Source organism: Eleutherodactylus coqui, unplaced genomic scaffold (assembly GCF_035609145.1).
Source record: "Eleutherodactylus coqui strain aEleCoq1 unplaced genomic scaffold, aEleCoq1.hap1 HAP1_SCAFFOLD_44, whole genome shotgun sequence".
NCBI classification, from domain to species: domain Eukaryota; kingdom Metazoa; phylum Chordata; class Amphibia; order Anura; family Eleutherodactylidae; genus Eleutherodactylus; species Eleutherodactylus coqui.
The window spans coordinates 1,235,164-1,307,252 of NW_027101695.1; the positions used below are offsets into that span (position 1 = coordinate 1,235,164).

Below are 72,089 nucleotides of genomic sequence, written 5' to 3' on the forward strand. Positions count from 1 at the left end.
GGGACCATCTGGGACGCCAACTTCGACAGCCTACGAGTTTGTATGATCTAGAGCAGGGGTGTCAAACTCATTTTCACCGAGGGCCACATCGGGCTTATGGTGACCTTCAAAGGGCCGATTGTAATTGTAAGACAGTATAGTAAGGGCTCGTTCACACAAGCGTATTTGCGTACATAATATGCAGTGAATAGAAGCCATTGATTCCAATGAGTTCATTCACATGATGTAGATTTTCACACAGCATGACCTATTTTGTTACGTACTACACACCGCAGTAGGCCATTGAAGTGAATGGGCCGCGCAAATACGTGGTGAATGCGCAGGAAACCTATGTATTCACTGCATATTTGGGCACCATCTCAGTGGGCCCATCTGCGTTCTTTTTTCCGTGCCTAAATATGCAGGCATTAGCAATTTTTGATTGCGCAAATACACAGTGTATTTGTGCTACCGAAATACCCATGTGAACAAGCCCTAATAGTGACCCCTCTCAGCAGCCACCATTAACCCCCCCTCTCAGCAGCCACCATTAACCCCCCTCTCTCAGCAGCCACCATTAACCCCCCCCCTCTCAGCAGCCACCATTAACCCCCCCTCTCTCAGCAGCCACCATTAACCCCCCCTCTCTCAGCAGCCACCATTAACCCCCCCTCTCTCAGCAGCCACCATTAACCCCCCCTCTCTCAGCAGCCACCATTAACCCCCCCCCTCTCAGCAGCCACCATTAACCCCCCCCCTCTCAGCAGCCACCATTAACCCCCCCCCTCTCAGCAGCCACCATTAACCCCCCCCTCTCAGCAGCCACCATTAACCCCCCCTCTCAGCAGCCACCATTAACCCCCCCTCTCAGCAGCCACCATTAACCCCCCTCTCTCAGCAGCCACCATTAACCCCCCCTCTCTCAGCAGCCACCATTAACCCCCCCTCTCTCAGCAGCCACCATTAACCCCCCCTCTCTCAGCAGCCACCATTAACCCCCCCTCTCTCAGCAGCCACCATTAACCCCCCCTCTCTCAGCAGCCACCATTAACCCCCCCTCTCTCAGCAGCCACCATTAACCCCCCCCTCTCAGCAGCCACCATTAACCCCCCCCTCTCATCAGCCACCATTAACCCCCCCCTCTCATCAGCCACCATTAACCCCCCCCTCTCATCAGCCACCATTAACCCCCCTCTCAGCAGCCACCATATTAACTCCCCCCAGCAGCCACCATTAGCCCCCTAAACCACATACTTACCTCCTCCTTGCTGTCTGCGCTGCTTCCCCTCCGCTCACATATTAACATTTTCCACATCACTTCTGCTTATTCAGCAGTTCCAGCAGCCTGATTGGTTGTTTGGGTTGGCTGATTCACCAAGCAACCAATCAGGTTGCTGGAATTGCTGAATAGGGCAGAAGTGTTGTGAAAAATGTTAATATGCCAGCGGGGAGCTGCAGCACTCCAGCTGGTAATAGCTTAGTGGTGAGCAGCGTCGGCACGCCGCGGGCCACATGAAACGAGGCAGCGGGCCGGATTCGGCCCGCGGGCCTTGTGTTTGACACATGTGATCTAGAGGCTCAGTTACAGCAAATCTGGACCGATATGCTGCCATACAGAACCCGTATGCTTCCATGCCCGTCCGTATTCTTGTATCCAAGCTAGAGACGGTACCACGGGGTACTAGAGCCTCCATGCCCGCCTATATCACATCTTACATCCAAGCTAGAGGCGGTACAATAGGGTACTAGAGCCTCCATGCCCGCCTGTATCACATCTTACATCCAAACTAGAGGTGACCCACCAGGGTACTGGAGCCTCCATGCCTGCCCGTATCACATCTTACATCCAAGCTAGAGGTGGTAGAATAGGGTACTAGAGCCTCCATGCCCGCCTATATTACATCTTACATCCACGCTAGAGGCGGTACAGCAGGGTACTAGAGCTTCCATGCCCGCCCGTATCACATCTTACATCCAAGCTAGAAGCGGTACAGCAGGGTACTAGAGCCTCCCTTCAAGTGTTCGGTTTTCTGCAGTAAATTCTCCTTTTGGTCTGATATCGTAATCACTTCTTGATATCATCGTTGCAATCACACAGAGAAAGGTTCATTTGATTCCAAGAACATCTTCTAGGGGAGGAATTTCTTTTGATAATGAGTATATGTTTTATTTCAAATCAAAATTCGCACCAATGTTGCGGATTTTGACTCTGTTTTGGATTTGGAAATACTGCAGACATTCTGGATTCATGATAGGGCTACGTATTGCTGGTTGATCTTTGTGTAATAATGTGTCAGAAGCTCACCGGATGCCACAATCGTGGGTCAAATTTGAAGACGGTGGTCAGCAGAAGGAAATGTGCATCATCATAGTGAGACTGGAGCACTGAGACGAACAATTCACATATCCGGTGTTAGAAGTAGCTGCTCCACAATCCGCTGTTGGTGACATTATGCAGAGTATATGGACAGATTACTGCAGCATTTATCAGCATTGCCCCAACACTTCACACTGCACCCCAACATTCAGCACCCTCCTATTTATTGGACTTTTTCATCCACTTCACCGCCATCTAACATCCCACTCCAGGGATTACTGTGCATTCCTCTCAAAACCTCAATATTTATTTACTTCCAAGCCTGTATCCCAATATCAAACTATATCATCAATGGTTATTAAAGCACCATCCCACAGCGGAGATGTACCCCAATATTCAACACCCTATGGCCTTAGTCAGACGGGCGTTTTTAGCCGCGATTTGCGCATGCGCATGCGCCCGGCGATTTTATAAAACCATTGCTTTACAATGGTATCGGACACATGAGCGCTTTTTATGCGCTCGTCCGATAAATTATAGAACAAAAAAAAATTTAAAAAAAAAAAAAAAAAAAAAAAAAAAAAAATCGCAGATCGCACCTATCTGCGATTCCTGTTCTCTTCTGTATATGCGCTCAATGGGGCCGGCGGCAGCAGCGCCGACCCCATTGAGAACATATAGAAGACAAATCATTCTTCTCTGCTACAGCTGTAACAGCTGTGGCAGAGAAGAACGATGTTTGCCCATTGAATTCAATGGAGCGGCAATACAGCCGCTCCATTGAAAGCAATGGGCTGCCGGCGTGCGCGGGGTGAATTGTCGGGAAGGGGTTAAATATATAAGCCCTTCCCTGCAATTCATCCTAAAATGTGTTAAAATAAAAAAAAAAAATTGTATACTCACCTTTCCGCTGCAGCCGGAGTCCAGCCGCGGCCGCTGTCAGTTCTCCTGAACTGCTTCTCGGCACTATTCAGCCGGCGGGGCTTTAAAATCCCCGCCTGCTGAATGATCTGCCTCTGATTGGTCACAGCCCTGACCAATCAGAGGCCGGTTTCACTCACACACCCATTCATGAATGGGTGAGTGACTGCTGCCTCTCAGCGCTGAGCCAATCAGGGGCAGGTCTGACTCACATCCATTCATGAATTCATGAATGGGTGTGAGTGAGGCATGCCTCTGATTGGCTCAGCGCTGAGCCAATCAGGGGGCAGGTCTGACTCACACCCCCTTCACACCCACTGCAGGACGGCCGCACGGAGCTCCGGCTGCCGGGAGAAGGTGAGTATACAATTTTTTTTTATTTTAACACATTTTAGGATGAATTGCAGGGAAGGGCTTATATATTTAAGCCCTTACCGACAATTCATCCCGGGCTCGCCCGCAGCGCATTGCTTTAAATGGAGGCGGCTCTATTGCCGTCTCCATTGAATGCAATGCGCTGGACAGCTCCGGCCTGTTTCTCATGAAACGCGGCTAGGAGCAGATTTTCGGGCGATTTTCGGGCGACTTGCGCGCACCGGTCACGCGATTTGCGGATGCGCATCCGTCATGCGATCCGCAAATCGCGCGAAAAACCGCCCGTCTGACTAAGGCCTATAGGTGCATCTTACACTTAGGGCAGTCATCTGGTATTGCTTTATCCTCATCATCCAGCACCTGCACCCCAATATCCATGTACCATTGTGGTCTTGGTTTTGTGATCTTGATAACGGACGTTATTTTTCCCCCACATGCCCGTATTGTCATTGGCTTATCTAATGTCCATCACATCACACGTCAAAGTGTCTCCAGCGTTCGCAGTAGCCCGATAATTGTCGCCAAGTTCCATGTGATGAAAGAGGAGGGGTTCAGCTCATCATATGACACTCCCACATACAGACCTCACCTGCTCCATATATTACATGTTATTTTTATATTACTAAAATGTATTTTATCCCAGCGACTCTTAGGTTAGGACCAGTGGAGACCACAAAACTTGCTGCAGTCCTTTTGACCAGTCCCCCAATGCCCTAAGATGAAAGGCACCGGACCCAAAGATCTAGAGCTTGTGTCAAACAAAAGGCCTGCTGCCTCATTTTATGTGGCCCGCAGTTTGCCGACGGCTGCTCGCCACTGTACTGATTACCAGCTGGGGTGCCGCAGCTCCTCGCTGGTAATCACGCTGGCAGTGTTGATCCCGGCGCACACACTGACGTCAGTGTGCAGCCGGAATACTCCTCCCCTGAGTCCCCTGCTCTTCAGTTCCACAGGAGAGGACTCAGGGAGGAAGGGTTCTGGGTGCACACACTGATGTCAGTGTGCGCCCGGGCTCAGGGCGAGCAGAAAGGAAGCAGCGCTGACAGCAAGGAGGAGGCGAGTATATGGGTTAGGGGGGGAACTATTACTACTATAGGGGGGGGGGGGTTATATTACTGAGGGGGGGTTATTAATGCTGAGGGGGGTTATATTTCTGACTGGGGTTAATATTACTGAGGGGGATAATATTATTACTGAGGGGGTTTATTGTTACTGAGGGGGGTTAATAGTGCTATGGGGGTTAATATTACTGTGGAGGTTAATATTACTGACTGTGATAATATTATTACTAAGGGGGGTTAATATTACTATGGGGGGTTAAAATTATTACTTTGGGGGTTGCTATAACTAATGGGGCCACTGTGGGAGTCCCTTTTACTACTGGGGCAACTGTGGGGGGCGCTATTACTACTGAGGCCACTGTGGGGGGCGCCATTACTACTGGGGCCACTGTGGGGGTCACTATTTTTACTGGAGCCACTATGAGAGTCACTATTACTACTGCGACCACTATAGTGGTCACTATTAAGGCCCGTTCACATGGGCGTAATCATATTTCTGTCGCACAAATACGCTGTGTATTTGCGCAATCAAAAATCGCTTATGTCTGAATATTTGGTTACACAAAAAATAACGCAGATGGGCTCACTGAAAGGGTCAGCAAATATGCAGTGAATACATAGGTTTCCTGCGCATTCACCACGTATTTGCGCGGCCCATTCACTCCAATGGCCTATTGGGGTGCGTAGTACGCAACAAAATATGTCATACTGCGTGAAAATATACATCATGTGAATGAACTCATTGAAATCAATGGCTTCTATTCACTGCATATTATGTATGCAAATACACTTGTGTGAACAGGCCCTTACTATACTGTCTTCCATTCAGCCCTTTGAAGGTCACCATATGCCTGATGTGGCCCTTGGTGAAAAGGAGTTTGACACCCTTGATCTAGAGAAAGGCAATCCCTTCCAATATAATTCCTGCCAACACCAGATGTGGCAATCGGCTATCACCCTGGATCTAATCTGTCCTGCTGCATATATACATTAATTATAGATTTAGAAGAGCTAACGCTGTACAGAAATAGACATATACAACCTGTTCCTAAGAGCTTACAATCTAATGTACAATAGAAACTCTGCTGCTATGAGCTTCCAATCTAATAGAATATTAGATATACCTTAGTAGCAGCATATGCGTACCCTAAGGTAGCTGCAGGGCCGAGCACTCATTCAGCTGACAGTGATTCCTCCCAACTGCCCAAGGCCCGGGTCCTGTGAAAACAGCCTCGCATCACTTCAGGAATCCTCCGGTCTGGTTGTCACAGCCATGGCAGAGGACCGTGGAGTTCTCCTATTGCTTTTAATGAGGTGGGCATCTGCAAGTAATTAAATACCTACGGATGTCATTTTATCCTAGTGTGCGGATCGCACGAGCGGGATAAAAATCGCTGCAGACTTTATTTTCTGCAGCTTCCTGTAGGACAGCAGGAGATTTAAAGACTCTTGGACAGATCCGCCGGGCAGAAGAAAGAAGAACCGGCCATGATGAAAGAGTTGTGCCGCGTCCGGATAGGTGAGAAAATGTCATTTTTAGCCTTATGGCTGTGGGATTCTGCACTCGGATTCTATGCGTGCTCATGGACATGAGGCCTTAAACCGGCTGGCTCTGTCAGCTCACCGTCAGACATGCACAGTACAGATTGTTTGCTACATCTGCATGTATATATTTTACACACACACTATCTTATATGCACTCACATATATTATACAGGGTGTTTCACTGGAAGCGTAACCCTTATTCCAACTTATTTGTGTAGAACTGTAACCATGTTCAGGAGTCTAGAGTTTATTAATGACCCTTGCTCTGTCTCATGCCATGGGTGTATCGTTCAACTGCTGGTGTGCAGTTCACATTTCCAAGTAGGTGGGTCTCATTTATCCAAACTATCTTACAGTAAATGCCCATTTAGACACAAAGATTATTGCTCAAAAGCCATATTTTGAGTGATAACCGTTGGGTCTAAACGCGTCAACAGCTATCTACAAAAAAAACACTCCATTCCATTCGGTTCCACCTATTACTTCTCTCACACAAACACACACGTTGATCCAGAGGAAGGAAGGGGAAAAAAAAACAAACAATGAGTTAGAAGCCAATTTTCCCCATTTGGAGGAAAATATTTTCTCCCTGACTCTAATCTAGCAATTGGAATAATCCCTGGATAGACAACCCATCTGAATGGATTAATGAGAGGCAACTTGTCACATGTCCAACCACAACATGATGGAAGTTCATTCTTTCTTGGGGGACAGAATCAACTCGAAGGTGGGTTGTCCCACAGATCACTGGACCCTACCCCAGCAGACTTTTCCCTGTGGGCCACCAAAAGGGTTAACGGTTTGTCAATAAACCTCGCACTGAAGAACATTAGATATGAAATTGCCACCATTGATGTGGGCATGTTGCAGCACACTTGACTACAGAGTGCCGGGTTCAGCAGTGCTTGGAGGGTAGCGGTGGCCACTTTCAACATGCTCTGTGAGGACTGATGAGTTCACTCGTGACATTGTTTCGAACACAAATATTACAATGTTACTGGGTTGCACTTCAAGTGAAGCACCCTGTACACACAATATATAATATAGAATAAATTGGATTCTGTTGATGGTTAGAGGACCGAGTTTATGTGGAAAACTAGACTGCTTGAATTATCAAGCACTTCTTATCACAGCAGTGATTGTTTTTCCTTTTCTCTCCTTCAAGAAAGAGAAAGTTTCTTCTGAATAAGGGAAGAGGTTTCTTATTGGGCTCCATCCATCTTTGCCATTTAAGAACATTGAATTATAGATACATTTAAGAGAATTCATGGGGTAAGTTTGCAAATACTTACTTCTATCTGTCATACAACATCCATTCCCTCCATCACCTCTCCAAACACAACATGTTTCCCATCAAGCCAGTCTGTCTTGTCACATGTGATGAAGAACTGTGATCCATTTGTATTTTGACCAGAATTTGCCATAGAGAGTAACCCTGTACAAAGACAGAACCTTAGAATTGAAAAACTAAACCGCCTAAAATACTGACCTAGTATAGGGGTGTTTCAATTGCTGCAGACTGAAGGATCCGCAAGTGACCCTGAATGACATTACTAGTCAATTTTGGTAAAATTCTTCTTTATCATTGACTATATACAGTGAGACATATGTTGTACAAATTGGGACATGTCTATTAAGTTATGTATGCCAAATTTCTGCAATACAAAGGTTGCAATGTTGGTACATATAAAATTATGACTTTTCAGGGGCTTTAGGTTTGATGCACTTTTTTAGAAGTGGTTGTGGTCTAGCTTTAGGAGGCATGGCCATCCATAGCCTACCAGAGTAGCTGAAACCTACACTAGCTTGGGGGTTAGTCTGGCACATGGAGGTACTGCCAATTGCCACAAATATATTAAGAGGCACGTTCCTCTTAATACATTTATCTCATCGAGTCAGCTCATAGTTTACTTTGATCAGAGTATAAGGCAACAGTTTAAGTAACTAGGCTCCTAAGTGTTTATGGGACTTTGTGTTTAGTATTACAAATTTGTATGGTTTGTTAATAAAGGTTAAGTTTTATTAGATACTTCGTATTATAGTCTTGATAACTGCGGTATAAGTATGAAGGTCTTGAAGTGATGATTTAGGAAACACCTCTGCTAGTGAAATCTATCAAAATAAGCTTACCCACCTGCACCTGTGTATTTTAGAATGAGGTTCTCATCATCAAATTTCCGTCCATAGATGGATTTTCCGCCTGTGCCATTGTGATTGGTGAAGTCACCTCCCTGACACATGAATTGAGGGATAACTCTATGGAAGCTGCTTCCTTTGCAGCCAAAGCCCTTGTCATGTGTACAGAGGAAGCGAAAGTCTTCTGCAAATTAAAAAAACAAAAACATAAAAAACACAAATGTGGACATTCTTACGTACAAATCAATTAGCTCAATTTATTGAATGAAAGCATTGTGCCGAGATGGCATCCCCTCTTCATATTAAGGCTCATGAATGTCAAAAGACAAGGTTCACTGGCCGGAACAAACCAGTCATGTGAAAGTCCATCCTGTAATACCACATTTTCCCTGCAGTGGAAATATCTCACTAGCAGCAGCTTTCCCTCGCATTACCAGCTTTTAATGGGGGTGACAAGAGTTGAGCCTGAGGAAATCATCATTTTGAATGGGATTGTGCATGTTGGCATAACCTCTTTTAACCCCTTCTCGCCACATGACTTAAGGTTACATCTTTGCAGGCTGGTACTTAAGGCAACATGACGTAACCTTACGTCATATGGAACTCGCGGGATCTGAAGAGATCCTGCGGTATCCGGCAGCGGGCGCCAGCTATTACTGATAGTAGGGGTGCATTGGGACAGCGACCCATGCTGTTAACCCCATACACGCTGCAATCTTTGTAGATCGAGGTTTATAAAGGGTTCACAGAGGGAGCTCACTCCCTGTGATGTCATTGGATTCCCCCCCCCCCCCCCCCCGATTTAATCGAGGAGAGCCGACGAGTTGCCATGGCAACATGACGTTAGCTACAGGCGTCCTGCTTTGCCATTGCCTATGATCGCTTTAACCAGCGATAAGGCATTGCAGGACAGAAGTCCTGCAATGCCTTACCACAGCGATCATAGCTGCAATGGATCAAGTTCCTGAGGACCTAAATAGTGTAAAAAAACTAAATAAATAGTGTAAAACGAAAAACATTAAAAAATAGAAAAAAAAACCCACAACCCCCTATTTATATGAAAAAACGTAAGAAACAAAAACGCACGTGTGGTATCATTGTGTCCGTAACGATCTGTGCTATAATTTGAGCACAGTAATCCTGTGCAGCAAAAACTGTTGAAAATAAGAAAAAAAGATTAAAGGGGTTGTCCCGCGCCGAAACGGGGTTTTTTTTTTTCAACCCCCCCCCGTTTGGCGCGAGACAACCCCGATGCAGGGACTTAAAAAAACAACAGCACAGCGCTTACCTGAATCCCCGCGCTCCGGTAACTTCTATACTTACCGGTTGAAGATGGCCGCCGGGATCTTCTTCCTCCGTGGACCGCAGCTCTTCTGTGCGGTCCATTGCCGATTCCAGCCTCCTGATTGGCTGGAATCGGCACGTGACAGGGCGGAGCTACACGGAGCCCCATTGAGAAGAGAAGAAGACCCGGACTGCGCAAGCGCGTCTAATTTGGCCATTAGACGGCGAAAATTAGACGGCTCCATGGAAACGAGGACGCTAGCAACGGAGCAGGTAAGTGAAAAACTTTTTATAACTTCTGTATGGCTCATAATTAATGCACAATGTACATTACAAAGTGCATTATTATGGCCATACAGAAGTGTATAGACCCACTTGCTGCCGCGGGACAACCCCTTTAAAGGCTTATTTATTCATTTTACCTTCAAAAAGACGCAATAAAAGCGATCCAAAAAGCTATATGTACCCTAAAATGGGAAAAATAAAAGCTACAGCTCGTGACGCAAAACAACAATACCTCACATAGCTGCGACAATGGAACGATTGAAAAATAATTATAATTTCCAAAAGAAAAGAGTGTCTATTGTGCAAAAGTGGAAAAATCTAAAAAATTATGTTTTTGTTACAGTTGTAATCGTACCGACCGCTGAAAAAATGTATTGTGTCATTTATGACTTGCTCCACTCCAATCCATACTAAATGCAGCAGCTAGGCCCATTTCTCTATCCAGTCGTTACTCAGACGCCTCTGCATTATGCCAGTCGCTGCATTGGCTGCCCATCCACTGCAGAACTAAATTTAAACTCCTCTACCTCACTCACAAAGCTCTGCATGGCGCTGCACCAGCATACATCGCCTCTCTTCTGTCAGTACACCACCCAGCCTGCTCACTCCGATCGGCTAACACACTCAGACTAAACACCCCTGTAGTACGAACCTCACATGCTCGCCTACAGGACTTCACCAGAGCAGCACCCATCCTCTGGAACGCTCTACCCCAAGGTAATTAAAATGGATGTACTGCCCCGTTTCCTGTATCTTTGTCAAACAATTCCCATTGGGCTCCCAAGAACATACCTGAAAAAAATCCGATCTCTAATCTCCAACTTTGTTTGGAAAGGACGCAAACCGCGCCTGAGATACTCATTGCTAAAGAGGAGAAAAGAGAAGGGGGGCCTGGGCCTACCGGACTTCTCCCTCTACCAAAAAGCTAACATAGCAAACTGCGTACTTGACATCCTCAAAAAGCAGAAACTCAAAGCTATGGGTGGATATAGACCACACAGGCGAAACAGATGGCCTATACAGAGCTCCCTGGATTCCGCCAAAATGGATCAAGTCTATACCCAAATCTCCCCCTTCAGCCTCCAACTATTTAAGGCATGGGCGAGTTTCGCCCCTCAATATAGGCTGGTTACAGCCCCAGGCCCCCTAACTCTGCTCTTAGCAAATCCCCTCTTTGAAGCTACTACAAATCAGAAGGGCCTTCTGGCTATTCCTGCGGACCCAATCCCTAGATTGAGGGACGTAGTGACGCAAACGGGACTGAAACCCATGATGGAGATCTTAAACCAGTCTCCACCGCAGCCAGGATTCTGGTTGCAATATCTTCAGCTGAGAGGGTTTGTGAGCACGCTGATCCCGAAAGAAAATCTGACGGCACCCCTGACTGAGTATGAGCAACTCTGTTTGTCAAGTCTAAATCAGAGGCATATGATCTCCACGTTATATAAAATGTTGCTGGATCGGGAGACGGAGGATGAGACTCTGAATTATAGGGAGGCCTGGGAACGGGAGTTGGGAGAAAACATTATGGGGGAGGACTAGTGTAAAATCTGGGCACTATCCACAGCTGGCAAAATACAAGACCTCAACTATAAGATAGTCTCAAGGTGGTATAGGACCCCGGACCACCTACAGAGGATCTTTCACCAGTTCTTCCCTGCGTGCTGGAAATGCAGTGTGAGCCGAGGTACAATGACCCACATTTGGTGGGACTGCCGGCCAGTAGCGGACCTATGGGAAGGGGTGACAACTAGAGATGAGCGAGCGTACTCATCCGAGCTTGATGCTCATTCGAGTATTAGGGTACTCGAGATGCTCGTTACTCGAGACGAGGACCACACGGTGTTCGAGTCACTTCCATTTTCTTCCCAGAAAAGTTTGCGCCCTTTTCTGGCCAATAGAAACACAGGGAAGGCATTACAACTTCCTCCTGTGAAGTTCCAGCCCTATCTCACCCCCCTGCAGTGAGTGGCTGGGGAGATCAGGTGACACCCGAGTATATAAACTGGGGCCGGCCGCGGCTCGCCACAGATGCACGCTGAGAGACATTAGGGAAAGTGCCGTCCTGCTGTAGCTGCTATAGGGAGAGTGTTAGGCTGTTATCTTCGTCTTCAAAAACCCCAACGGTCCTTCTTAGGGCCACATCTGACCGTGTGCAGTACTGTTGAGGCTGCTTTTAGCAGTTTTGCACATTTTTTTTTTTTGTATATCGGGCGTGCAGACCATAGCGTCCTCAGTCTGCAGTCATTTTACTGAGTATAGGGGCAGTACTGGTGAGGCAGGGACAGTGGTACAGGGAAAGAGATATACTGGCTATATAGGCAGTGGGCTTTTTCAAAAAAATTGGAAAAAAAAAATCTTTGGGCTGCCTGTGACCGTGTTCAGTTTACTGCGTGTCTGCTGGGGGTAGTAGTCACTCACTATTACCCAGCTAGGTGTTACTGCAGCCTTGCGCATAATGTTTTCTGGCTGCACTGTGCTTTCAATAACCACAGTCATCCTCCAACAGGGAAATCCATATGCAGGCTATATAGGCAGTGGGCTTTTTCCCAAAAATTGGAAAAAAATACTATATTTGGGCTGCCTGTGACCGTCTTCAGTTTACTGCGTGTGTGCTGGGGGTAGTAGTCGCTCATTATTACCCAGCTAAGCCTGTGACCGTCTACAGTTTACTGCGTGTCTGCTGGGGGTAGTAGTCGCTCATTAATACCCAGCCTTGCGCATAATTCTTTCTGGCTGCACTGTGCTTTCAATACCCACAGTCATCCTCCAACAGGGAAATCCATATACAGGCTATATAGGCAGTGGGCTTTTTCCCAAAAATTGGAAAAAAATACTATATTTGGGCTGCCTGTGACCGTCTTCAGTTTACTGCGTGTCTGCTGGGGGTAGTAGTCGCTCATTATTACCCAGCTAAGCGTTAAAGCAGGCTTGCGCATAATTGTTTCCTGGCTCTGCTGTGTCCGTTACATGATCGCCGTCATCCAGCCAGAGGGAAAGAGTATACATATATACGCTGCATACAGTGTCTGTCTGGTTTTTCACCTCACCATTTTAAAAAATTGAAGCAAAATACTTAAGGCCTACCACTAGCCTTTTGCCACTTGACTGGTTCTGCCCTGTGAATTCCAGTAGCTCAGTCATATGCACCTAGGTCTCACTACAGGCTTGCGCATAATTGTTTCCTGGCTCTGTTGTGCGTTCCGTAAGCGAAGTCAGCCTCCAACCACAGGCCAATAAGCGGCACAATTAATTACAGCGTTCTGTTTCTGCTCTACTCGTAATACACCATGCTGAGGGGTAGGGGTAGGCCTAGAGGACGTGGACGCGCGCGAAGACGCGGAGGCCCAAGTCAGGGTGTGGGCACAGGCTGAGCTCTTGGTTCAGGCGTATCGCAGCCGACTGCTGCGGGATTAGGAGAGAGGCAAGTTTCTGGGGTCCCCAGATTCATCTCACAATTAATGGGTCCACGCGGTAGACCTTTATTAGAAACTGAGCAGCGTGAGCAGGTCCTGTCGTGGATGGCAGAAAGTGCATCCAGCAAACTATCCACCGTCACCACCCAGTCTTCTACGCCTGAATGCTCTCGCTGCTGCTCCTCCCTTCTCCCAGCCTCCTCCCTCCCAGCAAATGACACATTCAGAAGAGCAGGCAGGCTCCCAGGAACTGTTCTCGGGTCCCGGCCTTGAGTGCGAAAAAATGGATCCTCTAACACCTGAGGAGTTTCTCATGACCAATGCCCAACTTTGGAAAGTTCCCGGGGTCCGGGTGAGGAGACTGGGGACTTCCGGCAACTGTCTCAAGAGCTTTCAGTGGGTGAGGAGGACGATGATGATGAGACACAGTTGTCTATCAGTGAGGTAGTAGTAAGGGCAGTAAGTCCGAGGGAGGAGCGCACAGAGGATTCGGAGGAAGAGCAGCTGGACGATGAGGTGACTGACCCCACCTGGTTTGCTAAGCCTACTGAGGACAGGTCTTCAGAGGGGGAGGCAAGTGCAGCAGCAGGGCAGGTTGGAAGAGGCAGTGCGGTGGCCAAGGGTAGAGGCAGGGCCAGACCGAATAATCCACCAACTGTTTCAAAGGTGTGGCAGTTTTTCACTGAGAGTGCAGACGACCGACGAACTGTGGTATGCAAGGTTTGTCGCGATAAGATCAGCCGGGGAGCCACCACCACTAGCATGCGCAGGCATATGATGGCCAAGCACCCCACAAGGTGGGACGAAGGCCGCTCACCGCCTCCGGTTTGCACCACTGCCTCTCCCCCTGTGCCCCAACCTGCCACTGAGATCCAACCCCCCTCTCAGGACACAGGCACTACCGTCTCCCGGCCTGCACCCACACCCTCACCTCTGCTGTCCTCGGCCCCATCCAGCAATGTCTCTCAGCGCTCCGTCCAGCCGTCGCTAGCGCAACTGTTTGAGCGCAAGCGCAAGTACGCCGCCACGCACCCGCACGCTCCAGCGTTAAACGTGCACATAGTCAAATTGATCAGCCTGGAGATGCTGCTGTATAGGCTTGTGGAAACGGAGGCTTTCAAAAACATGATGGCGGCGGCGGCCCTGCGCTACTCGGTTCCCAGTCGCCACTACTTTTCCTGATGTGCCGTCCCAGCCCTGCACGACAACGTCACCAACGCGGTTACTGCCAAGGTCCACTTAACAACGGACACGTGGACAAGCACAGGCGGGCAGGGCCACTATATCTCCCTGACGGCACATTGGGTGAATTTAGTGGAGGCTGGGACCGCTCACTTCCTACCCACCCCCAGAATTGCGGGCCCCAGCTCGGTGCTGGTATCTGCGGCGGTGTAGGCTTCCTCCACTAAACCACCCTCCTCCTCCTCCTATGCAACCTCTGTCTCGCAATTAAGATGTGTCAGCAGCAGCACGTCGCCAGCAGTCGGTGTCGCGCGGCGTGGCAGCACAGCGGTGGGCAAGCGTCAGCAGGCCGTGCTGAAACTACTCAGCTTAGGAGAGAAGAGGCCCACGGCCCACGAACTGCTGCAGGGTCTGACAGAGCAGACCGACCGCTGGCTTTCACTGCTGAGCCTCCAACTGGGCATGGTCGTGTGTGACAACGGCCGTAACCTGGTGGCGGCTCTGCAGCTTGGCAGCCTCACGCACGTGCCATCCCTGGCCCACGTCTTTAATTTGGTGGTTCAGCGCTTTCTGAAAAGCTACCCACACTTTTCAGACCTGCTCGGAAAGGTGCGCCGGGTCAGCGCACATTTCCGCAAGTCCAACACGGATGCTGCCACCCTGCGGACCCTGCAACATCAGTTTAATCTGCCAGTGCACCGACTGCTGTGCGACGTGCTCACACGGTGGAACTCTACGCTCCACATGTTGGCCAGGCTCTATGAGCAGCGTAGAGCTATAGTGGAATACCAACTCCAACATGGGCGGCGTAGTGGGAGTCAGCCTCCTCAATTCTTTAGAGGAGTGGGCCTGGATGGCAGATATCTGCCAGGTCCTTGGAAACTTTGAGGAGTCCACCCTGATGGTGAGCGGCGATGCTGTAATCAAATCATTAGCGTCACCATTCTCCTGCTATGCCTGTTGAGAAGTTCCCTGCAAAGCATAAAGGCTGATGCTTTGCGGGCAGAAACGGAGGCGGGGGAAGACAGTATGTCGCTGGATAGTCAGAGCACCCTCATGTCTATATCTCAGCGCGTGGAAGAGGAGGAGGAGGGGGAGGAGCCTGAGGAAGAGACAGCTGGGCCCACTGCAGAGGGTGCCCATGCAGCTTGCCTCTCTTCCATTCAGCGTGCATGGCCGGAGGAGGATACTCAAAGTGATCGTCCTAGTGAGGACAGCCATATGTTGCATCCAGGTACCCTGGCACATATGGCTGACTTTATGTTAGCATGCCTTTCTCGTGACCCTCGTGTTAGACGCATTCTGGCCACTACGGATTACTGGGTGTACACACTGCTTGACCCACAGTATAAGGAGAACCTTTCCACTCTCATTCCCGAAGAGGAAAGGGGTTTGAGAGTGATGCAATACCACAGGGCCCTGGTGGACAAACTGATGGTAAACTTCCCATCTGACAGCGCTAGTGGCAGAAGGTGCAGTTCCGAGGGCCACGTAGAAGGGGAGGCGCGGAGATCAGGCAGCATGTTCAGCGCAGGCAGGGGAACACTCTCCAAGGCCTTTGCCAGCTTTATGGCTCCCCAGCAAGACTGTCTCACACCTCCCAAGTCCAGGCTGAGTCGGAGGGAGCACTGTAAGAAGATGGTGAGGGAGTACGCAGCCGATCGTACCACCGTCCTCCGTGACGCCTCTGCTCCGTTTCTGTGTCGTTTCCAGCACTTTCTTGGGTTTTGCAGATTTTCACCAATGAAAACCTTAGAGAGCATCAGCGATATACAAAAATGCTCGAGTCGCCCATTGACTTCAATGGGGTTCATTACTCGAAACGAACCCTCGAGCATCGCGGAAAGTTCCACTCGAGCAACGAGCACCCGAGCATTTTGGTGCTCGCTCATCTCTAGTGACAACCCTATATAATCACATCAACCACTCAAGAGTGATTATGACACCGAAATTAGCCCTGCTCTCGCTGTTCCCGGACAGCATGAGAGCCGCCAAATTATGCCTTCTAAAACATTTCATACTAGCGGTGAGAAGACTTATCCTAAGGTTCTGGCGCTCTTCAACCGTTCCCACTAGGGGCGTGTGGGTGGAGGAACTCCACACCCTCATGAGATTTGATGAACTGGGAGCCGATGACCCCAAAACTTGGGAAGCATACTACAAGACATGGCAACCATGGGTAGCGTTCAGAGGGTCGGACGATCTGAAGCGATGGCTGGATTATGGTTCATTTGACTAAATCACCTGGCGGGCAGGCGCTCAGAGGTCTCCCCACACAGAATCATGCCTCTGCAAGTATCTCTCCAATACTCATGAATGTACAATAGTAAAATAGCTTTGCAGCTTTCTAACATCCCTTCTGCTTTAATTGCTCCATTTTAATTCTATTTTGCAGATCTCTGCTTGCCATCAGTGAGTGTGGAAATTTGTTACATTGCAATGGCTGAAAAACTTGCCTTGAACATGTCAAACTTCATGGGTTGTACCAAAGCTGGACAACGCTTGGACATGATCAGGTGTAGATCTAGATGTAAACATAAATGCTTTAAATCACTGAAAGCAAACATCTCAAAAAGTGAGAAACTGAAATAAATTAAAATACTATTTCATCATACATTGGACAAGATTAACGAACATAAAACTAGAAGAAAAAAAAAAAGATTTTTTGGATAAAGACAGGAAATGCAAATGAAACATGCAGGTCATTGACAGAGAAATATCCTGCAATAGTCTGTAATAACCCAGCTCTGACAGAGCCGTGTATACATTGCCAGAACAGCTCTGATCCCATCAACAGCAAGTAGATTCAATTTTTATTTTTAAACCTAAGGCCCAATGTCCACGGGTGGATTTGATTTGCTGAATCTACGCGTGGCATCTGTGTGTGAGATCTGCAAATCAAGCCGCCCATAGGGAAGCATTGGGCATCTGCACTTCATTTAACATCAGCGGATTTTCAATTTGATTTGGGGATAATAAATCGCAGCATGCTCCATTTTACCGCGGATGTGGCTCCATTCATCTCTATGGGAGCTTACGATCCGCAGTGCATCCACAAATACATTTGCAGATTTAAAGGTTATAATCTATTCGGGAGGTGGCGGAAAGGCTGGGAGGTGGGGCTGCGGATTTGTTCCACACGGATGATCCGAAGGGCATCTGCGTGGGAAAAAAAACGCAATCCGCGATCTCCTGCAAGCAATAAAAAAATCAATTTAATGACTCGCAGTGCATCCGCTGCGGAAATCCGCATAAAAAATCTGCATGAGGCCTAAGAAAGGTTTTCCCAAGTACACAGGATAGCATTGATCCTATTCCCAGCACCTGGATAGAATGCTAGGCAGCCCAACCTCTGTATCTTAATTCTTGATTAAAGGGGTATTCTGGCCTTCTTTCAACTGATGATCTATTCTGTGGATGTCAGTGCAGCAGGACATTGTCATCAGCGTGCAGGGGAGGCTTCACTACCATTGAAATCAATGGGAGCGCTGCACTTCTATCACACTACCCTGCTCTTCATCCGCGTTCCCGAATTGCTGGCATCACGGTGTTCAGAATGAGAGTACCAACGCCGATAGAATGAGCAGCGACACCACAGCAGTCACCTAACTTCCCGTGGCATTAGCCCTATTAAATGGATGTTATCTGGTAACCAGGGAACAGCTATAAAAACTATAAACTACAAAACTGTTTGACTTTTCAAAAGGCACCGGAGAGGGAAGTAATATAACCTGCGGCTCTCCTTTCACAGCTTTCTCCCCTGGATCTAATAGTTCCTAGCCCCCCTTCAGTCTTTCAAGATGCTGGTACAGCTCCTGTCACTACTCCGTGCACACCACCACGGTTGCAGATTTCTCATGTAAGCATTGCTGCCCAATCAAAGCAATGTGGAGCGCCTCAGAGTACCTATGCACCGACACTACACCATGTGCATCAGATAGTTAGGGAACCTATGTGACCATCTCCGAGAACTAAAAAGGGCCCATCAATTGGTGAATTTGTAGCAAGAAGCTGGAAAAGAAGAGCAGCAGGTAAAATGAACGCCGGCGTCTGGTACCAAGAAAAATTTTGTTTCAGGACCGGAAGGTTGCTTTAAGGCCATATATATTACTGGTACAACCCTTCTATTCAAGGACTTTGTGTAATCTATTAACCCCTTAGTGACCAAGCCAGTTTGCGCCTTAATGACCAGACCAAATTTTGGAAATCTGACATGTGTCACTTTAACATAAATTATTATTACTCTGTAAAGCTTTTGCATATCCAGGTGATTCTGACATTGTTTTTTCGCCACGTGTTGTACTTTATTTAGAAATCAGACCGACAGAATTTGTGTATAATTTATTTAAAGCGCCAAAATTGGAAAAAAAAGTTGTAATTTTTTCTTATTTTCAATTGCAATGTCTCAAACATACCGTACACATGTTTGATAAGATATATATTTCCATCCGTTTACTCTATTCTGGAATCACATTTGAAAACCTTTTTTTTCTCTCTTTTTTTTTTTTTTTTTTTACACACGCGATTTAGCAGATGTACAAATTTAACATTAATTAACATTTTGAGGAATACTTTGTTTTCCTACACCAAGCCAAGATTGCAAAGGCTCATAAGTGTCAGAATTATAGACACCCCCACAAATGACCCTATTTTAAAAAAATACACATCTTAATATATTCACTGTCATGGGTGTCATGAGTATTTTGATCCCACAGTTTCTTTTCAGAAGTTAATACAATTTTGAGGGGAAAAAATGAAATTTCATAATTTTGAAAATATGTCATTTTAAAATACATTTTTTTTTCTACAGTGCACATGAAAATGAGGATTTGCACCCCAAAATGGATACCAGTATTTGTCTTGTGTTTAGTAACATACCCATTCGTGTGCACAGAAGCCAGATAAAGTCCGCAGATAAAGCGGGGGGCCTTATGGACGTAATTTCATCTGCCCTCACAAATATGATCCATGAGGAAAGATGAAACAAACTTTTTTTCTTTTTTAAAATTTTTTTACATGATCACTGTTATCCATTGGATAACAGCGATCATGTGACTGGGGACCATATACAGCGGCTCCCAGTGACAACTCCGTGTTCTCGGCTACTCATACTAGCCGAGAGCAGGGAGTTTTTAAATTTCCCAGGCCTCCCGGCCCTGTGCGCATTCGTGTGACGTAATGCTGTCTGGCGCGCATGCACAGACGCCAGGTCCTGCAGGACCAGAACGCCGGGGGACATCGCGAAGGATGGTGAGTAATTTGAGATCTGATCCATTAAGGGGAGCTAAAACTAACTTTTTTAAACTTTACATTGCCTTTAATGCGATCGCTGGGGTGGGGGGTACTTGACAGCATGGAGCTGTCATGTCCAGAGCCTGCAGGGCTTTAATCCCTGAAGGAAGCATGTTTTTACCTCCTCTGGGATAAAGCCCAGCGGGCCAGGACTATGGGGTGGTCACTAAGGGGTTAAACACTGCTAAACGAGTTGAGTGTAATTGACAAATTGTAAGAATGAATGTATGTCTTCTCACAAAGGAAATGTTATTTCTAATACCAATGTTATCTGCTTTTCTTCTGATCTAGAACTATTATGTACAGCCAACGCAACGTGACCATGAATTATTTATGCAATATCAGATTCCGACACTCACCTACCGTCATCGGAACAACATCTGCTCGTAACAGGAAGCGAATACGTCCAGCAGGCTTGTTGCCAATCTTGATATCCATGTATACCTGGGGGTTAGCTCGTACCTTTTTAGCAGGTGGCTCTCCCTGCAAGTAATAAAGAAGATAAAAGAAAAAAAGAGGCACGAGATGACAGACACTAAATACATTTACAGGCATGCATGTTCGGCTGTAGGGGTTGCCTGGTTATCGGATAACAATTTCTCCTACAGGTCCAACTGTTCTAGAAATAACTAAATCAGCTGTACTTACCCTTCCATTGCCATGGTGATGAGCCCAACCGTGCTCCCGATGTTAAGTTAAGGAAGACATCAACAGATATCCTCTGACCGCTGCAGCCAATTGTAAATCGCAGTAAGTAACACTATTACAAACTCCTGGCATCATGGTGCCGGGATGTGAGTGTTGATGCCAGGAGAGCGGGCAGTGACATTACAGAAGTCAGGTGATAACCTGTGACGACATCTTCCACTTCAAACAGCGGGTGGATGGTGGTGCTGCAGTGATGGGTCCCTGCGGCAGATGACGGGTAAGTACAGCTACTTATGTTATGTTAGCACAGTTAGTGCTATGGGTGAACATTGTCCAGTAACCATCAAACACTTAGGATACCTCCACATAGAATGTATTGTCCAGATTTTTTTTTTTTACTTTATTTTCTTTATTAAGGAAAATTTGCACAGTACATAATAAAATCATATGGTAAACAAACTCGATATTACAAATAGTACATACTGTGTTGTAACTTGCTTAAACGTAATAACATAACATATTCCTTGTACATTTTTTCTTTTAGGTTGCGATAAACTTAAACAATTAAACTCAAACCGTCCATGCCTATTGGATGAATTCTTTATGAGATAAAGCTCTGCGTTTGCTATTTGCTTAGTAAATGGGGACACAGGAGAGCGTGTGGGGGGGGGGGTGGAGAGAGGGAACATGAGTCTGGGAGTTCATTCTACAGATAAAGTGGAATTGGTATCTAGCCAGATATCCCATATTTTTTTTAATTTGTTTGGGCAGCCTCTGTTTTGGTAAATAATTTTTTCGTAGGAGATTACTGTATTCACCGACCGAACCCAACATGAGATCGTAGGGATTCCCGCAGCTATCCAATAAGTAGCTATTGTTTTACGCGCCAAGAATAAGGTCTTCTGTAGGAAAATGCGGGTGTGGTACGGCCATTCCTCTTCCTCCAATAGGCCAAATAGGATCGGTATTGTCCAGATTTTGGTGCAAATTCACGGCAGATTACAACCCTAAACATTTGACGTGCTGAGATCCATAGTGAAAGCCCACCGCATAAGTTGACATACTGCGGATTTAAAATTCGCACTGCGGGTCAATTAACAATCGTCAGGATGTGGATAAGATGAGACTTCTTATAATCTCATCCACTTCGTCTGTATTGTAATATGCTGCGGATTTTCCGCACGCAAATCCATGGTAGAAAATATGCCGCTTATATGCCACATGTGAAGATACTTTTTCCCTAGGATAAGAGTTAAGGTAATAAGATTTAAGGTTTTGTATCCTCCTAATATCTGTACTTGGAGCTATGATTATTATAGGACCAGTACCTCTTGTGCTGCAGGTTTAGGAGCTTCTGTCCCCTCAGCCTGTTCGCTCTCCTCCAGTGTTTTACCAGAAAATCTTTTGAGCCAGTCGTCATCAGACCAAACTAGAATAAAAAAAATGAAGTGTAAACTTTAGAACATGGAAGTAAAGTAGACATTTGTAAAGGCCCATTTATACACAACGACCTGAGCGATTATCGCTGTGTCATTTACAGCGCAATATGCAGAAGGCAAGCGGGGTGACTTAGAAAGAGTCAGCTCTTCTCACCTGGTCAGTCAGAGCAGCAGGTGTAATTCATGGGATGGAATGAGGGTTGAGTATCCTCCCAACTCTTCCCCAAGCGGCTCCAGGACCCTCTCCATGCTGGACTGAGACACAACACGGCTTTCTTCTATGTTTAAACACTATGGGGCTGATTTATTAAGACCAGTAACTGTAACCAGTAATGTAACTTTATGTCCTGTGGCATTAAGGGTAAGAGGTCTATGCCACTTAATACAAGTGTCTTGGGCGGCTCATGTGCCAGAAGAAGAAATCGTTACCAGCTATGAGGAAGTTCCCTGGTGTAAATTCTACTAAATATAGTGGGTGCCCCCACTTACTTCTCTAAAAGTGTGGAGTGTGGTGCAAAAATCCCAAAAGTTACAAGTCTTAGTGCTGGCTATATTTGTGCACAAAATCAGCTACTTATTTTTTCCCAACATTTGTCCAAGTTGCCACCCCGCCATAACATCATTTTTTCTCATAATTAAAATTGCCAGTAAAAAATTATTACCCGCACCGGCCTCTAGATGTAATTACTGGCCAGGCCGGTCATTTACCAGGAGGGTGGCAACCCTAGTAATGGATGGGACATACTGGGAGATGAGGGGACAGTAATGAATGTGACACATGGGGAGATGAGGGGACGGTAATGAATGTGACACATGGGGAGATGAGGGGACGGTAATGAATGTGACACATGGGGAGATGAGGGGACGGTAATGAATGTGACACATGGGGAGATGAGGGGACGGTAATGAATGTGACACATGGGGAGATGAGGGGACGGTAATGAATGTGACACATGGGGAGATGAGGGGACGGTAATGAATGTGACACATGGGGAGATGAGGGGACGGTAATGAATGTGACACATGGGGAGATGAGGGGACGGTAATGAATGTGACACATGGGGAGATGAGGGGACGGTAATGAATGTGACACATGGGGAGATGAGGGGACGGTAATGAATGTGACACATGGGGAGATGAGGGGACGGTAATGAATCTGACATATGGGGAGATGAGGGGACGGTAATGAATGTAACACATGGGGAGATGAGGAGACGGTATTGAATGTAACACATGGGGAGATGAGGGGACAGTAATGAATGTGACATATGGGGAGATGAGGGGACAGTAATGAATGTAACATATGGGGAGATGAGGGGACAGTAAGGAATGTAACATATGGGGAGATGAGGGGACAGTAAGGAATGTAACATATGGGGAGATGAGGGGACAGTAATGAATGTAACACATGGGGAGATGAGGGGACAGTAAGGAATGTAACATATGGGGAGATGAGGGGACAGTAAGGAATGTAACATATGGGGAGATGAGGGGACAGTAAGGAATGTAACATATGGGGAGATGAGGGGACCGTAATGAATGTAACATATGGGGAGATGAGGGGACAGTAATGAATGTAACATATGGGGAGATGAGGAGACGGTATTGAATGTAACACATGGGGAGATAAGGGGACAGTAATGAATGTGACACATGGGGAGATGAGGGGACAGTAATGAATGTAACACATGGGGAGATGAGGGGACAGTAATGAATGTAACACATGGGGAGATGAGGGGACAGTAATGAATGTAACACATGGGGAGATGAGGGGACAGTAATGAATGTAACACATGGGGAGATGAGGGGACAGTAAGGAATGTAACATATGGGGAGATGAGGGGACAGTAATGAATGTAACATATGGGGAGATGAGGGGACAGTAAGGAATGTAACATATGGGGAGATGAGGGGACAGTAAGGAATGTAACATATGGGGAGATGAGGGGACAGTAAGGAATGTAACATATGGGGAGATGAGGGGACAGTAATGAATGTAACATATGGGGAGATGAGGGGACAGTAATGAATGTAACATATGGGGAGATGAGGGGACAGTAATGAATGTAACATATGGGGAGATGAGGGGACAGTAATGAATGTAACATATGGGGAGATGAGAGGACAGTAATGAATGTAACATATGGGGAGATGAGGGGACAGTAATGAATGTAACATATGGGGAGATGAGGGGACAGTAATGAATGTAACATATGGGGAGATGAGGGGACAGTAAGGAATGTAACATATGGGGAGATGAGGGGACAGTAATGAATGTGACTCATGGTGAGATGAGGGGACAGTAAGGATATGTTCACAAGGTGGATTCCACCTGGAATTCCATTCTGCTGCAGTTTTTGCCGTGGATCCACACGTGGCTGCAGCCATCAGTGGGAAAAATTTGCGAGCACGTTTTTTGACGTGTATTCAAGAAAAAAAAGTCGTATGTTACTTCTTCATGCGGATCCATGAAAAAATGTGTCAGACATTCAGTACGCGGATTTTGCCCACTGACAGATCTAAATCCACATATTGATCACGAGCAAAAGCCATAAATAGTGCCAAATGGTATCAGATAGAATGCCCTCATAGTGACCCATAGAGAGCGACCCAATAAATAGGGCAAGATACTGAATGCCACCCGAGTGCTACACAGAGTGCCCTCATAAATAGTATCAGATAGAGTGTCCCCACAAATAGTGCTAGACAGAGCGCCCCCATTAATAGTGCTAGATAGAGTGCCCCCATAAACAGTGTACACAGGCAGCTTGCGTGCCCCTATGAACAGCTCGATCACACATGCCTGACAGTGACCCTATAAAGAGTAGCAGCCATAGTGTCCCAGTAAACAGTTCAACCCCAACAACAGCCCCGTTCACAATATCAGAGCACTGCACAGTGCCAGCCACGGGGTGCCCACGTTAGCAGTGCCATATGACAGAATTGGAGGCAGGTTCACACGGATGGTATATTGATAGAATATCTCATCATTGTCTGATTAGTGAGGGGTCCGCTGTTGGGACCCCTACAATCCCCACACCTTGCTGTAAAGGAAGTGCAGCTGCATTCACCAGCATTATTATGAGAAAAAAGCTAAAGGGACAGTTGAGCCGTTACCCGGGGGGTGCAGACATCCATGGATATCACATAGCATCAGATATCACATAATATGCCATCAATGACATTATGTGTTGGGTAGGATTATCCCTTCAAATGCAGTTTAATAAGCAGACACTAGAGGGAGGCACTGAGCCAACATAGTTAATACACTACATAGCTGTGCCATCTATAGACATCAATGCCCTCCTCATCTGCGTTCTTGCGTTGTGGCACATGTGGACGATAGTGATTATCATCCATATGTAAAGAGACCGTCCTTAAAGGGGTTTTTTAACGGCCAATTTTTGGTTTAACATTTTTCTTTTTTTTCTCCCCATTAAAAAAAAACAAAAAAAAAAAAACATACCTTATTTATTTGTCCGGCAACATATCCACCTGAGGGCTTGATTTTTACGGACAAGTTGTATGTTTCAATTGTATTATTTAATGTACCACATAATGTACTGAAAAGCTTTTAAAGGGGTTGTCCCGCGCCGAAACGTTTTTTTTTTAAATTCAATAGGCCCCCCGTTCGGCGCGAGACAAACCCAATGCATGGGTTAAAAAAAACAAAAACGTTTAGTACTTACCCGAATCCCCGCGCTGCGGCGACTTCTTATTTACCTTACCAAGATGGCCGCCGGGATCTTCACCCACGATGCACCGCCGTCTTCTCCCATGGTGCACCGTGGGCTCTGTGCGGTCCATTGCCGATTCCAGCCTCCTGATTGACTGGAATCGGCACACGTGACGGGGCGGAGCTACGAGGACCAGGTCTCTGGCACGAGCGGCCCCATTCACCAGGGAGAAGACAGGACTGCGCAAGCGCGTCTAATCAGGCGATTAGACGCTGAAATTAGACGGCACCATGGCGACGGGGACGCTAGCAATGGAGCAGGTAAGTGAATAACTTCTGTATGGCTCATAATTAATGCACGATGTACATTACAAAGTGCATTAAAGGGGTTGTCCCACGCCGAAACGGTTTTTTTTTTTTTTCAACAGCCCCCCCCCCCCCCCCGTTCGGCGCGAGACAAACCCGATGCGGGGACCTAAAAAAAAATCCGCACAGCGCTTACCTGAATCCCCGCGCTCCGGTGACTTCTTACTTACCGGTTGAAGATGGCCGCCGGGATCTTCTCCCTCGGTGGACCGCAGCTCTTCTGTGCGGTCCATTGCCGATTCCAGCCTCCTGATTGGCTGGAATTGGCACGTGACGGGGCGGAAAACACGGAGCCGGCATCCGGCACGAGCGGCCCCATTGAGAAAAGAAGAAGACCCAGACTGCGCAAGCGCGTCTAATTTGGCGATTAGATGCTGAAAATTAGACGGCACCATGGAGACGAGGACGCTAGCAACGGAACAGGAAAGTGAATAACTTCTTATAACTTCTGTATGGCTCATAATTAATGCACAATGTACATTACAAAGTGCATTAATATGGCCATACAGAAGTGTATAACCCCACTTGCTTTCGCGGGACAACCCCTTTAAACATTTCTAAGTGAGCTGAAATGAAAAACAAACCCTCAGGTTTGCCATTTTTTGTAAAGGGGGGGGGGGGGTTACAGTAAACAACCTGCAGCTAAAATGACATGTTGACTTTATTTTGTCAGAATAATTACAACAATATCAGATGTATCTAGTTTAGAGATGAGTGAACTAGGGTACTCGAGATGCTCGTTACTCGAGACGATCACCACGCGGTACTGGAGTCAATTGCATTTCCTTCCTCGCATGTTTAGCGCCATTTTCTAGCCATTAAAGAGAGAAGGCATTACCACTTCCTGCTGTGACGTGCCCCCCTTCCCCCAGTAGTGAGTGGCTGGGCCGATCAGGTGACCGCCGAATACTTAAACTGGTCCCGCCCGCGGCTCGCCTCAGACGCATGCTGGCAGGGGTTAGGGAAAGTGCTGCTGCTGATATAGGGACAGTGTTAGAGTAGGATCCTGTCGTCAAGAACCCCAACGGTCCTTCTTAGGGCTACTCCACATCGTCTGCATTACTGTTGTTGCTGGCTGGGAGCAGTAGTGCACCAATTTTTTTTTTAACCATCTCGGGCTGTGCAGGCCATTTCAACTTTAGCGTTCTCAGTCTGCAGTGTATTACGCAGAGTTTAGGGACGGAGCTGCCTATACAGGGAAAGTTTTACAGTACTCCTGATCCTCTGTGCAAGAACCCCAACGGTCCTTCTTAGGGCTACATCTGACCGTGTGCATTATAGTTGTGGCTGGCTGGTAGCAGTAGTGCATCAAGTTTTGTATTACGCATCTAGGCCTGTTCCCAGCCTTGCAGTTATAGCGTTCTCAGCCTGCAGTGCATAACGCAGAGTTTAGGGACAGAGCTGCTTCTATAGGGAAAGTTATACAGTCCTCATCCTCCGTACAAGAACCCCAACGGTCCTTCTTAGGGCTGGGTTCACACAGGGCGGATTTGCCGCAGTTTTTCCGTTGCGGTTTGGCCGCAGAAGAAATGCTTCTGCGGCAAAACGACTTCAAAAGGTTAATTTTGGCTTGCGTATTTTCCTGTGGAAAAATCCGCAAGCATTCTTTTCCGCAGTTTTTTTAAAAGTTTTTGCCGAGTATTTTGGTAGGGATTTTGCTGCGTCCATAGAGGTCTATGGAAAAAAGAGCTGCGGAAAAGACAGAAGAGTGGACATGCTGCATCTTTGAAAAACGCTCCGCAGTTGCATTTACGCACTGCGGCTGTGCGGAAAAAATCCGCCCTGTGAGAACAGCTTTTTTGCAAAACTCATTTGTGCTGTATTGCACTGCAAAGGCAGCGGTTTTGCCGCAGTGCGAATATGTAACGGCAATCCGCGGCAAAACCGCAGCAAATCCGCCCTGTGTGAACCCAGGCTAACATTTCCTAGCCTACTGCAAACAACTTCAGTTATACCGTTCTGTGTCTGCAGTGCATTAGACAGAGGTCTCACCGCTAAACAGTACTGTAATATTTCCTGGGCCACTGCAAAATATTTCAGCTCTGCCGCTGTGCAGAGCGTCTCACCATACCCTTTTCTTGGTGGGGTTGAGATAGCCACAGTTACCAGCACTATCCACTGGCTTTAGAGTCTTCTCCCACTCCATACAGCCTCTATTATCTACAAATCTCTGCGAGCAGTAAATTACCCCTAGGTATCAGCGCAAGACAGCGGGTTAATTTTTTCAAGTCACAGCATAGCATTCCACTATCTACAAGTCTCTGTGTGCGGTGAATTAAGCCATAGTTGTCAGTGCTGTACAGTCGGCTAATTAATTTGGGCCCTGCTCTATTTTTAATCCGCCATGATGAGGAGTAGGGGTAAGGGTCGAGGGCACGGACATCCAAGTGAGGGTGTGGGTCATCAGATTAATCACCAATAGAACATATATATGACCATTTGGGACGCCAACTCCCACAGCCCACGAGTTTGCATGATCTAGAGCAGTGGTCCCCAACCTTTTTGGCACTAGGGACCGGCTTCAAGCAAGACCATTTTTACAAGGCCCGGCAGAGTGGGGCGGGACATGGGTGGGGCTTTGGTTATATGGGGCGGGGTTATGAAGGGGGCAGTATAATATATCCCCCCCCAGCCTGGCAGCACACACATAGAGCAGTATATAATGTATTTCCCCCTGCCCCCCCAGCACACACACAGGGCAGCAAAAATTTATTCCCCCCCCCCCCCAAGCACACACATAGGGCAGCATATAATTTATCTCCCCCCCCCCCAGTAATAGGAAGCCCCCACTCCTCAGTAATAAGCAGCCCCCCCCCCAGTAATAGGCAGCCTCCTCCACAGTAATAAGCACCCCCCACCCCAGTAATAGGCAGCCACCACCTCTCAGAAATAAACAGCCCCCCTAGTAATAAGCACCCCCCCCAACCCATATACTTACCTCCTCCCTGCTGTCAGCGTCGCTCCCTCTCTAATTGCCCTGAGCACACTGTAGTCAGTGTGTAGCCTGGCATGCTTCCTCCCCGAGTCCTCTCCTGCGGAACTAATGAGCAGGGGAGGAGGATCCTGACGTCAGTGTGCGCTGGATCAGTGGGAATAGCGCGATTACCAGCGGGGAGCTGCGGCACCTGAGCTGGTAATCGGTTTAGTGGTGAGCGGCGTCGGCACGCCGCACATGACACGAGGCAGTGGGCCTTGTGTTTAGAACAAAACTTCCCGCCGATGCCGCGGACCGGCGCTAAACACCTAAAGAAAGGCAGTACAACAGGGTACTAGAGCCTCCATGCCCACTGTATCACATGCTGTATCCCAGCTAGAGGTAGTACAACAGGGTACTAGAGCCTCCATGCCCATCCATATTGCATCTTGTATCCAAGCTAGAGGCGGTACAACAGAGTACTAAGCCACCATGCCAGCCCGTATCACATCTTGTATTCAAGCTAGAGGTGGTACAACAGGGTACTAGAGTCTCCATGCCCGCCTGTATCATACCTTGTATCATAGCTAGAGGCAGTACAACAGGGTACTAGAGTCTCCTTTCCGGCAAAAAAACAAAAAAGAAAAACAAGCACTCAGAGGATCCATTGATGGAAAAATAAAAAACATAATGTCTCCTGGAATGCAGCGACTGAAAAGTAAGTATAAAAAATACAAATTCAAAGCGCATCAATTCTGCTATAGATTTTTTTGGTTGGGTTTCTTACAGCGTTAATCATCAGCATAAATGACACAAAACATTTTTTCCACGGGCCGTAACGATTACGATGATACCAAAACTTTTTTTTTTGTTTTTTTCACTTTTTCGCAATAAAAACCCTTTTTTGGAAATTATTTTCTTTTTCTAAATCGCGGCATTCAAAGTCCTATAACTTTTATTTTTCCATGGACGGAGCTCGGTGAGGGCTTATTTTTTGCGAGACGAGCAGTAGTTTTTACTGGTACCATTTTGGGGTACATACGGATTTTTTGATCACTTTTATTGCGTTTTTTGGGAGGCAAAATACTAAAAATTAGCATGTTGCCTCAGTTTTTTGCGTTTAACGCTTTTTGCCGTGCAGGATAAAAACCATGTTTGATTTATTCTACAAGTCTTTATGGACACGACGATACCAAATATGTGGGGTTTTTTATGCTAATATGAGAAAAAGCATTTAAAAAGTGGCAGGGAAGGAGATGCCCTCCCCACTGTTGCAGCGGGACGCCGGCTATGACTGACAGCCAGCTCCTCATATGTGATCTCGCGCTATCCCCAGGACGTAAGTTTACGCCCTGTCGCAGGAAGTACCCTGCTGCCAGGACGTAAACTTACGCCCTGGGGCGGGAAGGGGTTAATTAAAAAAAAAAAAAAAGTAGTATAGCAAAAAAAAAACAAAAAAAAAAAAAACCCTACACAAGTTTGGTATCGTATAGAATAAAGTTATCATGTCATTTTTGTATGTTGTAGAAACAAGACCACTGAAAGATGGCAGAATGTCAATTTTTTCCCCATTTCACTGCATTAGGAATTTTTTTAAAGTTTTTCAGTACCTTATATGGTACATTAAATAACACCATTGAAAAATACAACTCGTCCCGCAAAAAACAAGCCCTCATACAGCGACGTCGATGGATAAACAAAGGAGTTATGATTTTATAAAAGGGGGAGGAAAAAACAAACATGATAACAAAGGATGGCGTCCTGCCTCCCTCACACAGGCGATATTTTTGGCTTTAGGCGCAGCCTCTCACACGGCCTCAGACTGCTGCGATTTCCGTGTCTGGTCTATTTTTGAGCGTGTAGTGCTCCTCAATGACGAGGACTGCTGAAAGCCAGTGAAAACGTAACGTGCGGCAAAGCGCCGGAATTTAAATTGCGCTGCTTTCCCGCGTTCCTGTGTGAGGGAGGGGCTAAAAGCAGCCGGGTGCATATTTACTGTGGGATCCGCCTGTAGTTGCCATTTGAGTGGGCCTGCCCTTACTACCATCAGCTTGGTCCAAGGCCTTTCTTCCCCTCAGGTAACGCTGACCACAGTACACATCACCGTGTTCCCTGCCGCAGGCACTCCCCTCCTGTGCCGCTCACGTCCCCATATGAGCCGCACTACCCTCAGCCGCCAGAGGAGGCACGTTACCTTGTTCACGTGAGACAACCGTACCACGTGATGTAATGGGTCAGGTGCTTCATCACGTGTTGTGGTGACGTAAGAGGACCTTACGGAGAGGGAAAGGTAATGGGCTCCGCACTCCTCAGAGAGGCTGGCGGTTCATTCATAGCCGGTATATTGGGGGCACCATGCAGCGCAGTGCATTGTGGGTGCCTGGATGTGGAGAGCCCTTCATACACGCCTGCTGAACGAGGGATGCGTCTAGCATTAACCCCTTCCTGCATGCTGGAGGCGGGATGTCTGGTATTAACCCCTTCATACACGGATATGCTTCTACTCTTGTTTCTCTATAGACCCCTGTAGCCTAATATCAGAGCAGGGCACGTATATTGGTGGCTGCCTGTCTGGTCGTTTAGTATAATTGGCCGCCCATATGGCTATCAGAGTGCTGCTGACGGGCGCAGGAACGCTGTAGTGTCGATGCACCTTCATTCTTCTGCTTGGCAGAAGTACTGGCAGTGAGATTCCTACTGGCTGGGCAGTAAGGCCTCCTTCCAACGAGCGCTGACGGGCTCCGCCGCGTAATATTCCGCAGTGAAGCCCGTCACGGCGCCCCATACTTACCAGCGGAAGATAGCGTGAAGACGCTTCCCCGCCCACCGCCGTCGCGTCATGTGACACGCCCACCACGTCACATGACGCGCGGCGGTAGGTGGGGGAAGCGTTTTTTCACGCTATCTTCCGCTGGTTGCAGTGGGAGATAGCGTGAATGGACGGCTTCCATTGACTGCAATGGAAGCCGTCAGCGCGTACACCCGCAGCAAATAGAACATGCTGCGGGTGAGGACGGGAGATTTCATGGTGCGTAATTCCGCGGTGGAATTACGCATCGTGAGCATTGAGCTATTAGGTTCAATAGAACCTAATAGCAGGGGGCAAAGCAGCGGATCTTTGCCGCGGATTTACGCGGCGTAAATCCGTTCGTGGGAAGGAGGCCTAATGGTGTATCGTGGTCATACTACATCATACGGCCAAAGGCTGTACAGTTAGAGCTTCCCAAAGCAGAGCGCATGACGGTCCTAGAGGTGCAAAGGAAGAACAATGGTGGCGCCCGACTGTCCTGCATACGTTCTTGTGCGGAATCAGGAATGCGCCTTTCCTTCCAGTTATGGCTGTGGCTCAGGGCTTATTCAGACGACCGTATATCGGCCGGGTATTCACGCCGGCCGATATACGGCGTCTCTCTCTGCAGGGGGAGGAGGCTGGAAGAGCCGGGAGCAGTGCTCTGACCTCCCGCCCCCTCTCCGCCCCTCCACACTATTTGCAATGAGGGGAGATGGGACAGGGCGGAGCTAATTCCAGGAACTTAGCCCCCGCCTCCATCCTGCCCCTTCTCATTGCAGATAGTGGAGAGGGGGCAGGAGCTCAGTGCAGTGCTCCCGCCTCTTCCAACCTTCTCCCCCTGCAGAGAGGGACACCGTATATCGGCCGGCGTGAATACGCTTACAAATAAAGAACGTATCCAGCTGCCTACACGCGGGTGAGTGCGATCTCAGGTGGAGAAATTCGGCCCCATATTGCGCTCGTCAATGTGAATTTTCACAGCAACGTGAGGCATTTTACTGACAAAAGTGTCTCCCATCCTTTCTGTGGAGCAGTGATCCTCCGCCAAGTGTTACCATTGTTTTCAATGGGTAACCTCGCATCACACTTACGTACACCTCGCACGCCGTGCAATGCAGTTTCCTGTTCCATTGAAAACAGTGGGTGAAGCGTTCCAAGGGTCGCAAAAATATAGCACATTGTTTCCTGCACCGCATTGTTAACAACTCACTGCAGGACGCACAGATCTGGCGCTACTATTGTTCTGGATTATGATTTTCTCCAGCAGGCTTCGGGGTATTTTGCCGCTTCCGAATTGTATCGTGTGCACACATCATCGAACCAGATCAGACACAAATGCTGGTCTAAAACTGGGAGAGTCTCTACAATGTATAGAGGCTCAAGCCTTTTATTATAACACATGACAACCGCCCTTCAATGGGCGTGCAACAGATTACATCAGTAACATATAAGATTATCATTTGTCGGATCATATAGAATCTCCCACCTCTCTGCCCACCCTCTTCCAAGTGCTGATGTAGCATGGACCTTTGTCCTAGCTCCAGTCATGTCTGTGTATAAGCAAGTCTTATCAACATGTGCTCAGGCTGAAGCAATTCCTTTGTTTGTAGAAGTTTCAGGATGGGAGGGGTGAAGAAGTGCTAGTTCAACACTCAGTGTTGTACACAAATATACATGTAACACTATGACCCTTAACTCTTAGAGGCTTCTTGTGCAATTCCTATGTACTTAGCTAACATTAACATCATACATCCATTGTCTAGCAAATACCATGATTAGATTGTGTGTGTGTCCTTTAAACTCCACAGAGCTAAGAGTCATTACAACAGCAAAATACATTTCGTTTATACAAATCGATAGACATTTTATACCAGCAATCATAATGTCTATCACACTATGAGGCCCATTTTTTTGAATGGAGTCCTATACGTGAGCGATCGCAGCGAGTCGTATCTTTTCCTGTTCCTCGGAACGCATCGCCCATTCCTTTCAATGGAACAGTAAAACACATGACACAGTGTGCAATGTGAGGAATCCCACTGAAAACAATGGGAACCGCTCATCCTCCGACGTGGCAGAGGATCGCTGCTTTACTGAAGTGATGGGAGGCGGTTTTGCCATAAAAACATTTGGCATCGCGGTGAGAATGCACGTTAGCGAGCGCAATATTGGGCTGAGAAACTCCGGATGATATCCGCCCGCCCATGTGCAGGTAGCCTAAAGTAAATCTTATGGATTGCTTTTTTGTACATGTATGATAAATGTTAATAACATATATATTCTTTTATAAATGTATAGATTCTTTGGTGTCTTCCGTTATATATTTGATAACTATCAAAAAATGACATAAACCCCTTAACAACACAGGATGTAAGATTACGTCCTCCACGTTTGGGGTATCCATTGAGGGAGATCATGGGGTGATTCCCTTTCATACAGCGCAGGTGCCAGCTGTTTCTGACATCCGCCTGCAACATCCATCGGCCAATGTTCCAGCGGGCCGTGCGGGTGTCATGGCAGCTTGGGGCCTTCTTGAAGGCCCCAGGACTGTATTAGCAAAATGCCTATCAAACCATGCCTGAGGCATGGCTTGATAGGATGCCTGTTAGGCCTCAGTCAGACGGGCGATTTTTCGCACAATTTGCGCATGCGTCTGGCGATTTTTTTTTTTTTTAAACCATTGCTTTGCAATGGTATCGGACACATGAGCGCTTTTTATGCGCTCATCCGATAAATTATAGAACAGAAATCGCAGTTCGCACCTATGTGCGATCTGCGATTCCTGTTCTCTTCTCTATATGCGCTCAACGGGGCTGGCGGCAGCAGCGACGACCCCATTGAGAACATATAGAAGACAAATCATTCTTCTCTGCCACAGCTGTAACAGCTGTGGCAGAGAAGAACGATGTTTGCCCATTGAATTCAATGGAGCTGGCAATACAGCCGGCTCCATTGAAAGCAATGGGCTGCCGGACAGCGCTGGATGAATTGTCGGGAAGGGCTTAAATATATAAGCCCTTCCCTGCAATTCATCCAGAAATGTGTTAAAATAAAAAATATATATATACTCACCTTGTCCCAGGAGTCGGAGTTCAGCACGGCCGGCCTGCAGTGGGTGTGAAGGGGGTGTGACTCAAAGCTGCCCCTGATTGGCTCAGGGCTGAGCCAATCAGGGGCAGGTCTGACTCACACCCACTGCAGGCCGGCCGCGCTGAACTCCATCTGCCGGGACAAGGTAAGTATATATATTTTTTTTATTTTAACACATTTCTGGATGAATTGCAGGGAAGGGCTTATATATTTAAGCCCTTCCCGACAATTCATCCCGCACTCGCCCACAGCACATTGCTTTCATAGAGCCGGCTGTATTGCCGGCTCCATTGAATGCAATGCGCTGGACAGCTCCAGCCTGTTTCTAATGAAACGCGGCTAGGAGCAGCTTTTCGGGCGATTTTTGGGCATCGGTCACGCGATTTGCGGATGCGCATCCATCATGCGATCCGCAAACCGTGCGAAAAAACGCCCGTGTGACTAAGGCCTTAGAATGCGGTATGATGTTATGCTATGACAGTACATCGTACTGCAGGAGCGATCAAAACATCACTAGTTCTTGTTCCCTCGGGGGACTTAAAAAAAAAAAAAAAATGTCATTTAAAAAAAGTTTTACTAATTATGAAAAAAAAAAACGGTAATAAAAGTTAAAAAAATCCTTTTGCTATTTTATAATAAAAGAATCGAAATAATAAAACAAGAATACATGTTTGGTATCGCTGTGCCTGCAAAAGTCCGATCTATCAATGTAAAACATTATATACTCCGCATGGTGAACGTCGTCAGAAAAAAAATAAAGAATGCCAGAATTGCACTTTTATGGTCACTTCGTCTCCAAGAAAAAATGTAATAAAAAGTCATATGTACTCCAGAATGGTACCAACGAAAACTACAGGACATCTCGCAGAATATGAGATGTAGCATAACAATGTCAACGGAAAAACTAAAAAGTTATAGCTGTCAGAAAATGGCAGCAGATAGTAATTTTAAAAATTTTTTAATAAAAGCAATACAACAACAAAAACTTGGTAAATTTGGTATCCTAGTAATCGTACTGACCCTTAAAATAAAGTTATCAGGTCATTTTTGTTGCAATGTTTACACCGTAGAAAGAAGACGCAATCAAAGATGGCGGAATTTAAAATAAAAGAGTTATGATTTTTTAAAATTGGGGAGGAAAAAACAAAAATGGGGGAAAAAAAGGTGACAGTCCCTAACCCCTTCCCTCTATATGACGTACATTTACATCATGCAGCATTGGGGTATTATGAAGAGAGATTGTGGGGCGCCTGCTGTTTATTACAGCTGACACCCGCGGGCAATAGCTGCAATCAGCAGCACAGCCAATCGCGGTTTTTAACCCTTTAACGCCCCGTGTGAGATTGCAGGAAGCTGTGCTGGTGGCAGCCAGGGATGGATTGATAGGCTGCCTGTCAGATTGCAGTATGATGTAATGCCATGGCAGGAGCGATCAAGTTGTGGTCCTAAAAAAAAAAAAAGTTAAAATCAGATCAATAAAGTTTTACTAATTGTGTAAAAAAAAAAAAAAAATTATAATAAAAATTTAAATCACCCTCCTTTTGCCATATCTATAATAAAATCTAAATCATAAAACAAAAATACATAATTGGTATCGCTGCGTCTGTAAAAGTCTGATCTATTTACAGCGCATTATTTACAGCACACGGTGAACTTCGTCCGGAAAAGAAAAAAGAACATCAGAAATGCACTTTTTCAGTCACCATCTCCCAGAAAAAATGCAATAAAAAAGCGATCAAAAAGTCTTATGTATTCCGAAATGGTACGAACATAAACTACAGGATGTCTCGCCAGAAATGAGCCCATACTCAACTATGTCGATGGAAAAATAAAAACGTTTTTTGCAGCAGAGAATAATTCTAAAAAATTAAATGTCTTGTATTTTTTTCTTAGTAGTACAGCAAAAAAACACTATAAAAGTTTGGTATAATAATAGTAGTGACTCATAGAATAAGGTTATTGTGTCATTTTTGTTGTAGCTAGAAACAGGGTGCACTGAAAGATGGCGGAATGACGTGGGGGTTTTTTTGTTTTTTTTTAAATTTTACTCCACTTAGAATTTTTTAAACATTTTTCAGCACCTTATAAGGTACATTAAATAGCACCATTGAAAAATACAACTCGTCCCGCAAAAAACAAGCCCTCATACATGGACAAATAAGGGAGATACAATTTTTTAAAAGGGGGGAGGAAGAAACAAAAGTAGAAAAAAAAGGCGCTGCATCATTAAGGGGTTAAAAGAGAATTATTTTTTTCCCTTTAACAAAAATATTCCATAGGGTGCGTTCAGACGCAGCTGCAGATTTACACCAACGTTACGGAAACGGTGCGGATTTCACCCTTTCCATAGAAGGGGTAAAGTCCGCTGCAGATCTGCACCAAGAATGATACGGAAATGATGCAGACTTTCCACTAGGTGTGAACGTACCCATAAATGGATTCTAATTAGTGATCTTTATCTCTAGCACGTTCATATAGCAGTGCAGTAGTCGGTGTATGACTGGATACGCAGATAACATCACACTAACGTCTGTTTGTCATTCTTACAGGATGAAACATTTATCGTCTCTGACAATCTGCCCGCATCTCTGGCGCTCCATGCCATGCCATCTCTCTGAGCTCCGCCTGGATTATGTTCTGGCAGGTGGTCAGTCCTTTCGGTTGGTTTGGTTTTGGTGTATTTTTTGTTTCTTTTATAAGTGTAACATATTCCTGATAACAAGTAAATGTACTACGTTTGTCCCCCTTTGTGACTGCAAACTTCTTGCAAATTCGTGACTGGAAAACTCTGTAGCTTATCTCCCGCAGCCTCATTTTAGCACCCTTACTTTTTCCGGAACACATTAGGCCTCATGTCCTCGGAGCGGAATCCGACCCTGCTTACCCGTTCGGGTCTTCTGTGTGTCTGTCCGGATCTTCAATTTTCTTCACTGCAGATGTGTGCAGGAGCGCCGGCCATCGCACATGTGCAGTGGAGATTTTTTTTAAACTCCTGCTTTACCGTGGGAACCGCACTGCAATGGAGCATGCTGCGACTTGTTTTCTGTGCTAAAAGGTCAGCAAAACAAATCTGCATGCTTTTACCCCTTAGTGACGGCCCCATAGTGTTTTTACATCCTAGCTAAGTGGGCTTTAATCCCAGAGGACGTAAAAACATGCATCTTCTAAGGATTAAAGCCCCATGGGCTGTGGACGTGACAGCTCCATGTTGTCGGTTCCAGGGGGTAGCTGACAACATGGAGCAATCATGAGGGCCCACGGGGAGCCCCCACCCAGCAATGCGATCGGTGCTATCCGATGGATGGCGCCGATCGCAATAAGGTAAATAAAAAGTTAAAGTTTCAGCTCCCCTCACAGAATGTACCCACGAGGGAGGCTAAAACTACTCACCTCCATCCTGCGTGATGTCCGGCGACGATCTGGGCGGGAGCGGACCCTCCGGCGTCTTCTGCGCATGTGCGCCTTAGTTAAAATGGTGATGCATGTGCAGATAACCAGATCGCCATGGGGCATTTGAAATCTCCTGTTTTCCGGCTACTGAAGGTAGCCGGGAGGCAGGAGATGTTGCCGGGCTCCGTGATCGCCGCTATCCAATGGATATCCTATAAGTCTTCAGTAGGGGCAAAAAATAATGACCTTATTTATGGAGAATGAACGTCTCTAGAGAGCTCAAACACCTTTGAGACGCCTCAGAGATTCCTATTACCAACATGTTAGAATCCAAGCAATCCCTGAGTCAAGGTAAAAACCCTGCAACTCTCCGACTGCTCAGCGCCCATCAGTCCTGGGCAGGTACTTAGTGAGTATGCTCGCTCATCTCTACGCTTAAGTAATACGGATATGCCCCCTTGTTTCTTCTGCCCATGAACATATTACATATATCATATCTGCACTTGTATTTTTATATAGAGTCTCGGTCAACACAGTCAATAGCAAGTCAGGACCCCAATGCTGAGATTACAGAGGCAGTGGCACCAATCTAGCATTGCGTCCCATTCACAATGTTTCCCCCATACAGGGGTTCCCCAATAGCATCCTTATTTCAGAACATTCAGTGTTGAGATATTACAATCTCCTCTGAGCATCCCCAGTCCTCCGAGAACAAGACCTTCACACATATGGTGCGTCCGCTACCTTTAGATGGCGCTTTCCCTCCTACCTTTATATCTCAAGTCACTTCCCAAGATACTTTAGGCTGTATTCACACGGGGCGGTTGGAGTTCAGTAAAAAACAACATTGACCAAACTGCCCACGTTTTTGCTACGGCTTTGATGCAATTGTGGTGAAAACTGAAACCGCATCAAAACCGCGGCAACAACATAAGCAGTTTTCCTGCTGCGGTTTTGTACATTGTTTCCACCATAAATCCCGGCCAGCGGCCATATTTACCTATACAGCGGTACCTCGGGTTACGAGTGCCTTGGCTGGAGAGTTTTTCACGTGCGAGCAGGCTCTTTCCCTAAGGCCTCATGTCCACGGGGAAAATCGGGCCCGCTACGGATTCTACATGTAGAATCTGCAGCGGGTCCCTCCTGCCCCGCGGACATGAGCGCTGAAAATACAAATAAATGACAATAAACTCACCTCCCATCCGCTCCGTTTCTTCTCTTCGCGGCGGCGTCATCTTCTCTCGTCGCGGCCGGATCTTCATTCTTCGGCTCGGCGGATGTGCACGATGACGTCGGTGACGTGCCCCGCGCATGCGCCGGGCCGAAGCAAAATGATCCGGCCGCGGCTGAGAGAGGATGGCGCGGCGCCGAAGAGAAGAACCGGAGCGGGTAAGTAAAATGTGATTTTTGTGTCCCGCGGATCCGGACGGCTTCCATAGGCTTCAATAGAAGCCCGCGGGAGACCCGCATGAAAATGGAGCATGGTCCAGATTTTTTCATGCTCCATTTTTTTTTAAATCACTTTTATTGACGATCCGCGGGTATTTATCTACCCGCGGGTGGTCAATGCATCCCTATGGGGTGCGGATCCGCGCGCGGGAGAAGAGTTAAAATCCGCTACGGATTTTAATTCTTCTTTTCCCCGTGGACATGAGCCCTAATTTTTGCTCCAATTTCCGAGCAAAAATTCGGGATACAAGCCTGCTTGCAAGTCAAAAACTCACAAGCTAAGGCTCGGGGGGGAGCGGGAGTTTCTATACTCACCTGTCGCCGGCGTGTCGTCTTCCCAATGGTCTGCAGGCTGTCACTCCCTCCTCTACGCTGACAGAGAATTGCTTTCTGGATCTGGGGCTTAAATGTCCTGCCTCCAGCAAGCATTGAATTTAATAAATGGTAGAGCGCTGCCTGTGATTGGCTGAGCACTGTGACCAATCATAGGCATCGCTCAGCTGTTCAATAAATGGCTGAGCGCTGCCTGTGATTGGCTGAGCACTCAGCCAATCAGACGCAGCCCTTTCAGCAGCGGGGATTTTAAGTCCCTGCCTGCTGAAAAGCTTCACAGCCGTGCGGGGAGAAGACAGGCCAGTATAGATTTTACTTTTTACTACAGCTAGGGATGATTTTTTAGGCTTCGATTTAAAGCCCTTCCCCTAAAATTACTGCAGGTGTGACGGCAGGGCATTGCAGTGGCCCCCGGATCCCCCACAAGCTGGGAGCGCCTCACACGGAGAGTATGTGTGTAATACGCACCAAGACGGTGCACGCCGCTGTCTGTTTTGCGCTCACATTCTGTCCGCTGTCCCCGGAGGCACAAATAGAGCCATGTAGCGGTTGTTACCGGGTCTTACACACTCCACACAGTAAAGCCGCTGCTCATTTACATGTGAAGGTACACTTGTTTTACAGCCCCAAAATACCAGAATTTCTGCCTAATAGTCTCAGCATTGTGATGCCCTTTAAGGCTCATTCACACGAGCGTGCGGGAAATCGCTGGGTGTATAAGGGGGCGACCTGCTGATTGGAGGTCTCACTGCTCAGAGCCCACCGATCTAGAGAACAGGACTCCGATGTCCCCCTCTGCCCGGCACTTCAGGGGTCGCCCCTCCCCCGCAGGGACACCATTGTGGCTGGCCACGAATCAGCTTCAGTGTGGCTGATGGACGGGCGGTGCGGCTACCTCGGCAGCCCCATGTAAAGTGACAGGTGTCAGCGCACAGCGTGATCCAGCCAGTTACCTCCTCACACAGGATTACCAGTGTGACCGCCATACCGCCACATACTGCATATCTCACACATGCCGTCCTGCACGGTCTTCCTGGTTTCCCGCTGTCACCCGGCGGCATGGTGTATAAATGCCACAATAATTGTGCCCAGAGGTTTATATGCCACCATGGGAAACAGGGCTGCAGTGCAGACAATACACCACAACATGCCGGGTCCTGGAGAGGCCGTGAGAACTGCGAGCAGCACAACACAGAGGGGGATTACATCTAACGCCATATCATACACACTACAGCACACAATACACAGGAGGGCGCCCCCTGGGGGAAGAGCCACAACTGCATGAGAGCGCTAACCATGAGGGAATACTAGCGCCCCTCACAGGAGCCGGCCGCGTCCCCCCTGTCAGCGCTGAGCTGCCGCTACAGGACGCTGCCAGCCTGACGGGCCTCCACGGATGAAGTTACCTCACGAGCCGCATCCTCCCGCCGCGCGGTCGGCCTCTGCTGACTGGATGCGCGCGGGCCGACCTCTGAAAGCCGCCTGCTGTGTCTTTCTCTCTCTCTCCCCCCGAATCCATAAAACCTATGTCCCGCCCACCACTTCCGGTTGGAGCCCCGATGAAGTGCAGGAATGTTCTGGAAGGAGGACGGCGGGTTTCCTGCTCCATGAGCCCCACGTGATCGGCTCCTTTCCCGCGCAGTGAGCTCTCTGCACTGAGGGGGGAAGCGTGAAAGGCGGCTGCGAGCTGAGGTGCCGGACAAGAGGCTTCACGGACTATGAGTGGGCTCCGTGCTCGGCTTATTAGACTGCTTTCTCATTGGCAGCAGTGTATGAAGAGACGGCCTGGTGTCAGTACAGCTGCTTGTGGGGCATTATGTGTCTAGGAAGTTGGGTGGGAAACAGTCAGCCATCTTGGAGGTAATCGGTGAGCCCCTCGCATTACTGACCGATACAAGCAGATGTGTCATATGGCCGAGACAACTACAGTTTGTGGTCAGCTGATAAGGGCTATGTGATATTATTCAACTAAACCACCGAAACAGAAATACTGGGGTGGTGCGGTGCATAGCTCTACAGCTGCGTCCCCGAGGTGGTGCGTTGTGTGGCCCCGGTGGCTGCGTCCCCGGGGTGGTGCGGTGCGTGGCCCCCGCCGGCTGCGTCCCCGGGGTGGTGCGGTGCGTGGCCCCCGCCGGCTGCGTCCCCGGGGTTGGGCGGTGCGTGGCCCCCGCTGGCTGCGTCCCCAAGGTTGGAGTTTTGCTCTGTATGGCTTGTGGTCGCTGCTCCTTGCTGCTCACCCTTCACCCCCATTGACCCCAATGATATGGTTGGATGACGACACAAGATCTCTGCTGGCCCGGCTACAGTCTGCTGTCACCTTCGGGGCCTGAAGGAACAAAAATGGCTGAACCACTTCCCTGCCCGCCTGATGCAGACTGTTCACAGTACTCATCCGTAGCCTAAACCAGAGTTGCACAACCATATTTGTGCACACAATATGCTGAAAATAGAACCCATTGTTTCTTTCCCCCTCCATCCTCTCCCCAGTGGGTTCGTTCACACGCACGTATTTGGCGCTCGTGCACAATGCGGTTGTGCAATAAAAATGTGCAGCCTTTTCTATCTCTCCGTGCATTTGTGCATAGAGAGAACATTTGGAACTCCTGAAGCTATCAGCCATTTAAATGGCTGAGAGCATTGGTGCATGTTTTTTTTTTTGTTTTTTTTTGCATGCAATTGCGCACATCTTGCGTAGTTTACAGTGCATTTTGCATGGGCAAATCCCACTTCGCAAATACGCTTACACTACGCTCTGATCGGACTTGGCAGCACTGGTTACTCCGCAGGTGTGATGTCTTAGACTAATGCAGTGTGCAGCAGGCGGTCCGAGAAGCTGGGCGGCCATCTTCAGGTCTCCAGGTCTGCTTTAGGGGTTTTCTCACTAGACAGTATATCCCATCTGCACAGGACCCCCAGTGAACAGCGCACTCTGAACGCACTGTGACTGGAGTAGCGGTGCGCATGCTTAAGCGCCATTTCACTCCCTTCTATAAGATGAATGGAGGTTGCTGAGCGCAAAAAAGCGATAGTCACGCATGTACACCGCTGCTCCATTCCACGAGGCATTCAGGGGGGATGCTGCTCTCTGGACCGCTGGGGGGTCTCAGCCGTTGGATCCTCAGTGATTAGACATCTGCAATACTGTGGGGTTTTCCAGAACTGAATTATTAAGCCAAGGATACAGACCTAATTTCTCCCCCAGATTTTTGATTTCAATAAATTGTAACTTGCCCAACTTTCAATAAATCATAACTAATTTTCTGCTGCCGTTGTATGAGGGCTTGTTTTGTTTTGTGGGAGTTGTATTTTTTAATGGCACTATTCAAGCCCTATAGAGGTATAAAAAGTCCATGTGCACTAATTATGTCCCATGTGAAAGGTTGCTTAATAGCAAGTAGAGCCAGGCTTCCACTAAATATAGCAACTACAGAGCCACACACTCCCACCCCAAACCGCAACTACAGAGCCACACACTCCCACCCCAAACCGCAACTACAGAGCCACACACTCCCACCCCAAACCGCAACTACAGAGCCACACACTCCCACCCCAAACTGCAACTACAGAGCCTTTACTTTTTGCAGTAATAAAAAGTTTTTTTCTTTTAGTCCTTTTAAGGGGATTTGAACTTGTGATTGTTTGATCACTCTTACAGTATAATGCAATACCATAGTATTGCATTATGCCACATTTTGACAGGCTTTGTGGATCTTTATTTGCAATTTCGTGGGGTACTGGTGGATTATGTCGCTATGAAGCTAGGGATTTGACAGTAGGAACACCCCTGTCACACCCCTAGCTCCCGATTGGCTCAATGCTTTAAGGTGCTAGGAGCGTGTGGAAGTATTTTTGCCTGCCCTGCCCTGTTATGGTAAGGGGTTAGTTTTCCCCTTAGGCTTAGCTTATTTGCTGTAAATGCTGCCATGTTACAGCATTTACAGCGAATAAGCGAAGCCAAACAGGAAAACTAACCCCTAACCAGGCAGGGCAGGCAAAAGTACTTCCACATGCTGCAGCCATCAGTCAGTGCTCGTTGTGGGCCGGTCTGCCGCCGGCGGTGTGCTCTGTGGCGCCCCGCTAATTCACAGTTGTGGTCTGCTGTCCCTCAGCCAGCGCCACTCCTGCTTTGGCCACTGTCTCCTCGTGCTGTGTGTAACGGCACTTGGGGTATTTCAGAGGCTGGCAGTCGCAGCCTCTGCACTGTCCTCTGGTGCCTCCAGCCTCTGGCAGCTGTGCAGCTCGATGCAGTCCTCTCTGTCGCTTCCCAGGCTCGGCGCTGTCCTCTGCCGCCACTGCTCCCAGCCACACCGCAGTCCTCTGTCCCCAGCCAATCAGAAGTTGACAGGTGTATTATGTCGCCACCCCTTACTTCCGGTGACGACATAATACACCAATACCATTTAGTGGAAACCTTGTGGCTCTGTAGTTGCTGTTTAGTAGGGGGTGGACGTTGTAGCTCTGTATTTGTTGTATAGGGAGAGACCTCGGGGCTCTGTAGTTTGGGGGGGCGGGGGGACCTTGGGGCTCTGTAGTTATATTTAGTGGAAACCTTCTTGTTGTATATGCTATTATGGGGGAAGGGTGGGGAACCTTGGGGCTCTGTAATTGCAGCATGTGACTGCAGCATGTAAAGGGCTGTCACCATGGGTCCCCCCAGAATGTGATCAGGGAGTCCTGATGGGTCTCTGTGGAAGTCCCCTAAAGAGACAAAACGAAAAAAAAAATTGTTAAAAATTATTTAAAAAATAAAATAAATAAAATTAAATTAAAAACACTTGTCTGCCTTTACTTTATGAAAAATTAAAAATACAATTACACATGTGGTATCCCTGCGTCGTAATGACCCAGAGAAGGAAGTTAGTACATTATTTAACCCCTTAATGACACGGTCCCTTTTTTTCTTCTTTCCCCAATTGTTTTTTTCCTCCCCCCGTTTAAAAAATCATAACTCCTTTATTTATCCTTCGACGTCGCTGTATGAGGGCTTGTTTCTTGCGGAACGAGTTATATTTTTCAATGGTGCTATTTAAAGTACCATATAATGTACTGAAAAACTTTTACAAAAATCTAAGTGGAGTAAAATGAAAGAAAAATGACATTCCACCATCTTTCAGTGCGTCTTGCTTCTATGGTAGAGAAACTGCAACAAAAATGACCTGATAACTTTATTCTATGGGTCAGTACGATTACTATGATACCAAATGTGTAAACTTTTTTTTACTATAGCACTTGTATTTTTTTGCAAAGACATTTCATTTTTTAAAATTATTTTCTGCTGCATCTTCTGCGCGCAATAACTTCTTTATTTTTCCATCGACATACTTGAGCAAGGGCTCGTTTTTTGCGGGACGTCCTGTAGTTAACGTTGGTACCATTTTGGAATACATACGACTTTTTGATCACTTTTTATTGCATTTTTTCTGGGAGACAGGGTGACTGAAAAAGTGCAGTTCTGGCGTTCTTTATTTTTTTTTTCGGATTACGTTCACCATGGGGGGTAAATAATGCACTATTTTGATAGATCAGACATTTACGGACGCGGCGATACCAAATATGTATTTTTCTTTTATGATTTAGATTTTTTATTATAGATATGGCAAAAGGAGGGGGATTTAACTTGTATTACTTTTTTTCCCTAATCTCCCTACAAATTTTTTCACAAAAGTTATGCAATACATTATATATACCCAAAAATGATGCCATCAAAAAGTACAACTTCTCCAGCAAAAAAACAAGCCCTCACATGGCCGTGTCAATGGAAAAATGAAAAAGTTATAGCTCTTGGAACGCGACTGCAAAATTAGTTAAAATTAAATGATTGTCCAATTTAAAAAAACCTGCCCTGATGGGCACGACAGGGGGGTAGGAAACCCGCCACTCAAGGGGTTAATGTTTTCCACCTATCATAAATAGAGAGTGGGTCACGGCTTATCTTGGCCGACAGCAAGTGTGTGTAAAGTGCTGATATTAGTCCTCTAGGTCCCTGTAATTTAAGAATACCTACTGTTGGGTATTTGGAGATTTTGGTAGAATTCGGTGGAAATTCTGCATTCAAAGCATGTCTCAACTGAAAGTACCTGAAAAGTTGAAGTCTAGGTACTTTTAGATTCTCTCGTAATTGTATATAGGACAGCAGTATATTATCCTCGTATATATCTCCTAGAGTTTGTATCCCTAGTTTAACCCAGTATCCAACACCCTGCATCATCTTGAGTGAGGGCAAAGTAGGGTTATTCCATAAAGGAGTGTCAGTCATTGTATCTGTGTATTGTTGGATACGCTTTGCTGCGCGCCACACAGGGCCACTTTATGCATGGTTATAAGTCTTGATGATTTTCTAAAATCTGGATGTTCCAAAAACCCAATTAGATTCTGACCCTCTAACTCATCGGCTAGGTAATGATCTGTTATTGGCATCTCTTCCCAAAATGAACCAATCCCTGAGATTACGTAACTGTCTTGCTATGTAATACACTTTAAAGTCGGATAACGCCATTCCGGCTTGGTTTTTAGGGCGTTGTAGTGCAGTGAGTTTAAGCTTGGAGTGAGACGGGCCCCAAACAAATCTAATACCGACAGTTTAAGGTTTGGAAGAAACTTTCTGGAACTTTAACCGACATATGTTGTAACGAATATAAACATTTGGGTTGGATTACCATCCTAATAAGGTTTATACGACCTGCCACGGATATAGGTAATTTCCACCAGGCCTTCATTTTCGTTTGTATTAGGTTTTGCAGCGGACTTGTATTTTTTATGGTCTTGCACTATATTAATTCCTACATACTTGAATTTGGTTATTTCCAATATACCACAGGCTGACACATCAGAAATTGTGGTCGCGTTTTGGGCTGTATACATTATTGCAGATTTGGACCAGTGTATATAAAGTCCAGAATGTTGAGAGAGAGTCTATTATCTCAAGGGCTTGTGAGAAGGAATGCTCTGGGTTACGGAGGAAAAGAACCATATCATCTGCATATAGACCAACTTTACTCTCTCTACCCCTCCAACTCACTCCCGTAACCGCAGAAGTATTGCGCAAACGGATGGCCAGTGCCTCAATTGCTATTGCAAAAAGGGAGGGAGACAAAGGACATCCCTGACGCGTCCCCCGAGACAGTAGAAAGTTCGCCGAAGATATACCGTTTACTATAACGTTGGCTGTGGGGGATTCATACAGTAACCTGATCCACCCTAGGAATCGGGACCAGAAACCAAAATGTATCAAACATGCCTCCAGGAAACTCCACTCCAATGAGTCAAATGCTTTTTTTGTATCTAGTGACACTACTGCCCAAGGCATATCATGCAGTCTCCCTATTTATACAATTGTTTGGACTCTGCGTATATTTATTGTGGTTGATTTTCCGGGCATAAACCCTATCTAGTCTTCATGGATTATGGAAAGGATTACTTGGTTAAGTCTAGTAGCCAGTATTTCTGTCAATATTTTATAATCCACATTAGGCAGTGATATTGGCCTATATGAGTCACAATTATCGGGTTCTTTACCAGGTTTCAACAACGCGATTATAGACGCTTTATAAAAGGAGGGTGGGAGGGAATTTCCCTGATAAACCCGCTGCAGAGTATCATATAGTATTGGAGAAAGCTGTTCTATATATTTATGATCTACCCCCAAGAGGAGGCCATCTGGCCCAGGGGACTTATTTAGTGCCATATCCATGATAGCTTGATGGATTTCCTCTAATGTTATTGGGGCATCTAAGGCCTCATGTCAACGGGGAAAATCAGGCCCGCTACGGATTCTCCATGGAGAATCCGTAGCGGGTCCCTCCTCCCCCGCGGACATGAGCGCTGAAAATAAGAATAAACTTACCCGCAGAGGACCGGGCAGGTCTTCTCTTCTTCGCGGCCGGATCTTCTTTCTGCGGCCTGTGGATGTGCCCGGCATGTCGGCGGCGTGCCGCTCGAATGCGCCGGGCACATCCGCTGGGCCGAAGAAAGAAGATCTGGCCGCGAAGAAGAGAAGACCTGCCCGGTCCGCTGCGGGTAAGTTTATTCTTATTTTAGGTCTCCCGCAGATCCGGACGGCTTCTATAGGCTTCAATAGAAGCCTGCGGGAGCTGTCCCCACGGGAGACCCGCACGAAAATGGAGCATGTCCGGATTTTTTCATGCTCCATATTTTTTTTTATTCACTTTTATTGACTATCCGCAGGTATTCACCTACCGGCGGGTGGTCAATGTATCCTTATGGGGTGCGGATCCGCGGGCGGGAGAAGAGTTAAAATCCGCTGCGGATTTTCATTCTTCTTTTCCCCGTAGACATGAGGCCTAATAGTGCTATTTGTTCAGCAGAAAGGGACGGGAAGGCAAGGTCTTCTAGATAGGCCAAATTATCCAACATCGACATTTCACTTGTTGAAGTATATAGATTGGTATAGTATTCCCTAAACCTGGTTGTTATAGATTGGGCCTCCGTGAGTATCCGTCCATCAGCCGCTTTAATTGTGAGGACAGAGTTGGTTAGCCCGTTTTGTTTCATTAATTGGCCAAACGGGGACTCGACTGGTTACCCATTTCTAAAAAATATTGCCGCGTAAAGAAGATTTTCCATTTGGTTTTAACATGTAATTAATGTCTAAGTAAGCTAAGTAATCCTAGCCAGCTTGTTTTGTTGGTGTCTGTAGGGTTCGCTATGTATTGTTTTTCGGCCTCTGCTGTCTGCTCCTCTAACAGAAAGTCAGCTTGGGAAGTAGATCTTTTTATGCAGGATATTGGTGATTTAAAACAACCTCTAAGGTAAGCTTTTAGTGTATCCCATATTAAGGCATTTCTCGTATCTTCTTCATGGATTTGGAGGAATGTGGTTATTTGATCTGGTATCCGGTCATTTGATCCTATTAGCTTAAGCCAAAAGAGATTAAGCTTCCAGGTCGGGGCAAAATACTGTCCTGGGAATTGTAATTTAAGGATGATTGGTTTATGATCAGATACTCCCCGAGTGCCATGAACTATTGAGGTTAAGTAGAGGGCAAGTGTTTGGAGAGCCAAATATGTATTCTATTCGAGAGAGATACCTGCTCCCAGGAGACTGACAAGTGTACTCACATGTGTAGGGTGTGTTTATTGAATAAATTGGAGTTTTTCATTGGATCAAGTAGGATTGACCTACAAAAAGGGAGGTAGTAGAGGATATTATAAAGGGTCTACTGACTTAGCTATCAGTTACCCTCCAGCAACCTATTGTCACTATTTCCACTAAACTATTTTTGCTTGTAGCTAGGTTAGGTCCTCTTATGCTGCGCTGACTTGGGTCTTACATAGAGCTGATCTGGAGATAAATCATCCATTTATCTCCAGGTGTCTCTGCCCATCCTGCTGGCTCCCATTGTTCCTTTTCCCCCTTGATTGCCTGCTTTTGTAACTGAATCAACGGGTCATAATCCACAAGGGGTGAGGTCTGAGGGGGTACCTGTACCACCCCAAGCCCTGAAGGATCAATCTGGGCTTCTGTGTGGTTGTATTCACAGCCTTCTCAGCCAGGTGATATCTGATTGCCTCTTTTGAGCCATCCTTAGAGTGGCCTTTTGTTATGGAGTGGCTTTCAGGCCACTCTTTTGGGCAGCAGGAGGGTTTCCATCAGTGCCTTCACACCTTTACTGTTTTTAATTGTTTTTTTCATTTGCTTGTCAAGAATGACCTTGCTTTCGAGATGGGTCCATGGTAATCAGTAATGCCAAAGGCATAGTATGAGTCCTTGTAGATGTTAGCCGTGTCTTCTTGAGCATGCTTGCATGCTTCTTCCAGAGCTCGTAATTCTGACTGACATGTGAGATGGAAGGGGTTCGGCTTTGGCCACAACATAACCTGTTTAGAACCTGCCTGCTTGACCATACCACAATGCATCCACAAAGAGTGTAAAATCAGGGTTGTCTAATGACTGATCAACAACATGACTGAATCCCCTGTCTCCCGGGCCATTAGCTTGTGCATGGTCATGTGTATCAGGCTGAAAGGAAAACTGTAAAATGATTATTTGCTTTTGCAGCAGCAGCTGGTTGTCATTGTGTTAAGGCACTCTGCCCCCCCCCCCCCCCCCCGGGCGCCAGGTGGGGTGCCCTGATCTTCCCGCACCCCACTGTCCCTGTCTACTTGCCTCAGCCCTGGCTAACCACAGGCGGACAACTGGACGGCCGCACCCTGCACTGGCTAGGGACCTGGCGACTGACAAGATGTGACTAACTGATGGAGGGAACAGAGTGCCGACAGAGAAGGCAGATGGAAATGACCAACAGAAAATACAGAGAAAGCAAAGCTGGAAATGGAAGCTGACAGGCAAACTAGAGGGTGAACTAAGACTTAGCTGCAGAAAGGACCGACTAGATGCTAGCAGAACCAATAACTGGCAGTGAGCTCAGGTCACTGCCAGCCTTAAAACTGCAAGCCTCCGCCCAGGGGCGGAGAGTGGGAGGAGCCCACTGCTGCATAAGAAAGGTGGATGAGTGCGGGCGGCACCCTACGGGCGGACACGCCCATGCCGCCGCACACTGGCTGCCCCACGCCGCCGGGAGAGCCCTGACTCCAGAGCTCCAGGACGCCGGAGCCGACAACGGAGCGGCGCGCGCCGACCACGGGACCTTGCACCGCCATGCATGGTAACAGTTATTATTGAAGGGGATAGAATTTACAACTTCATTATCATGTCAAAATCTAGTAATAACAAAAGATACAACGTAGAACTTCATTATAATGCTATATAGAACTCCATTATGATGTCATAATGTAATGTAAAACTGCATTATGATGTCATAATCTACTGATAGTAGGGGGAAGAACTTACAACTCCATTATGATGTCACAATCTAGTAATAACAAAAGATACAATGTAGAATTTCATTATAATGTAGCATAGAACTCCATTATGATGTCATAATGTAAAACTGCATTATGATGTCATAATCTATTCATGGTAGGGGATAGAATTTACAACTCCATGATGATGTCACAATCTAGTAGTAACAAAGGATACAACGTAGAACAACATTATTATGTAATATAGAACTCCATTATGTCATAATGAAAAACTGCATTATGATGTCATAATGTATTTATAGTAGGGGATAGAATTTGCAACACCATTATGATGTCACAATCTAGTAATAACAAAAGATGCAATGTAGAACGTCATTATAATGTAGTATAGAACTCCATTATGATGTCATAATGTAATGTAAAACTGCATTATGATGTCATAATCTATTAATCGTAGGGGATAGAATTTACAACTCCATTATTATGTCACAATCTAGTAATAGCAAAAGATACAACATACAACGTAATTATAATGTAATATACAGCTCCATTACGTCATAATGTGAAACTGCATTATGCCGTCTTAATCTATTCATAGTAGGGGATAGGATTTACAACTCCATTATGATGTCACAATCTAGTAATAACAAAATATACAATGTAGAACAACATAATTCTGTAATATAGAACTCCATTATGATGTCATAATGTATTCATAGTAGGGGATAGAATTTACAACTCCATTATGATGTCACAATCTAGTAATAACAAAAGATACAATGTAGAACTTCATTATAATGCTATATAGAACTCCATTATGATGTCATAATCTACTCATAGTAGGGGGTAGAACTTTAAACTCCATTATGATGTCACAATCTAGTAATAACAAAAGATACAATGTAGAACAACATTATTATGTAATATAGAATTCCATTATGATGTCATAATGCAAAACTGCATTATAATGTCATAATCTATTAATGGTAGGGTATAGAATTTACAACTCCATTATGATGTCACAATCTAGTAATAACAAAAGATACAACGTAGAACAACATTTTTATGTAATATAGAACTGCATTATGATGTCATAATCTAAAACTGCATTATGATGTCATAATCTATTAATAGCAGGTGATAGAATTTACAACTCCATTATGATGTCACAATCTAGTAATAACAAAACATACAATGTAGAACTTCATTATAATGTAGTATAGAACTCCATTATGATGTCATAATGTAAAACTGCATGATGATGTCATAATCTATTCATAGCAGGTAATAGAATTTACAACTTCATTATGATGTCACAATCTAGTAACAACAAAAGATACAACGCAGAACAACATTATTATGTAATATAGAACTCCATTATGATGTCATAATCTAAAACTGCATTATGATGTCATAATCTATTAAGAGCAGGTGATAGAATTTACAACTCCATTATGATGTCACAATCTAGTAATAACAATAGATGCAATGTAGAACGTCATTATAATGTAGTATAGAACTCCATTATGATGTCATAATGTAATGTAAAACTGCATTATGATGTCCGAATCTATTAATTGTAGGGGATAGAATTTACAACTCCATTATTATGTCACAATCTAGTAATAGCAAAAGATACAACATACAACGTAATTATAATGTAATATACAGCTCCATTATGTCATAATGTGAAACTGCATTATGCCGTCTTAATCTATTCATAGTAGGGGATAGGATTTACAACTCCATTATGATGTCACAATCTAGTAATAACAAAAGATACAATGTAGAACAACATAATTCTGTAATATAGAACTCCATTATGATGTCATAATGTATTCATAGTAGGGGATAGAATTTACAACTCCATTATGATGTCACAATCTAGTAATAACAAAAGATACAATGTAGAACTTCATTATAATGCTATATAGAACTCCATTATGATGTCATAATCTACTCATAGTAGGGGGTAGAACTTTAAACTCCATTATGATGTCACAATCTAGTAATAACAAAAGATACAATGTAGAATTTCATTATAATGTAGTATAGAACTCCATTATGATGTCATAATGTAAAACTGCATGATGATGTCATAATCTATTCATAGCAGGTAATAGAATTTACAACTCCATTATGATGTCACAATCTAGTAATAACAAAAGATGCAACGTAGAAAAACATTATTATGTAATATAGAACTCCATTATGATGTCATAATCTAAAACTGCATTATGATGTCATAATCTATTCATGGTAGGGGATAGTATTTAAAACTCCATTATGATGTCACAAATTAGTAATAAAAGATACAACGTAGATCTTCATTATAATGTAATATAGAACTCCATTATGATGTCATAATGTGATGTTAAACTGCATTATGATGTCATAATCTATTAATGGTAGGGGATAGAATTTACAACTCCATTATCATGTCACAATCTAGTAGTAACAAAAGATACAACGTAGAACATTATTATGTAATATAGAACTCCATTATGATGTCATAATGTAAAACTGCATTATGATGTCATAATGTATTTGTAGTAGGGAGTAGAATTTACAACTCCATCATGATCTCACAATCTAGTAATAACAAAAGATACAATGTAGAACTTCATTATTATTTAGTATAGAACTACATTATGTTGTCATAATGTTATGTAAAACTGCTTTATGATGTCATAATCTATTCATGGTAGGAGATAGTATTTAAAACTCCATTATGATGTCACTAATTAGTAGTAACAAAAGATACAACGTAGAACAACATTATTATGTAATATAGAACTCCATTATGATGTCATAATGTAAAACTGCATTATGATGTCATAATCTATTCATAGCAGGTAATAGAGTTTACAACTCCATTATGATGTCACAATCTAGTAATAACAAAAGATAGAATGTAGAACTTCATTATAATGTAGTATAGAACTGCATTATAATGTCATAATGTAAAACTGCATTATAATGTCATAATCTATTCATAGCAGGTAATAGAATTTACAACTCCATTATGATGTCACAATCTAGTAATAACAAAAGATACAATATAGAACAACATTATTATGTAATATAGAATTCAATTATGATGTCATAATGCAAAACTGCATTATGATGTCATAATGTATTCATAGGGGATAGAATTTACAACTCCATTATGATGTCACAATCTAGTAATAACAAAACATACAACGTAGAACAACATCATTATGTAATATAGAACTCCATTATGATCTCATAATGTGAAACTGCATTATGACGTCATAATCTATTCATAGTAAGTGATAGGATTTGCAACTCCATTATGATGTCACAATCTAGAAATAACAAAAGATACAATGTAGAACATTATTATGTAAGATAGAACTCCATTGTGATGTCATAATGTAATGTAAAACTGCATTATGATGTCATAATTTATTCATGGTAGGGGTAGACTTTACAACTCCATTATGATGTCACAATCCAGTAATAACAAAAGATAGAATGTAGAACTTCATTATAATGTAGTATAGAACTGCATTATAATGTCATAATGTAAAACTGCATTATAATGTCATAATCTATTTATAGCAGGTAATAGAATTTGCAACTCCATTATGATGTCACAATCTAGTAATAACAAAAGATACAATGTAGAACAACATTATTATGTAATATAGAATTCCATTATGATGTCATAATGCAAAACTGCATTATGATGTCATAATGTATTCATAGTGGATAGAATTTACAACTCCATTATGATGTCACAATCTAGTAATAACAAAACATACAACGTAGAACAACATCATTATGTAATATAGAACTCCATTATGATGTCATAATGTGAAACTGCATTATGACGTCATAATCTATTCATAGTAAGTGATAGGATTTGCAACTTAAAATTTACAACTCCATTATGATGTCACAATCTAGTAATAACAAAACATACAACGTAGAACAACATCATTATGTAATATAGAACTCCATTATGATGTCATAATGTGAAACTGCATTATGACGTCAAAATCTATTCATAGTAAGTGATAGGATTTGCAACTCCATTATGATGTCACAATCTAGAAATAACAAAAGATACAATGTAGAACATTATTATGTAAGATAGAACTCCATTGTGATGTCATAATGTAATGTAAAACTGCATTATGATGTCATAATCTATTCATGGTAGGGGTAGACTTTACAACTCCATTATGATGTCACAATCTAGTAATATTAAAAGATACAACGTAGAAAAACATTATGTAATATAGAACTCCATTATGATGTCATAATGTAAAACTGCATTATGATGTCATGATGTATTTATGGTAGGGGATAGAATTTACAACTCCATTATGATGTCACAATCCAGTAATAGCAAAAGATAGAATGTAGAACTTCATTATAATGTAGTATAGAACTGCATTATAATGTCATAATGTAAAACTGCATTATAATGTCATAATCTATTCATAGCAGGTAATAGAATGTACAACTCCATTATGATGTCACACTCTAGTAATAACAAAAGATACAATGTAGAACAACATTATTATGTAATATAGAATTCCATTATGATGTCATAATGCAAAACTGCATTATAATGTCATAATCTATTAATGGTAGGGTATAGAATTTACAACTCCATTATGATGTCACAATCTAGTAATAACAAAACATACAATGTAGAACTTCATTATAATGTAGTATAGAACTCCATTATGATGTCATAATGTAAAACTGCATGATGATGTCATAATTAGGGATGAGCGAACGTGTCCGTTACGGACACATCCGCACCCGGACACCGGCTTTGCCGAACACTGCAGTGTTCGCGCGTAAGTGTCCGGGTGCCGCCGGGGGGCGGGGAGATGCGCGGCGGCGCGGGCGGCAGTAGCGGGGAACAGGGGGGAGCCCTCTCTCTCTCCCTCTCCCCCCCACTCCCCGCCACACCCCCCCGCGCTGCCACGGCGGCCCCCGAACTTTTTCGCCCGAACACTGAAGTGTTCGCAAAGTTCGGTGTTCGGGCGAAAAAGGGGCGGAGCCGAACGTGTTCGCTCATCTCTAGTCATAATCTATTCATAGCAGGTAATAGAATTTACAACTCCATTATGATGTCACAATCTAGTAACAACAAAAGATACAACGCAGAACAACATTATTATGTAATATAGAACGCCATTATGATGTCATAATGTGAAACTGCATTATGATGTAATAATGTATTCATAGTAGGGGATAGGATTTACAACTCCATTATGATGTCACAATCTAGTAATAACAAAACATACAACGTAGAACAACATCATCTATATTTATAAAATTGAATGTATGTCTGTCTGCGTGCGTGTCTGTCTGTCTGTCTGCGTGTCTGTCTGTTTGTCCTTTATGCGCTACTACACCATTCATCCGATCGCCATGAAACTTTGGGAAGTTGTTGAGTACACTCCTGGGAAGATTATAGGCATAGTACAACTATCCTACGATAAATGGCGCGCGCGCGAGCGTCGTCGAAAGTTACGACCCCCCACGTAGATCGAATAAGTAAGCCACCTGCTATTGTGATGTCATCACTGCCATTGTGATGTCATCAACATTGGACGCCCTTGAACATGCCCCAACATGTTCTATAAAGCTGCATTGTGATGTCATTAAGGCTCTATTATGACACGTACAGCACGCCAGCCATTTACAGTCAGTCTCCATTGGAGTTGGAAGTGGGTAAACAAGTACTAGGATATCTTCCTAAGAAGCCACAGCAGCCGGATAAATTGTATGTTCCACCCAACGGCTATTTTATTCAGCCCGCAAGGGGGAAGCAGCGGCCTACAAAATCTCATTCAGGTAGGTAGGTTCAGTTCTTGGAGGTTGGGGAATGCTTATGGGCAAGGCCTTATGTCTCATCCCAACTCGATTATTCAATTCTAAGCGCAAAAGAATTAGCGTCCAAATTTTATGTACGGAATTTAATTCTCTCACTTCCCAATTTCATAGAAACTTGAAATTTGGCATGAGCATTGATTATGTCATAAATGGGAAAAGCTAATCGGTCCCAACTTGATTATTCAATTCAAAGCGCCAAAGAATTAGCGTTCAAATTTTACGTACGGAATCTAATTCTCTCATTTTCTGATTTCATAGATAGATAGATAGATAGATAGATAGATAGACTGTATGCAATAACCCTGATAGGTAGATAGATAGATAGACTGTATGCAATGACACGTACAGCTTGGAACCATAAATACTAGAGCACGCCAGCCATTTACAGTCAGTCTCCATTGGAGTTGGAAGTGGGCAAACATGTACTAGGCTATCTTCCCAAGAAGCCACAGCAGCCAGATAAATTGGATGTTCCACACAACGGCTATTTTATTCAGCCTGCAAGGGGGAAGCAGCGGCCTACAAAGCTTATTGGTCGCTGCTGCCGTCATTTTTAAAAAAGGTACGCTCAGTTCTTTCATGGAGAACAATGTTTAGTGGAGAACTCGCTTATTGGATACAATGTTGCGAGCTGGGCAAAACCCCTAGAATAATCCATGGCACACAGGCAGACAAGCAAAGTGTAAATAACTGGATTGGATAGCTGCGCTAAAATTCTTGCTTGGTTGCTATTTCTTATACTGCTGAGGTAACATAAAAGCTGTGCTGTGATTGGTTGTTATTTCCTATACCCCTGAGGTAAAATAAAAGCTGCACTGTGATTGGTTGCTATTTCTTATACTGCTGAGGTAACATGAAAGCTACTGTGCTGTGATTGGTTGTTATATATTATACCGCTGAGGTAACTTGAAAGCTACGCTGTGATTGGTTGTTATCTAGATATATAAAAACGAATGTATGTATGTATGTATGTATGTCTGTCTTCGCAGCAACGCGCGACGGGTACGCTAGTGTAATATAAAACTCCATTATGATGTCATAATGTGAAACTGCATTATGACGTCATAATCTATTCATAGTAGGGGATAGGATTTACAACTCCATTATGATGTCACAATCTAGTAATTACAAAAGATAGAATGTAGAACTTCATTATAATGTAGTATAGAACTGCATTATGATGTCCTAATGTAAAACTGCATTATGATGTCATAATCTATTCATAGCAGGTAATAGAATTTACAACTCCATTATGATGTCACAATCTAGTAACAACAAAAGATACAACGCAGAACAACATTATTATGTAATATAGAACTCCATTATGATGTCATAATCTAAAACTGCATTATGATGTCATAATCTATTAAGAGCAGGTGATAGAATTTACAACTCCATTATGATGTCACAATCTAGTAATAACAAAAGATGCAATGTAGAACGTCATTATAATGTAGTATAGAACTCCATTATGATGTCATAATGTAATGTAAAACTGCATTATGATGTCAGAATCTATTAATTGTAGGGGATAGAATTTACAACTCCATTATTATGTCACAATCTAGTAATAGCAAAAGATACAACGTACAACGTAATTATAATGTAATATACAGCTCCATTATGTCATAATGTGAAACTGCATTATGCCGTCTTAATCTATTCATAGTAGGGGATAGGATTTACAACTCCATTATGATGTCACAATCTAGTAATAACAAAAGATACAATGTAGAACAACATAATTCTGTAATATAGAACTCCATTATGATGTCATAATGTATTCATAGTAGGGGATAGAATTTACAACTCCATTATGATGTCACAATCTAGTAATAACAAAAGATACAATGTAGAACTTCATTATAATGCTATATAGAACTCCATTATGATGTCATAATCTACTCATAGTAGGGGGTAGAACTTTAAACTCCATTATGATGTCACAATCTAGTAATAACAAAAGATACAATGTAGAACTTCATTATAATGTAGTATAGAACTCCATTATGATGTCATAATGCAAAACTGCATGATGATGTCATAATCTATTCATAGCAGGTAATAGAATTTACAACTCCATTATGATGTCACAATCTAGTAATAACAAAAGATGCAACGTAGAAAAACATTATTATGTAATATAGAACTCCATTATGATGTCATAATCTAAAACTGCATTATGATGTCATAATCTATTCATGGTAGGGGATAGTATTTAAAACTCCATTATGATGTCACAAATTAGTAATAAAAGATACAACGTAGATCTTCATTATAATGTAATATAGAACTCCATTATGATGTCATAATGTGATGTTAAACTGCATTATGATGTCATAATCTATTAATGGTAGGGGATAGAATTTACAACTCCATTATCATGTCACAATCTAGTAGTAACAAAAGATACAACGTAGAACATTATTATGTAATATAGAACTCCATTATGATGTCATAATGTAAAACTGCATTATGATGTCATAATGTATTTGTAGTAGGGAGTAGAATTTACAACTCCATCATGATCTCACAATCTAGTAATAACAAAAGATACAATGTAGAACTTCATTATTATTTAGTATAGAACTACATTATGTTGTCATAATGTTATGTAAAACTGCTTTATGATGTCATAATCTATTCATGGTAGGAGATAGTATTTAAAACTCCATTATGATGTCACTAATTAGTAGTAACAAAAGATACAACGTAGAACAACATTATTATGTAATATAGAACTCCATTATGATGTCATAATGTAAAACTGCATTATGATGTCATAATCTATTCATAGCAGGTAATAGAGTTTACAACTCCATTATGATGTCACAATCTAGTAATAACAAAAGATAGAATGTAGAACTTCATTATAATGTAGTATAGAACTGCATTATAATGTCATAATGTAAAACTGCATTATAATGTCATAATCTATTCATAGCAGGTAATAGAATTTACAACTCCATTATGATGTCACAATCTAGTAATAACAAAAGATACAATATAGAACAACATTATTATGTAATATAGAATTCAATTATGATGTCATAATGCAAAACTGCATTATGATGTCATAATGTATTCATAGGGGATAGAATTTACAACTCCATTATGATGTCACAATCTAGTAATAACAAAACATACAACGTAGAACAACATCATTATGTAATATAGAACTCCATTATGATCTCATAATGTGAAACTGCATTATGACGTCATAATCTATTCATAGTAAGTGATAGGATTTGCAACTCCATTATGATGTCACAATCTAGAAATAACAAAAGATACAATGTAGAACATTATTATGTAAGATAGAACTCCATTGTGATGTCATAATGTAATGTAAAACTGCATTATGATGTCATAATTTATTCATGGTAGGGGTAGACTTTACAACTCCATTATGATGTCACAATCCAGTAATAACAAAAGATAGAATGTAGAACTTCATTATAATGTAGTATAGAACTGCATTATAATGTCATAATGTAAAACTGCATTATAATGTCATAATCTATTTATAGCAGGTAATAGAATTTGCAACTCCATTATGATGTCACAATCTAGTAATAACAAAAGATACAATGTAGAACAACATTATTATGTAATATAGAATTCCATTATGATGTCATAATGCAAAACTGCATTATGATGTCATAATGTATTCATAGTGGATAGAATTTACAACTCCATTATGATGTCACAATCTAGTAATAACAAAACATACAACGTAGAACAACATCATTATGTAATATAGAACTCCATTATGATGTCATAATGTGAAACTGCATTATGACGTCATAATCTATTCATAGTAAGTGATAGGATTTGCAACTTAAAATTTACAACTCCATTATGATGTCACAATCTAGTAATAACAAAACATACAACGTAGAACAACATCATTATGTAATATAGAACTCCATTATGATGTCATAATGTGAAACTGCATTATGACGTCAAAATCTATTCATAGTAAGTGATAGGATTTGCAACTCCATTATGATGTCACAATCTAGAAATAACAAAAGATACAATGTAGAACATTATTATGTAAGATAGAACTCCATTGTGATGTCATAATGTAATGTAAAACTGCATTATGATGTCATAATCTATTCATGGTAGGGGTAGACTTTACAACTCCATTATGATGTCACAATCTAGTAATATTAAAAGATACAACGTAGAAAAACATTATGTAATATAGAACTCCATTATGATGTCATAATGTAAAACTGCATTATGATGTCATGATGTATTTATGGTAGGGGATAGAATTTACAACTCCATTATGATGTCACAATCCAGTAATAGCAAAAGATAGAATGTAGAACTTCATTATAATGTAGTATAGAACTGCATTATAATGTCATAATGTAAAACTGCATTATAATGTCATAATCTATTCATAGCAGGTAATAGAATGTACAACTCCATTATGATGTCACACTCTAGTAATAACAAAAGATACAATGTAGAACAACATTATTATGTAATATAGAATTCCATTATGATGTCATAATGCAAAACTGCATTATAATGTCATAATCTATTAATGGTAGGGTATAGAATTTACAACTCCATTATGATGTCACAATCTAGTAATAACAAAACATACAATGTAGAACTTCATTATAATGTAGTATAGAACTCCATTATGATGTCATAATGTAAAACTGCATGATGATGTCATAATTAGGGATGAGCGAACGTGTCCGTTACGGACACATCCGCACCCGGACACCGGCTTTGCCGAACACTGCAGTGTTCGCGCGTAAGTGTCCGGGTGCCGCCGGGGGGCGGGGAGATGCGCGGCGGCGCGGGCGGCAGTAGCGGGAAACAGGGGGGAGCCCTCTCTCTCTCCCTCTCCCCCCCACTCCCCGCCACACCCCCCCGCGCTGCCACGGCGGCCCCCGAACTTTTTCGCCCGAACACTGAAGTGTTCGCAAAGTTCGGTGTTCGGGCGAAAAAGGGGCGGAGCCGAACGTGTTCGCTCATCTCTAGTCATAATCTATTCATAGCAGGTAATAGAATTTACAACTCCATTATGATGTCACAATCTAGTAACAACAAAAGATACAACGCAGAACAACATTATTATGTAATATAGAACGCCATTATGATGTCATAATGTGAAACTGCATTATGATGTAATAATGTATTCATAGTAGGGGATAGGATTTACAACTCCATTATGATGTCACAATCTAGTAATAACAAAACATACAACGTAGAACAACATCATCTATATTTATAAAATTGAATGTATGTCTGTCTGCGTGCGTGTCTGTCTGTCTGTCTGCGTGTCTGTCTGTTTGTCCTTTATGCGCTACTACACCATTCATCCGATCGCCATGAAACTTTGGGAAGTTGTTGAGTACACTCCTGGGAAGATTATAGGCATAGTACAACTATCCTACGATAAATGGCGCGCGCGCGAGCGTCGTCGAAAGTTACGACCCCCCACGTAGATCGAATAAGTAAGCCACCTGCTATTGTGATGTCATCACTGCCATTGTGATGTCATCAACATTGGACGCCCTTGAACATGCCCCAACATGTTCTATAAAGCTGCATTGTGATGTCATTAAGGCTCTATTATGACACGTACAGCACGCCAGCCATTTACAGTCAGTCTCCATTGGAGTTGGAAGTGGGTAAACAAGTACTAGGATATCTTCCTAAGAAGCCACAGCAGCCGGATAAATTGTATGTTCCACCCAACGGCTATTTTATTCAGCCCGCAAGGGGGAAGCAGCGGCCTACAAAATCTCATTCAGGTAGGTAGGTTCAGTTCTTGGAGGTTGGGGAATGCTTATGGGCAAGGCCTTATGTCTCATCCCAACTCGATTATTCAATTCTAAGCGCAAAAGAATTAGCGTCCAAATTTTATGTACGGAATTTAATTCTCTCACTTCCCAATTTCATAGAAACTTGAAATTTGGCATGAGCATTGATTATGTCATAAATGGGAAAAGCTAATCGGTCCCAACTTGATTATTCAATTCAAAGCGCCAAAGAATTAGCGTTCAAATTTTACGTACGGAATCTAATTCTCTCATTTTCTGATTTCATAGATAGATAGATAGATAGATAGATAGATAGACTGTATGCAATAACCCTGATAGGTAGATAGATAGATAGACTGTATGCAATGACACGTACAGCTTGGAACCATAAATACTAGAGCACGCCAGCCATTTACAGTCAGTCTCCATTGGAGTTGGAAGTGGGCAAACATGTACTAGGCTATCTTCCCAAGAAGCCACAGCAGCCAGATAAATTGGATGTTCCACACAACGGCTATTTTATTCAGCCTGCAAGGGGGAAGCAGCGGCCTACAAAGCTTATTGGTCGCTGCTGCCGTCATTTTTAAAAAAGGTACGCTCAGTTCTTTCATGGAGAACAATGTTTAGTGGAGAACTCGCTTATTGGATACAATGTTGCGAGCTGGGCAAAACCCCTAGAATAATCCATGGCACACAGGCAGACAAGCAAAGTGTAAATAACTGGATTGGATAGCTGCGCTAAAATTCTTGCTTGGTTGCTATTTCTTATACTGCTGAGGTAACATAAAAGCTGTGCTGTGATTGGTTGTTATTTCCTATACCCCTGAGGTAAAATAAAAGCTGCACTGTGATTGGTTGCTATTTCTTATACTGCTGAGGTAACATGAAAGCTACTGTGCTGTGATTGGTTGTTATATATTATACCGCTGAGGTAACTTGAAAGCTACGCTGTGATTGGTTGTTATCTAGATATATAAAAACGAATGTATGTATGTATGTATGTATGTCTGTCTTCGCAGCAACGCGCGACGGGTACGCTAGTGTAATATAAAACTCCATTATGATGTCATAATGTGAAACTGCATTATGACGTCATAATCTATTCATAGTAGGGGATAGGATTTACAACTCCATTATGATGTCACAATCTAGTAATTACAAAAGATAGAATGTAGAACTTCATTATAATGTAGTATAGAACTGCATTATGATGTCCTAATGTAAAACTGCATTATGATGTCATAATCTATTCATAGCAGGTAATAGAATTTACAACTCCATTATGATGTCACAATCTAGTAACAACAAAAGATACAACGCAGAACAACATTATTATGTAATATAGAACTCCATTATGATGTCATAATCTAAAACTGCATTATGATGTCATAATCTATTAAGAGCAGGTGATAGAATTTACAACTCCATTATGATGTCACAATCTAGTAATAACAAAAGATGCAATGTAGAACGTCATTATAATGTAGTATAGAACTCCATTATGATGTCATAATGTAATGTAAAACTGCATTATGATGTCAGAATCTATTAATTGTAGGGGATAGAATTTACAACTCCATTATTATGTCACAATCTAGTAATAGCAAAAGATACAACGTACAACGTAATTATAATGTAATATACAGCTCCATTATGTCATAATGTGAAACTGCATTATGCCGTCTTAATCTATTCATAGTAGGGGATAGGATTTACAACTCCATTATGATGTCACAATCTAGTAATAACAAAAGATACAATGTAGAACAACATAATTCTGTAATATAGAACTCCATTATGATGTCATAATGTATTCATAGTAGGGGATAGAATTTACAACTCCATTATGATGTCACAATCTAGTAATAACAAAAGATACAATGTAGAACTTCATTATAATGCTATATAGAACTCCATTATGATGTCATAATCTACTCATAGTAGGGGGTAGAACTTTAAACTCCATTATGATGTCACAATCTAGTAATAACAAAAGATACAATGTAGAACTTCATTATAATGTAGTATAGAACTCCATTATGATGTCATAATGCAAAACTGCATGATGATGTCATAATCTATTCATAGCAGGTAATAGAATTTACAACTCCATTATGATGTCACAATCTAGTAATAACAAAAGATGCAACGTAGAAAAACATTATTATGTAATATAGAACTCCATTATGATGTCATAATCTATTCATGGTAGGGGATAGTATTTAAAACTCCATTATGATGTCACAAATTAGTAATAAAAGATACAACGTAGATCTTCATTATAATGTAATATAGAACTCCATTATGATGTCATAATGTGATGTAAAACTGCATTATGATGTCATAATCTATTCATGGTAGGGGATAGAATTTACAACTTCATTATCATGTCACAATCTAGTAGTAACAAAAGATACAACGTAGAACATTATTATGTAATATAGAACTCCATTATGATGTCATAATGTAAAACTGCATTATGATGTCATAATGTATTTGTAGTAGGGAGTAGAATTTACAACTCCATCATGATCTCACAATCTAGTAATAACAAAAGATACAATGTAGAACTTCATTATAATTTAGTATAGAACTACATTATGTTGTCATAATGTTATGTAAAACTGCTTTATGATGTCATAATCTATTCATGGTAGGAGATAGTATTTAAAACTCCATTATGATGTCACTAATTAGTAGTAACAAAAGATACAACGTAGAACAACATTATTATGTAATATAGAACTCCATTATGATGTCATAATGTAAAACTGCATTATGATGTCATAATCTATTCATAGCAGGTAATAGAGTTTACAACTCCATTATGATGTCACAATCTAGTAATAACAAAAGATAGAATGTAGAACTTCATTATAATGTAGTATAGAACTGCATTATAATGTCATAATGTAAAACTGCATTATAATGTCATAATCTATTCATAGCAGGTAATAGAATTTACAACTCCATTATGATGTCACAATCTAGTAATAACAAAAGATACAATATAGAACAACATTATTATGTAATATAGAATTCCATTATGATGTCATAATGCAAAACTGCATTATGATGTCATAATGTATTCATAGGGGATAGAATTTACAACTCCATTATGATGTCACAATCTAGTAATAACAAAACATACAACGTAGAACAACATCATTATGTAATATAGAACTCCATTATGATGTCATAATGTGAAACTGCATTATGACGTCATAATCTATTCATAGTAAGTGATAGGATTTGCAACTCCATTATGATGTCACAATCTAGAAATAACAAAAGATACAATGTAGAACATTATTATGTAAGATAGAACTCCATTGTGATGTCATAATGTAATGTAAAACTGCATTATGATGTCATAATTTATTCATGGTAGGGGGTAGACTTTACAACTCCATTATGATGTCACAATCTAGTAATATTAAAAGATACAACATAGAAAAACATTATGTAATATAGAACTCCATTATGATGTCATAATGTAAAACTGCATTATGATGTCATGATGTATTTATGGTAGGGGATAGAATTTACAACTCCATTATGATGTCACAATCTAGTAATAACAAAAGATAGAATGTAGAACTTCATTATAATGTAGTATAGAACTGCATTATAATGTCATAATGTAAAACTGCATTATAATGTCATAATCTATTTATAGCAGGTAATAGAATTTGCAACTCCATTATGATGTCACAATCTAGTAATAACAAAAGATACAATGTAGAACAACATTATTATGTAATATAGAATTCCATTATGATGTCATAATGCAAAACTTCATTATGATGTCATAATGTATTCATAGTGGATAGAATTTACAACTCCATTATGATGTCACAATCTACTAATAACAAAACATACAACGTAGAACAACATCATTATGTAATATAGAACTCCATTATGATGTCATAATGTGAAACTGCATTATGACGTCATAATTTATTCATAGTAAGTGATAGGATTTGCAACTTAAAATTTACAACTCCATTATGATGTCACAATCTAGTAATAACAAAACATACAACGTAGAACAACATCATTATGTAATATAGAACTCCATTATGATGTCATAATGTGAAACTGCATTATGACGTCAAAATCTATTCATAGTAAGTGATAGGATTTGCAACTCCATTATGATGTCACAATCTAGAAATAACAAAAGATACAATGTAGAACATTATTATGTAAGATAGAACTCCATTGTGATGTTATAATGTAATGTAAAACTGCATTATGATGTCATAATCTATTGATGGTAGGGGTAGACTTTACAACTCCATTATGATGTCACAATCTAGTAATATTAAAAGATACAACGTAGAAAAACACTATGTAATATAGAACTCCATTATGATATCATAATGTAAAACTGCATTATGATGTCATGATGTATTTATGGTAGGGGATAGAATTTACAACTCCATTATGATGTCACAATCCAGTAATAGCAAAAGATAGAATGTAGAACTTCATTATAATGTAGTATAGAACTGCATTATAATGTCATAATGTAAAACTGCATTATAATGTCATAATCTATTCATAGCAGGTAATAGAATTTACAACTCCATTATGATGTCACACCCTAGTAATAACAAAAGATACAATGTAGAACAACATTATTATGTAATATAGAATTCCATTATGATGTCATAATGCAAAACTGCATTATAATGTCATAATCTATTAATGGTAGGGTATAGAATTTACAACTCCATTATGATGTCACAATCTAGTAATAACAAAAGATACAACGTAGAACAACCTTTTTATGTAATATAGAACTGCATTATGATGTCATAATCTAAAACTGCATTATGATGTCATAATCTATTAATAGCAGGTGATAGAATTTACAACTCCATTATGATGTCACAATCTAGTAATAACAAAACATACAATGTAGAACTTCATTATAATGTAGTATAGAACTCCATTAGGATGTCATAATGTAAAACTGCATGATGATGTCATAATCTATTCATAGCAGGTAATAGAATTTACAACTCCATTATGATGTCACAATCTAGTAACAACAAAACATACAACGTAGAACAACATCATTATCTATATATATAAAATTGAATGTATGTCTGTCTGCGTGCGTGCGTGCGTGTTTGTCCTTTATGCGCTACTACACCATTCATCCGATCGCCATGAAACTTTGGGAAGTTGTTGAGTACACTCCTGGGAAGATTATAGGCATAGTACAAATATCCTACGATAAATGGCGCGCGAGCGTCGTCGAAAGTTACGCCCCCCCCCACGTAGATCGAATAAGTAAGCCACCTGCTATTGTGATGTCATCACTGATGTCATCAACATCGGACGCCCTTGAACATGCCCCAACATGTTCTATAAAGCTGCATTGTGAGACCTCCTGCTCATATACTAATATATTAAACAGACGACCTCCTCCTCATATACTAATATATTACACAAGACGACCTCCTCCTCATATACTAATTCTATGCGCAAAAGAATTAGCGTCCAAATTTTACGTACGGAATCTAATTCTCTCGCTTCGCGATGTAATAGAAACTTGAAATTTGGCACGAGCATTGAATATGTCATAAATAGGAAAAGCTAATCGGTCCCAACTCGATTATTCAATTCTAGGCGCAAAAGAATTGGCGTCCAAATTTTACGTACGGAATGTAATTTTCTCACATAGAAACTTGAAATTTGGCACGAGCATTGAATATGTCATAAATAGGAAACGCTAATGGGTCCCAACTCGATTATTCGAGATTCTATGCGCAAAAGAATTAGCCTCCAAATTTTACATACGGAATGTAATTTTCTCACATAGAAACTTGAAATTTGGCACGGGCATTGAATATGTCATAAATGAGAAACGCTAATGGGTCCCAACTCCATTATTCAATTCTATGCGCAAAAGAATTAGCGTCCAACATGTTCTATAAAGCTGCATTGTGATGTCATTAAGGCTCTATTATGACACGTACAGCTTGGAACCACTAGAGCACGCCAGCCAATTACCATTGGAGTTGGAAGTGGGTAAACAAGTACTAGGATATCTTCCTAAGAAGCCACAGCAGCCGGATAAATTGTATGTTCCACCCAACGGCTATTTTATTCAGCCCGCAAGGGGGAAGCAGCGGCCTACAAAATCTAATTCTCTCATTTCCTGATGAGATAGATAGATAGATAGATAGACTGTATGCAATAACCCTGATAGATAGATAGATAGATAGACTGTATGCAATGACACGTACAGCTTGAAACCATAAATACTAGAGCACGCCACCATGCCCCCCTCCCCCCAACGATTCTCCCAGCAGTCATGCCTCCGCTCCCCCGCCAGCGATTCTCCCAGCAGTCAGAATGTCTCCCATCCCCCCCCCCCCCCCCCAGCGATTCTCCCAGTCAGAATGTCTCCGATCCCCCCCCCAGCGATTCTCCCAGCAGTCAGAATGTCTCCCATCCCCCCCCCCAGCGATTCTCCCAGCAGTCAGAATGTCTCCCATCCCCCCCCCAGCGATTATCCCAGCAGTCAGAATGTCTCCCATCCCCCCCCCCAGCAATTCTCCCAGCAGTAAGAATGTCTCCCCCTCCCCCCCCCCAGCAATTCTCCCAGCAGTAAGAATGTCTCCCCCCCCAGCAATTCTCACACAACGGCTATTTTATTCAGCCTGGAAGGGGGAAGCAGCGGCCTACAAAACCTCAGTGGTCGCCACCTGCTATTGCGACCACTGAGGTTTTGTAGGCCGCTGCTTCCCCCTTGCAGGCTGAATAAAATAGCCGTTGTGTGGAACATCCAATTTATCCGGCTGCTGTGGCTTCTTGGGAAGATAGCCTAGTACATGTTTGCCCACTTCCAACTCCAATGGAGACTGACTGTAAATGGCTGGCGTGCTCTAGTATTTATGGTTTCAAGCTGTACGTGTCATTGCATACAGTCTATCTATCTATCTATCTATCTATCTATCTATCTATCTATCTATCTATCTATCTATCTCCATATCTATCTATCAGGGTTATTGCATACAGTCTATCTATCTATCTATCTATCTATCTATCTATCTATCTATCTATCTATGACATCAGGAAATGAGAGAATTAGATTCCGTACGTAAAATTTGAACGCTAATTCTTTGGCGCTTTGAATTGAATAATCGAGTTGGGACCCATTAACTTTTCCTATTTATGACATAATCAATGCTCGTGGCAAATTTCAAGTTTCTATGACATTGGGAAGTGAGAGAATTAAGTTGGGATGAGACATAAGGCCTTGCCCATAAGCATTCCCCAACCTCCAAGAACTGAACCTACCTACCTGAATGAGATTTTGTAGGCCGCTGCTTCCCCCTTGCGGGCTGAATAAAATAGCCGTTGGGTGGAACATACAATTTATCCGGCTGCTGTGGCTTCTTGGGAAGATAGCCTAGTACTTGTTTACCCACTTCCAACTCCAATGGTAATTGGCTGGCGTGCTCTAGTGGTTCCAAGCTGTACGTGTCATAATAGAGCCTTAATGACATCACAATGCAGCTTTATAGAACATGTTGGGGCATGTTCAAGGGCGTCAGATGTTGATGACATCAGTGATGACATCACAATAGCAGGTGGCTTACTTATTCGATCTACGTGGGGGGGGGTGTAACTTTCGACGACGCTCGCGCGCGCGCCATTTATCGTAGGATATTTGTACTATGCCTTTAATCTTCCCAGGAGTGTACTTAACAACTTCCCAAAGTTTCATGGCGATCGGATGAATGGTGTAGTAGCGCATAAAGGACAAACAGACACGCAGACACGCAGACACGCACGCACGCAGACAGACATACATTCAATTTTATATATATAGATAAAAGTCCATTATGATGTCATAATGTAAAACTGCATTATGATGTCATAATGTATTTATAGTAGGGGATAGAGTTTACAACTCCATTATGATGTCACAATCCAGTAATAGCAAAAGATAGAATGTAGAACTTCATTATAATGTAGTATAGAACTGCATTATAATGTCATAATGTAAAACTGCATTATAATGTCATAATCTATTCATAGCAGGTAATAGAATTTACAACTCCATTATGATGTCACACCCTAGTAATAACAAAAGATACAATGTAGAACAACATTATTATGTAATATAGAATTCCATTATGATGTCATAATGCAAAACTGCATTATAATGTCATAATCTATTAATGGTAGGGTATAGAATTTACAACTCCATTATGATGTCACAATCTAGTAATAACAAAAGATACAACGTAGAACAACCTTTTTATGTAATATAGAACTGCATTATGATGTCATAATCTAAAACTGCATTATGATGTCATAATCTATTAATAGCAGGTGATAGAATTTACAACTCCATTATGATGTCACAATCCAGTAATAGCAAAAGATAGAATGTAGAACTTCATTATAATGTAGTATAGAACTGCATTATAATGTCATAATGTAAAACTGCATTATAATGTCATAATCTATTCATAGCAGGTAATAGAATTGACAACTCCATTATGATGTCACACCCTAGTAATAACAAAAGATACAATGTAGAACAACATTATTATGTAATATAGAATTCCATTATGATGTCATAATGCAAAACTGCATTATAATGTCATAATCTATTAATGGTAGGGTATAGAATTTACAACTCCATTATGATGTCACAATCTAGTAATAACAAAAGATACAACGTAGAACAACCTTTTTATGTAATATAGAACTGCATTATGATGTCATAATCTAAAACTGCATTATGATGTCATAATCTATTAATAGCAGGTGATAGAATTTACAACTCCATTATGATGTCACAATCTAGTAATAACAAAACATACAATGTAGAACTTCATTATAATGTAGTATAGAACTCCATTAGGATGTCATAATGTAAAACTGCATGATGATGTCATAATCTATTCATAGCAGGTAATAGAATTTACAACTCCATTATGATGTCACAATCTAGTAACAACAAAACATACAACGTAGAACAACATCATTATCTATATATATAAAATTGAATGTATGTCTGTCTGCGTGCGTGCGTGCGTGTTTGTCCTTTATGCGCTACTACACCATTCATCCGATCGCCATGAAACTTTGGGAAGTTGTTGAGTACACTCCTGGGAAGATTATAGGCATAGTACAAATATCCTACGATAAATGGCGCGCGAGCGTCGTCGAAAGTTACGCCCCCCCCCACGTAGATCGAATAAGTAAGCCACCTGCTATTGTGATGTCATCACTGATGTCATCAACATCGGACGCCCTTGAACATGCCCCAACATGTTCTATAAAGCTGCATTGTGAGACCTCCTGCTCATATACTAATATATTAAACAGACGACCTCCTCCTCATATACTAATATATTACACAAGACGACCTCCTCCTCATATACTAATTCTATGCGCAAAAGAATTAGCGTCCAAATTTTACGTACGGAATCTAATTCTCTCGCTTCGCGATGTAATAGAAACTTGAAATTTGGCACGAGCATTGAATATGTCATAAATAGGAAAAGCTAATCGGTCCCAACTCGATTATTCAATTCTAGGCGCAAAAGAATTGGCGTCCAAATTTTACGTACGGAATGTAATTTTCTCACATAGAAACTTGAAATTTGGCACGAGCATTGAATATGTCATAAATAGGAAACGCTAATGGGTCCCAACTCGATTATTCGAGATTCTATGCGCAAAAGAATTAGCCTCCAA

The 72,089-nt window shown here is 43.2% G+C and overlaps 1 long non-coding RNA gene across 2 annotated transcripts; it reads right to left on the reverse strand.

Annotated features, from left to right (window-relative positions):
• Positions 1-8,402: 8,402 nt before the first annotated feature.
• On the reverse strand, positions 8,403-41,382 carry LOC136590858 (uncharacterized). 2 transcript variants are annotated; one of them, XR_010787762.1, is made up of 4 exons: positions 41,296-41,382; positions 21,770-21,870; positions 20,153-20,276; positions 8,403-8,518 (listed from the first exon to the last, which is right to left on the reverse strand). It is a non-coding gene; the product is annotated as an uncharacterized lncRNA (long non-coding RNA). The 2 variants fall into 2 exon arrangements; XR_010787763.1 differs by lacking the exon at positions 8,403-8,518 and adding an exon at positions 16,958-17,025 and having other exon boundaries at positions 20,157-20,276.
• Positions 41,383-72,089: the final 30,707 nt, after the last annotated feature.